Raw genomic sequence first — 55155 nt, 5'->3', positions numbered from 1 at the left:
TGCAAACAGGGGTGCGTGGAAGCGTGCCCCGCCTGCACACGTGTGCATGCGTGCATGCAAACAGGGGTGCGTGCAGGCGTGCCCCGCCTGCACACGTGTGCACGCGTGCATGCAAACAGGGGCGCGTGGAAGCGTGCCCCGCCTGCACACATGTGCACGCGTGCATGCAAACAGGGGCGCGTGCAGGCGTGCCCCGCCTGCATACGTGTGCATGTGTGCATGCAAACCGGGGCGCGTGGAAGCGTGCCCCGCCTGCACACGTGTGCATGCGTGCATGCAAACAGGCGCGTGGAAGCGTGCCCCGCCTGCACACGTGTGCATGCGTGCATGCAAACAGGGGTGCATGGAAGCGTGCCCCGCCTGCACACGTGTGCATGCGTGCATGCAAACCGGGGCGCATGGAACCGTGCCCCGCCTGCATACGTGTGCATGCATGCATGCAAACTGGGGTGCGTGGAAGCGTGCCCCGCCTGCACACGTGTGCACGCGTGCATGCAAACCGGGGCGCTTGCAGGCGTGCCCTGCCTGCACACATGTGCACGCGTGCATGCAAACAGGGGCGCGTGGAAGCGTGCCCCGCCTGCACACGTGTGCATGCGTGCATGCAAACAGGCGCGTGGAAGCGTGCCCCGCCTGCACACGTGTGCATGCGTGCATGCAAACCGGGGCGCGTGGAAGCGTGCCCCGCCTGCACACGTGTGCATGCGTGCATGCAAACAGGGGCGCGTGGAAGCGTGCCCCGCCTGCACACGTGTGCATGCGTGCATGCAAACAGGGGAGCGTGCAGGCGTGCCCTGCCTGCATACGTGTGCATGCGTGCATGCAAACCGGGGCGCTTGCAGGCGTGCCCCGCCTGCACACGTGTGCATGTGTGCATGCAAACCAGGGTGCGTGGAAGCGTGCCCCGCCTGCACACGTGTGCATGCGTGCATGCAAACAGGGGCGCGTGGAAGCGTGCCCCGCCTGCACACATGTGCATGCGTGCACACGTGTGCACAAGTGCAAACGAGCATAGAAATATGTATGCATGTGCCCCCACACTCCTGTGCACACGTGTACACGTATGTGTGCAAAAATACAAATGAGCGTGCAAATGCATGTGCATGCACGTGTGCCTCCCACATTCATGTGCATGTGTGCACACGTGTGCACAAGTGCAAACGAGCATAGAAATATGTATGCATGTGCCCCACACTCCTGTGCATGCGTGTGCACACGTGTACACGTATGTGTGCAAAAATACAAATGAGCGTGCAAATGCGTGTGCATGCATGTGTGCCTCCCACATTCATGTGCACGTGTGTGCATGTGTGCAGAAGTGCCAATGAGCGTGCAAATGTGTTTGCATGCACATGTGCCTCACATTCATGTGCATATGTGTGCATGCGTGCACAACTAGAAAGAAACATGTAAATGCATGTGCATGCACGTGTGTTGCCCACATTCATGTGCATATGTGTGCACGCATGCAGAAGTGCCAATGAGCGTGCAAATGTGTGTGCATGCACGTGTGCCTCCCACATTCCTGTGCACGTGTGTGCATGCGTGCAGAAGTGCAAATGAGCGTGCAAATGTGTGTGCATGCACGTGTACCTCCCACGTTCATGCGCATGTGTGTGCAGAAGTGCAGAAGTGCAAATGAGCGTGCAAATGCATGTGTACCTCCCACATTCATGTGCATGTGTGTGCACGCGTGTGCATGCATGCAGAAGTGCAAACGAGCATGCAAATGCCTGTGCATGCACGTGTGTCTCCCACATTCGTGTGCATGTGTGCAGAAGTGCAAATGAGCGTGCAAACGCGTGTGCATGGAAGTGTGCCTCCCACATTCATGTGCATACGTGTGCATGCGTGTGCATGCATGCAGAAGTGCAAATGAGCGTGCAAACGCGTGTGCATGCACATGTACCTCCCACATTCATGTGCATACGTGTGCATGCGTGTGCATGCATGCAGAAGTGCCAATGAGCGTGCAAACGCGTGTGCATGCACATGTACCTCCCACATTCATGTGCATACGTGTGCATGCGTGTGCATGCATGCAGAAGTGCCAATGAGCGTGCAAATGCGTGTGCATGCATGTGTTCCTCCCACATTCATGTGCATACGTGTGCATGCGTGTGCATGCATGCAGAAGTGCCAATGAGCGTGCAAATGCGTGTGCATGCACGTGTGCCTCCCACATTCATGTGCATGTGTGTGCAGAAGTGCAGAAGTGCAAATGAGCGTGCAAATGCGTGTGTATGCACGTGTGCCTCCCACATTCATGTGCATACATGTGCACGCGTGTGCATGCACGCAGAAGTGCAAACGAGCGTGCAAATGCCTGTGCATGCACGTGTGTCTCCCACATTCATGTGCATGTGTGCAGAAGTGCAAATGAGCGTGCAAATGCGTGCATACGTGTGCCTCCCACATTCATGTGCATACGTGTGCATGCGTGTGCATGCATGCAGAAGTGCCAATGAGCGTGCAAATGCGTGTGCACGCACGCGTGCCCCCCCCACGACCGTGCACACGCGTGTGCACCTCCTCACACGCTCCAGCCCCCCCCCCGGTGCATCCTGCCCCCCCCGCGCCATCAGAACCGCCCTGCCCCCCCCCCCAAAGCCCCCGTGGTCGCTCCCAGCTCCCCCCATTCATCAGCAGATGGTATCGCCCGCTCCCCCCCCCGGGGCCGCGCGCAAACAGGCCCCGCCCCTTCCGGGACGCGCCGCCCGCCCGCGCCGCCCGCCCAGGTACCGCCCCGATATGGGCCCCCCCTCCCCCCCCCCGGTACCACCGAGTTTCGTCCGTTGCCCCGGGATGGTCCCGTTCGCCCCCCCCACCTTGAATGGTTCCGTCCAACCGCCATTTCCGCTCGCCCCGGTGCCCCCCCCCCGCCCCGAAATGGTCTCGCTCCTCCCGGTGCCCCCCCGCCCTCCCGAATGGTCTCGTCCTTGACCGTTGTTCCCCCCCCCTCCGCCCCAGAATGGCCCCGCCCGGTCCGGTCCGGTCCGGTCCCCCCCCCCCGTCCTCGATGGTGCCGCCCGGCCCCCCCCGCCCCGTTTCCGATGGTCGCGTCCTGTCCCCTCTCCCGCCCCGTCCGATGGTTCCGCCCGGTCCCGTCTCCCCCCGTTCATGATGGTGCCGCCCGGTCCCCGCCCCGTCCCCGATGGTGCCGCCCGGCCCGTTGCTCCCCCGGTTCCCAATGGTGCCGCCGGGTCCGGTCCCCCCCGACCCGTCCCCGATGGTGCCGCCCTGTCCGGTTCCTCCCCCCCCGCCGTCCCCGCTGGTGCCGCCCGGTCCCCCCCGTCCCCGATGGTCGCGCCCGGTCCGGTCCCCCCCCCTGTCTCCAATGGTGCCGCCCGGTCCGTTGCTCCCCCTCCGTCCCCGATGGTTCCGCCCGATCCGTTGCTCCCCCCCCCACAATTCCCGTCCCCGATGGTGCCGCCCGATCCCCCCCCGTTCCCGATGGTCGCGCCCGGCCCGTTGCTCCCCCCCGTTCCCGATGGTGCCGCCCGATCCCCCCGTCCCCGCTGGTGCCGCCCGGTCCGGTCCCCCCCCCCCGTCTCCAATGGTGCCGCCCGGTCCGTTGCTCCCCCCCGTTCCCGTTCCCGATGGTGCCGCCCGATCCCCCCGTTCCCGATGGTGCCGCCCGCTCCCCCCCATTCCCGATGGTTCCGCCCGCCCCGTTGCTCCCCCCCGTCCCCGATGGTCGCGCCCGGCCCGTTGCTCCCCCCCATTCCCGTCCCCGATGGTGCCGCCCTGTCCGGTTCCTCCCCCCGCCGTCCCCGCTGGTGCCGCCCGGTCCCCCCCGTCCCCGATGGTCGCGCCCGCGGCCGCCCCGCCCCCGCGCTGGTTTCCGCGCGAAATCGCCTCCCGGCGCCGCCGCTCCCGCCGCCGCCGCCGCTCCCCGATGCCGGCCCGGGCCGCCCCGCTGCCGCCCGCGCCGCTGCCCGCCGAGCTGCGCCGACGGTGAGTGCGGAACCGGCACCGGGACCCGGACCGGGGCGGCGGCGCCGGGGCCCGAGCCTTGCACCGGGCCTGTTGGCGTTGCGCGGAGCCCCCGTTGCATTGCACCGGGTCCCGGTTTCGTTGCACGGAGCCTCCGTTGCATTGCACCGGGTTCCGGTTTCGTTGCACGGAGGCCCCCGTTGCATTGCACCGGGTTCCGGTTGCATTGCACCGGGTTCCGGGTGCGGTGCACGGAGCCCCGGGAATTGCACCGGATCCGGGTTTTGTTGCACCGGGTCCCGGTTGCGGTGCACGGAGCCCCCCGTTGCATTGCACCGGGTTCCAGTTTCGTTGCACGGAGCCCCGGGAATTGCACTGGATTCCCATTGCATTGCACGGAGCCCCCCGTTGCATTGCACCGGGGCCCCATTGCATTGCACCGGGTTCCGGTTTCGTTGCACGGAGCCCCGGGAATTGCACTGGATTCCTGTTATGTTGCACGGAGCCCCCCCGTTGCATTGCACCGGGTCCCGGTTTCGTTGCACGGAGCCCCCCGTTGCATTGCACCGGGGCCCCATTGCACTGCACCGGATTCCGGTCGTGTTGCACGGAGCCCCATTGCATTGCACCGGGTCCCGGTTTCGTTGCATGGAGCCCCCCGTTGCATTGCACCAGGGCCCCATTGCACTGCACCGGATTCCGGTCGTGTTGCACGGAGCCCCATTGCATTGCACCGGGCCCTCTTTGCATTGCCCCGGGTCCCGGTTTCATTGCACCGGGTCCTGGTTGCATTGCACGGAGCCCCTCCTTGCACTGCACTGGATTCCAGTTGCATTTGCAGTGACCCCCCCTTGCGCTGCCACCCCCCCGGGTCCCCGAACCGGGCCCTGCAGTGACACCCCCCGCGCCGCGCTGCACCCCCGTGCACTGCACTGCACCCCCTTGCAGCATGCAAGCCCCTCGCGCTGCACCCCTTTGCACGGCACCCCCTTGCACTGCACTGCACTGCACCCCCTCACACTGCACCCCTTTGCACGGCACCCCTTGCACCTCTTTGCACTGCATCCCTTTGCACTGCACCCCTTGTTCTGCACTGCACCCCCTTGCACTGCACCCCTTGCACCCCTTTGCACTGCACCCCTTGCACTGCACCCCTTGCACTGCACCACACTATGTTCCCTGCACTGCACGGCACCCCCTGCACTGCATTCCCTTACACTGCACCCCCTTGCGCTGCACGGCACCCCCTGCGCCCTGTTACACTGCACAGCGCCCCTGCACTGCACCCCCTTGCACTGCACCCCTTGTTCTGCACTGCACCCCCTTGCACTGCACCCCTTGCACTGCACTGCACCCCCTTGCACTGCACCCCTTGTTCTGCACTGCACCCCTTTGCGCTGCACCCCTTGCACCTCTTTGCACTGCATCCCCTTGCACTGCACCCCTTGTTCTGCACTGCACCCCTTTGCACTGCATCCCCTTGCACTGCACCACACTGCATCCCTTTGCACTGCACTGCATCCCCTCCTAGTGTCCCCAGCCTTGACCTGTCACTGACACCCCCCGGTGACACCCCCTGGTGACACCCCCCATGTCCCCCCCCCGGCACCGCGGTGACACCCCCCCGGTGACACCCCCCCGGTGACACCCCCCATGTCCCCCCCCCGGCACCGCGGTGACACCCCCCGCGGTCCCCACGCCGTCCGCAGGCTCCTGTCCCCATCCCCAGCTCCATCCTGCTCCTCATCCCGCTCCCATCCGGCTCCCCATCCCGTTCCCATCCCATTCCTGTCTCACTCCCCATTCTGCTCTCCATCCCATTCTCTTCCCGCTCCCATCCCACTCCCCATCTCAATCTCCATCCCGGTCCCATCCAGCTCCCCATCCCATTCCCATCCCGCTCCCCATCCCACTCGGCTTCCTGCTCCCCATCTCAATTTCCATCCTCATCCCATCCAGCTCCCCGTGCTGCTCCCATCCCTCTTCCCTTCCTGGTCTCCATCCTGGTCCCATCCCACTCTCCATCCCATTTCCTTCCCGCTCCCATCCCGCTCCCCATCTCAATCTCCATCCTGCTCCCATCCAGCTCCCCATCCCATTCCCATCCCGCTTCCATTCCTGGTCTCCATCCCATTCCCATCCCGCTCCCCATCTCAATCTCCATCCTGGTCCCGTCTGTCTCCTCGTCCCATTCCCATCCCGCTCCCCATCCCCGCTCCCCATCCCCACTCCCCATCCCGCTCCCCATCTCAATCTCCATCCTGGTCCCGTCTGTTTCCCCATCCCATTCCCTTCCCGTTCCCTTCTTGCTCCCATCCCGCTCCCCATCCCATTCCCATCCCGCTCCCCATCCCGCTCCCCATCCCGCTCCCCATTCCCGATCCCCATTCCCGCTCCCATTCCCGCTCCCATCCCGCTCCCATTCCCGCTCCCATCCTGCTCCCATCCCGCTCCCCATTCCCGCTCCCATCCCACTCCCATTCCCGCTCCCATTCCCGCTCCCATCCCGGCAGGTGGTGGCCGCTTTCCCGGCTCCCCACGTGGCCCTGTGGACTCCCCATCCCGCCCGGCGCCTTTGTCCGGAGCCGGGATCCGCGCCGGGGGGTGGGGGGGGGTTTCCCGGGATCGCTCCCGTCCTGTCCCGCTCCGGAAGGCGCCCGGAGGGGCCGGCGCTTCCGGAGCCTTTTGTCCCTTCCGCCGCTTCCCGGGCGGCGCCAAAGGGGGGGGCCCCAGGTGCGGCCTCCGGCGACGGCCCCCGCGGCTCTTCCGGTCTCCGGCGCCGCGTTCCCGGGAGCCTCCATGGCCTCCCTCGACCCCAGGTTGGGCGACCGGACGCTCCGCCGGGACGCGCTTCCCGCTTCCGCTCCGGATTCCGCCGCCTCCGGGACGGGAACACCGGGACGGGCTCCGGCCGGAGCGGCCGCGGCGCCTTTGTGCCGACACGTGGCCGTTGGCGCCGGCGTTCCCGCGCGTGCCGGCTCCTCCCGGCCGCGGCGTTCCCGGCCGCGGCTCCCTCCGGAGCCGCCGATCCCGGCTCCGCTCTGACCTCCCCGTCTCTCCCCTCGCAGCCTGCAAGATCTGGAGCGGGATGAGGAGAGCCTGAGCGACAAGGTGGGTGCCACGGAGCCGCGGGCGCTTTTCCCGGCGTTCCCGGGAATCCGGCGGGATCCTCGGAGCCGCCGGGGGGCCCCGGCGCGGGGGCCGCATCCGGAGCGGGATCGGCGCCGCTCTCCGGTGCCGCCGGTTGTCACGGCAACGGAGCGGGGTCGCCGCCTGACGCCGCCTCCTCCGCGTTCCCAGGACTGCGTCCGGGAGAAGCTGAGCCTCATCCATGGATTCCTGCAAGCGGAGGTGCAGGATCAGCTCGTGGATCTGGAGAGCCGGCTCCGGCGCGAGGAGCTCTCGGAGGTGAGAATTCCCGGAATTCCGGCGCTCCCGGCGCTCCCGGTGCTCCCGGCATTCCGGCGCCGTCTCATCCCGATCCGTATCCGGATGCAGGAGAGGTACCTGGCCAAGGTGAAAGCCCTGCTCCGGCGGGAGCTGTCGGCCGAGAACGGAGCCTCCGCGCCGCTGCTCCCGGCTTCCAACGGCTGCTCCAAGAACGGCGCCTACGGGAGCGATGAGGATTCCGAGCGGGCCGGCCCGGATGGGGAGGAGGAGGACGGCGCCGTGGAGATGGAGGAAGCAGCCGCCTCGTCCTCCTCCTCCTCCTCGTCGGCTCCGACGGCGCCGGCGCGCAAGGCCCGGAGGAGCCGCTCCAAGCGGGAGAGCAAAAGTAACGGCGGCTCTTCCCTGCGGATCGGGTGGAATCCGGCGGCTCCCGGGGACGCGGAGGGGCTTCCCGGGAAAAGCCTGGAAGGGTCTCGGGGTTGCGATTCCGGAGGCGCTCACGGCATTCCCTGCTCTGCTCCGCGCAGGGTCTCCCGCCAGCTCCCGGGTGACGCGGAGCTCCGGCCGGCAGCCCTCCATCCTGGCCGTGTTTTCCAAGGGGTGAGTGGAGCGGCCGGGAATGCCGGCCCTCGGGAATGCCGGCCCTCGGGAATGCCGGCCCTCGGCGTGAATCCCGCCCGCTGAATCCCACCCTCTGGAATGGGCAGATCCGCCAAGCGGAAGTCGGACGAGGTGAACAGGGAGGTGAAGCGGGAGAAGAGCCTGGAAAAGGAGGAAGAGGAGCTGGAAGAGGTGCGTGCCGGAGCCGGACACGGATAAACTCCCGGCGCCGTTCCGGAGCTTCCGGAATCCCGGTGCGATTCCGGGCTCCCTTAGCCCGTTTTTCCTTTTTCCTCCTCAAGGAGCAGGATGAGAAAAGGATTAAAATGGAAACCAAAGAAGGGTGAGGAGCGGAGCCGGGCGGATACTTCCGAGGGGCTCCGGGATCCCTTCATCCCTCCTCTCCGGTGTTTTCCCGCTCAGGTCCGAGATAAAAGACGAAATTCCTCAGGTTAAAATGACGCTGCCTGCGAAAGTAAGTGGCTTTTCCAGCTCGAATTGAGTTTTCCCGTTGTGTTGAGCGTCATTCCGGGGTTCGGAGCGCGCGGAATCACGGAATGCGCCCCTTGCAGACCACCCCTCCGAAGTGCATGGACTGCCGGCAGTACCTGGACGACCCCGACCTCAAGTTCTTCCAAGGGGATCCCGACGATGCCGTGAGTGCCGGGCGCGTCCGGCGGGAGCGCGGCGTTCCCGCCGGAGCCGTTCCCGACGCATCCGTGCCGCCCGCGCAGCTGGACGAGCCGGAGATGCTGACGGACGAGCGCTTGTCCCTGTTCGACGCCAACGAGGACGGATTCGAGAGCTACGAGGACCTTCCCCAGCACAAAGTCACCTCTTTCAGGTGGGAATTCCCGCGTCCGGGGGGGGGAAATTATGGGAAACGCCGCGTTTTCCGCTCTTTCCGAGCCACAACCGCGTTCCCAACAGCGTCTACGACAAGCGGGGCCACTTGTGCCCGTTCGACACGGGGCTCATCGAGAGGAACATCGAGTTGTATTTCAGCGGCGCCGTGAAACCCATTTACGACGACAACCCGTGTCTGGACGGTGCGTTGGGAACCGACGATTCCCGGGATGTTCCCTGCCGGGATCCGGCAAGCGGGAAAGCGGGATTCGCGGTCGGAGTGAATCCCGCGTCTTGTCCCGCTCAGGAGGGGTGAGAGCCAAGAAGTTGGGGCCCATAAACGCCTGGTGGATCACGGGATTCGACGGAGGGGAGAAGGCCCTGATCGGCTTCACCACAGGTGGGTGCGCATTCCGGAGGCTCCGAGCGCTCCGGAGGCTCCGGAATGTCCCGCGGAGCTTCCCTTGGGTCTCTCATATCCCGGATTTATTCAGCTCCAGCAGCAGCAACTCGGTTTGTGCTAATGCAACAAACCAAAACAAGGAGAGTCCTGGCTCCGCTCTTGTCTTCCCAAATCCCGCGTGGCTTTTCCTGCTTCCCAGCTCCGTTGGGAGAAGCCCCGGAGCTTTGCGGCGGGTTAAAAGCTCTTCCCATTCCGCAAGGAGCATAACCCTTCCCAAAACCCGTTCCCAAAGACGATAGCGGAGGATTTAACTCCCTGGGCACGTAGAGATGGCAAAGGCTGGAATTCCTTGTTTCCTACCGGATAACGGGAATGCAGCACAATTCCTCGCTCCCTGCTTTGGTGCCCATGGGATTTGGGGCAGGATTTGGGGCACACGGGCAGGATTTGGGGCACACGGGCAGGTTTTGGGGCAGGTTTTGAGGCACACAGGTGGTTTTGGGGCAGGTTTTGGGGCCCACTGACGGTTTTGGGGCAGGTTTTGGGGCACACGGGCAGGATTTGGGACACACGGGCGGTTTTGGGGCAGGTTTTGGGGCACACGGGCGGTTTTGGGGCACACAGGCGGTTTTGGGGCAGGTTTTGGGGCACACGGGCAGGATTTGGGGCACACAGGCGGTTTTGGGGCAGGTTTTGGGGCACACGGGCGGTTTTGGGGCACACAGGCGGTTTTGGGGCAGGTTTTGGGGCACACGGGCGGTTTTGGGGCCCACGGTCAGGATTTGGGGCACACAGGCAGTTTTGGGGTAGGATTTGGGGCACACGGGCGGTTTTGGGGCACACGGGCAGGATTTGGGGCACACAGGCAGTTTTGGGGCAGGTTTTGGGGCCCATGGGCGGTTTCAGGGCAGGATTTGGGGCACACGGGCAGGATTTGGGGCACATGGCTGATTTTGGGGCAGGTTTTGGGGCACACAGGCGGTTTTGGGGCACACAGGTGGTTTTGGGGCAGGTTTTGGGGCACACGGGTGGTTTTGGGGCAGGTTTTGGGGCACACGGGCAGGATTTGGGGCACACGGGCGGTTTTGGGGCAGGTTTTGGGGCCCACGGGTGGTTTCAGGGCAGGATTTGGGGCACACGGGCAGGATTTGGGGCACATGGGTGATTTTGGGACAGGATTTGGGTCACACAGGCGGTTTTGGGGCAGGTTTTGGGGCCCACGGGCAGGATTTGGGGCACACAGGCGGTTTTGGGGCAGGATTTGGGGCACACGGGCAGGATTTGGGGCACATGGGTGATTTTGGGGCAGGATTTGGGTCACACAGGCAGTTTTGGGGCAGGTTTTGGGGCCCACGGGCAGGATTTGGGGCACACAGGCGGTTTTGGGGCAGGTTTTGGGGCACACAGGCGGTTTTGGGGCAGGTTTTGGGGCACACGGGCAGGATTTGGGGCATACGGGCGGTTTTGGGGCAGGTTTTGGGGCACACGAGCAGGATTTGGGGCACACGGGCGGTTTTGGGGCAGCTTTTGGGGCCCGCGGGCAGGTTTTGGGGCACACGGGCAGGATTTGGGGCACACAGGCGGTTTTGGGGCAGGTTTTGGGGCCCACTGACGGTTTTGGGGCAGGTTTTGGGGCACACGAGCAGGATTTGGGGCACACGGGCGGTTTTGGGGCAGCTTTTGGGGCCCGCGGGCAGGTTTTGGGGCACACGAGCAGGATTTGGGTCACACAGGCGGTTTTGGGGCAGGTTTTGAGGCACACAGGTGATTTTGGGGCAGGTTTTGGGGCACACAGGCGGTTTTGGGGCAGGTTTTGGGGCACACGGGCAGGTTTTGGGGCACACGGGCGGTTTTGGGGCAGGTTTTGGGCCACGTTTTGGGCCCCGCGGGCGGTTCCGGCGCGCGCGGGCGGCCTCACGGACCAGCTCCGCGCTCCCGCAGCCTTCGCCGACTACATCCTCATGGATCCCAGCGAGGAATACGCGCCCACCTTCGCGCTCATGCAGGAGAAGATCTACATGAGCAAGATCGTGGTGGAGTTCCTGCAGAACAACCGCGACGTCAGCTACGAGGACCTGCTCAACAAGATCGAGGTGGGTGACAATGACAACGACGTGTGACGAGTTTGCACGGCCTCAGCGCGGTGTAATCGCCCCGGCGCGTCCCCGCAGACCACGGTGCCTCCGGCGGGCCTCGACTTCCACCGCTTCACGGAGGACTCGCTGCTCCGGCACGCGCAGTTCGTGGTGGAGCAGGTGGAGAGCTACGACGAGGCCGGCGACAGCGACGAGCCGCCCGTGCTCATCACCCCCTGCATGCGGGACCTCATCAAGCTGGCCGGCGTCACCTTGGGAAAACGGTGAGTCCCCTTCCAGTTTTCCCACCGGATCGGCCGCATCCGTGCGGAATTTTGCGCGCTCACGGCTCCTTGCTTGCAGGCGAGCGGCGCGGCGCCAGGCCATCCGGCACCCCACCAAAATAGACAAGGACAAGGGCCCCACCAAGGCCACCACCACCAAGCTGGTGTACCTCATCTTCGACACCTTCTTCTCCGAGCAGATCGAGAAGGACGAGAAGGAGGACGACAAGGAGAACGCCACCAAGCGCCGCCGCTGCGGCGTCTGCGAGGTACCGGCGTGCCGAAACGCCGCGCTTTGGCCCCAAAACGATGTCCCCATCCTGCTGAGCCCGTCCTCCCTCCTGCTGCAGGTCTGCCAGCAGCCCGAGTGCGGCAAGTGCAAGGCCTGCCAGAACATGGTGAAATTCGGGGGCAGCGGCCGCAGCAAACAGGCCTGTTTGCAGAGGAGGTACCTTGGGGACGTCCTTTTGGGACAGAGGGGACAGCGGCGGTGGCCCCAGTGCGGTGACGGCCACCGTGTCCACGCAGGTGCCCTAATCTGGCCGTGCGAGAGGCCGATGAGGACGAGGAGGTGGACGACAACATCCCCGAGATGCCCTCGCCCAAGAAGATGCTGCAGGGCAGGAAGAAGAAGCAGAACAAGAGCCGCATCTCCTGGGTCGGGGAGCCCGTCAAGGTGAGCGGGGACAACGCGGGGGTGGCCTCGGGGGTCCCGCGGGGCTCCGTGACCGTCCCCGTGTCCCCGCAGAGCGACGGGAAGAAGGATTATTACCAGAAAGTCTGCATCGACTCGGAGACGCTGGAGGTGGGCGACTGCGTCTCCGTGAGCCCCGACGACCCCACCAAGCCCCTCTACTTAGCCAGGTGGGTGCATTGGGGACCGGGTGGCCCTTGGGGACAAGCGCCACCTCCGCGGTGTCACCCGGCTCCCTTCTTCGGCCAGGGTGACGGCCATGTGGGAGGACAGCAGCGGGCAGATGTTCCACGCGCACTGGTTCTGCCCCGGCACCGACACGGTCCTGGGAGCCACCTCGGACCCCCTGGAGCTCTTCCTGGTGGACGAGTGCGAGGACATGCAGCTCTCCTACATCCACGGCAAGGTCCAAGTCATCTACAAGGCGCCCTCGGAAAACTGGGCCATGGAGGTGGGTGACGGTCCCCGCGGCCACCAACGGTGCCACCGGGCCCTTCCGACGTCCCCATCCCAACAGGGCGGGCTGGACATGGAGATCAAGATGGTGGAGGACGACGGCAGGACCTACTTTTACCAGATGTGGTACGACCAGGAATACGCCCGCTTCGAGTCCCCTCCGAAAACGCAGCCCACCGAGGACAACAAGTACAAGTGAGCGCGGAGGGGAAAAACGGGAAGCGCTTCCCGGTTTCCGCGCGGAGCCGGCGGCGACGTGCGGCGTTCCGCGCAGGTTCTGCATGAGCTGCACGCGCCTGGACGAGGTGAGGCAAAAGGAGATTCCCAAAGTGGCCGAGCCCCTGGAAGAAGGGGACGGGAAGATGTTCTACGCGCTGGCGACCAAGAACGGAGTGCAGTACAGGGTAGGAGACGGCGTCTACCTCCTGCCGGAAGCCTTTTCCTTCAGGTTGGTGCTTGCAGGGGGCTGTAAGCACTTGTAAGGACCCCGTTGCTCCCAGGAGAGGGAGGACGGAGCGGGAATGCCGTTGGCATCCCTCCGGATGAGATGGAACCGCTTTTCTCCCGGGTGGCGCCTTAAATCGCGACGTTTCTCGGCCGCGTTTTGGCCCCTCCGTGTCTTTTCCTTCCTTCCGAAGAGAGATGGAGCGCGACTCCGTTTGGGAAGAGCTGGGATAGAGCGGGCCGGGGGTGACAACCCCCCCGTGTCACCTCCGGGGGTGACAACCCGCACGTGTCACCTCCGCGGGTGGCTTGGGGATGATTCCCCCTGTTTTAGGGGTGATTCCCCCTGTTTTGGGGGTGATTCCCCCTGTTTTGGGGGTGATTCCCCCTTGCATCCAGGCCTTTCCTCCCTATGGGTTGGGATCATTCCCTGCTGCCATCTGGGAATCGTCCCTCCCCTTTTAGGCTCCCCATTCCCCTTCCCTACCCCGTTTTGGGTCCATTCTCCCCCACTTTGGGTCCATTCTCCCCCACTTTGAGTCCATTCTCCCCCATTTTGGGTCCATTCTCCCCCACTTTGGGATCATTCCCCCTCTTTGGGGTCCAGTCTCCCTCCCTTTGGGGCCATTCCCCCCCACCCTCTTCGGGATCATTCCCGCCCACTTTGGGATCATTCCCATCCGTTTTGGGGCCCATTCCCCCCCCCACTTTGGGATCATTCCCCCTTTGGGTCCAATTCCCTGCCCTTTTGGGGCCATTATCCCCTCCTTCGGGCCCATTCCCACCCATTTTGGGCCCATTCCTGCCGATTCCCGCCCATTTTGAGCCCGTTCTCGCCCATTTTGGGTTCATTCCCGCCCATTTTGGGTCCGTTCTCGCCCATTTTGAGCCCGTTCCCGCTCATTTTGAGCCCGTTCTCGCCCATTTTGAGCCCGTTCTCGCCCATTTTGAGCCCATTCCCGCCCATTTTGAGCCCGTTCTCGCCCATTTTGAGCCCATTTCCACACACTTTGAGCCCATTCCCGCCCATTTTGAGCCCGTTCTTGCCCATTTTGAGCCCATTCCTGCCCATTTTGAGCCCATTCCTGCCCATTTTGAGCCCGTTCTCGCCCATTTTGGGTCCATTCTCACCCACTTTGAGCCCATTTCCACACATTTTGAGCTCATTCCCGCCCATTTTAAGCCCATTCCCACCCATTCTTTTGCCCATTCCTGCCCACTTCCAGCCCATTCCCGCCCATTCCACGAGGAATCCTTGCGAAGGGCAGGAGGAAACCTCAGATGCCGCATCCAGCGGGTGGGAAAAGAGCCTCCCAACGCCCTTCCCTCCCGCATTCCCGTTATTCCCAGCATGAAACCCGCCAGCCCGGCCAAGCGCCCCAAGAAGGAGGCGGTGGACGAGGAGCTGCACCCGGAGCACTACCGCAAATACTCGGAATACATCAAGGGCAGCAACCTGGACGCGCCGGACCCGTACCGCGTGGGCCGCGTCAAGGAGATCTTCTGCAACATCCGCAGCAACGGCAAGCCCAACGAGGCCGACATCAAGCTGCGCATCTACAAGTTCTACAGGTGGGAAAGGGGCGCTTCCCGGCTCCTCCTTCCCGGGATTTTCCAGCCCTGGGACACGGGGAGGTCCGTGGGCAGCAGAGCAGCTGGATTTTCCCTTTTTTCCCTTTTTTTTTGCGTTTTTTTTTCCTGAATTTTGCCTTTAAATTCGCTCGCCAATTCAGCACCAAAAAGCTCCTTTAAATTCGCTCACTGATTGAGTGCCAAAAAGCTCCTTTTGGCTTAAAAAAAGCCCTTTTTCCACCACCGCGTGCAGCCAAAAAGCTCCTTTAAATTCGCTCGCCGATTCAGCGCCAAAAAGCTCCTTTTGGCTTAAAAAAAGCCCTTTTTCCACCACCGCGTGCGGCCAAAAAGCTCCTTTAAATTCGCTCGCCGATTCAGCACCAAAAAGCTCCTTTTGGCTTAAAAAAAAGCCCTTTTTCCACCACCGCGTGCGGCCAAAAAGCTCCTTTTGGCTTAAAAAAAGCCCTTTTTCCACCACCGCGTGCAGCCAAAAAGCTCCTTTAAATTCACTCGCCGATTCAACACCAAAAAGCTCCTTTAAATTCGCTCGCCAATTCAGCGCCAAAAAGCTCCTTTTGGCTTAAAAAAAGCCCTTTTTCCACCACCGCGTGCGGCCAAAAAGCTCCTTTAAATTCGCTCGCCGATTCAGCGCCAAAAAGCTCCTTTTGGCTTAAAAAAATCCCTTTTTCCACCACTGCGTGCGGCCAAAAAGCTCCTTTTGGCTTAAAAAAAGCCCTTTTTCCACCACCGCGTGCGGCCAAAAAGCTCCTTTAAATTCGCTCGCCGATTCAGCACCAAAAAGCTCCTTTTGGCTTAAAAAAAGCCCTTTTTCCACCACCGTGTGCAGCCAAAAAGCTCCTTTTGGCTTAAAAAAAGCCCTTTTCCCACCACCGCGTGCGGCCAAAAAGCTCCTTTAAATTCGCTCGCCGATTCAGCGCCAAAAAGCTCCTTTAAATTCGCTCGCCGATTCAGCGCCAAAAAAGCCCTTTTTCCGCCACCGCGTGCGGCCAAAAAGCTCCTTTTGGCTTAAAAAAAGCCCTTTTTCCGCCACCGCGTGCGGCCAAAAAGCTCCTTTTGGCTTAAAAAAAAGCCCTTTTTCCACCACCGCGTGCGGCCAAAAAGATCCTTTAAATTCGCTTGCCAATTCAGCGCCAAAAAGCTCCTTTTGGCTTAAAAAAAGCCCTTTTTCCACCACCGCGTGCGGCCAAAAAGCTCCTTTTGGCTTAAAAAAAGCCCTTTTTCCACCACCGCGTGCGGCCAAAAAGCTCCTTTAAATTCGCTCGCTGATTCAGCACCAAAAAGCTCTTTTTGGCTTAAAAAAAGCCCTTTTTCCGCCACCGCGTGCAGCCAAAAAGCTCCTTTAAATTCACTCGCCGATTCAGCACCAAAAAGCTCCTTTTGGCTTAAAAAAAGCCCTTTTTCCGCCACCGCGTGCGGCCAAAAAGCTCCTTTTGGCTTAAAAAAAGCCCTTTTTCCGCCGCCACACGCGGGCAAACACACAGGAGGAGGGAATAAACACCTCGGGCTGCATCCCGGGCCGGGATTTTTCCCGATCGCTTCCCGATTTCCTTCCCGGCAGGCCGGAGAACACGCACAAGTCCATGAAGGCCAGTTACCACGCGGACATCAACCTGTTGTATTGGAGCGACGAGGAGGCCACGGTGGATTTCCGCGCCGTGCAGGGCCGCTGCACCGTGGTGTACGGCGAGGACCTCACGGAAAGCATCCAGGATTATTCCGCCGGCGGCCTGGACCGCTTCTATTTCCTGGAGGTCAGGGAGCCGCGGCGTTCCCGGCGGCTCCGCGGCGCTCCGGGACGTTCCCGGTGGCCAGCTCGTTGTGTCCCCTCTTTTTCCAGGCTTACAACGCGAAAACCAAGAGTTTCGAGGATCCTCCCAACCACGCGCGGAGCGCTGGGAATAAAGGGAAGGGCAAAGGCAAAGGGAAAGGTAATTCCCTGGGGTAATTCCCAGGCGCTCCCGCGGGATGCAGCTGTATTTCCAAGAGAATTCCCAGTGTGGGGGGTTTTTCCGAAATAAATCCGGCAGGGAATACGGAGGGTCCCCTGTGCTTTGTGCTGCCACCGTCTCCCGCTGCTCCTGGATATCTTGGATATCTTGGAGCCTTTTCCCTGCTCCGTGGCAGGGGCTTCATTCCAGCGCTGCCAATGCAGGGAGCTATCCCGAGTTATGACTGGGTGGGAAGGGATCGTATGGGAAAAGTGAGGAAATTCCCAATGGAAGGGCACATGGAAAGGTGCTTTAAGCCGGTGTTGCGAGGAGGGAAGAGGGATTTGCGGCGCCAAGGGCGCCAATGGGTGGGAATGGACCCAAAATGGGCAGGAACGGGCTTAAAATGGGCGGGAATGAGCTCAAAATGTGTGGAATGCCCCTTGGTGCCATCCCGGGCCCCGTTCGCAGGGAAAGGCAAAGGGAAAGCGTCTCCGAGCTGCGAGCAGAGCGAGCAGGAGCCTCCCGATCCGAAGCTTCCCAAACTGCGGACGCTGGACGTGTTCTCCGGCTGCGGAGGCCTCTCCGAGGGCTTCCACCAGGCAGGTGAGCGGCCGCTCCGGGAACGCCGCCGCCGCATTCCCGCTTTTCCGAGCGCCTTTTCCGCATTCCAGGCGTTTCGGAGACGCTGTGGGCCATCGAGATGTGGGAACCGGCGGCTCAGGCCTTCCGGCTCAACAACCCCGGCAGCACCGTGTTCACCGAGGACTGCAACGTCCTCCTCAAGCTGGTCATGTCCGGCGAGAAGACCAACTCGCTGGGGCAGAAGCTGCCGCAGAAGGGCGACGTGGAGATGCTCTGCGGCGGCCCCCCGTGCCAGGGCTTCAGCGGCATGAACCGCTTCAATTCCCGCACCTATTCCAAGTTCAAGAACTCCCTGGTGGTCTCCTTCCTCAGGTGAGGTCATGGGAATCGTAAAATCATGGAATGCTGTGGGAAGGGATCTCTAGGGATCATCTAGTCCAACCTCCTGCACACGCAGGGTCACCCAGAGCACAGGACTGCATCCAAACGGGTTGAAGATCTCCAGAGAAGGAGACTCCACAACCTCTCTGGGCAGCCTGTTCCAGGGCTCCGGCACCCTCAATGTTAGGAATTTTTCCTTGAGTTCCTGTGGAACTTTTGGTGTTTCCGTTTGTGGCCGTTTCCTCTTGTCCTATCGCTCTCCACCAGTGAAAAGAGGCCGCCCCATCCTCCTCACGGCCTCCCTTGAGGTACCTATAGACACTGCTCAGGTCCCCTCTCAGCCTTCTCTTCTCCAGCTGAACAGGCCCAGCTCCCTCAGCCTCTCCTCATAGGGCAGATGTTCCAGGTCCCTCATCATCCTCGTAGCCCTGCGCTGGCCTCTCTCCAGCAGCTCCACATCCCTCTTGTCCTGGGGAGCCCAGAACTGGACACAGTGCTCCAGATGTGGACACAGTGCTCCAGGTGTGGACACGATGCTCCAGGTGTGGACACAGCACTCCAGATGTGGACAGAATGCTCCAGATGTGGACATGATGCTCCAGAACTGGACACAATGCTCCAGATGTGGACACAATACTCCAGATGTGGACACCGTGCTCCAGAACTGGAGACAATGCTCCAGATGTGGACACACTGCTCCAGATGTGGACACACTGCTCCAGAACTGGACACAATGCTCCAGATGTGGACACACTGCTCCAGATGTGGCCACAATACTCCAGATGTGGACACCGTGCTCCAGATGTGGACACCGTGCTCCAGATCTGGACACAGCGCTCCAGATGTGGCCACACCAGATGTGGACACGGTGCTCCAGATGTGGACACGGTGCTCCAGATCTGGACACAGCGCTCCAGATGTGGCCACACCAGATGTGGACACCGTGCTCCAGATGTGGACACCGTGCTCCAGATCTGGACACAGCGCTCCAGATGTGGCCACACCAGATGTGGACAGGGTGCTCCAGATGTGGACACAATACTCCAGAGGTGGACACCGTGCTCCAGATGTGGACACAGTGCTCCAGATGTAGACATAATACTCCAAAACTGGACACAACGCTCCTAGATGTAGACACAATACTCCAGATGTAGACACAATACTCCAGATGTGGCCTCCCCAGGGCCGAGCAGAGGGTCCCCTCGTGCCGCAGCCGCCCGGATCCCGCACATTCCCAGCTCACGCATCCCTATTTTTTTTTTTTTCCCCACCCCGGCAGCTACTGCGACTACTACCGGCCGCGCTTCTTCCTGCTGGAGAACGTGCGGAATTTCGTGTCCTTCAAGCGCTCCATGGTGCTCAAGCTCACCCTGCGCTGCCTCGTGCGCATGGGCTACCAATGCACCTTCGGGGTGCTGCAGGTAGGGCCGAACCCCCGTCCCATCCCCGCTCCGCCATCCCTGGGGATATTCCGCGTCCTTCCTCGGGATATTCCACGTCCTTCCTCGGGATAATTCCGTGTGTCCCCAAGGCCGGGCAGTACGGCGTGGCGCAGACGCGCCGCCGGGCCATCGTGCTGGCCGCGGCGCCCGGGGAGAAGCTCCCCATGTTCCCGGAGCCGCTGCACGTGTTCGCGCCGCGCGCCTGCCAGCTCAGCGTGGTCGTGGACGACAAGAAATTCGTCAGCAACATCACGCGGTGAGCGCCGCGAGGGCCGCCCGGCCTTCCTCCCCCCGCTCCCACCCTCCTCATCCTCGCCTTCCTTCCCTCCCAGGACGTATTCCGGGCCTTTCCGGACCATCACGGTGCGGGACACCATGTCCGACCTGCCCGAGGTGCGGAACGGGGCGTCCGCCCTGGAGATCTCCTACAACGGGGAGCCGCAGTCGTGGTTCCAGCGGCAGATCCGGGGCTCCCAGTACCAGCCCATCCTCAGGGATCACATCTGCAAGGTGCGGGAAGCGGCGGCGCGGAGCGGGGATCCGTCCCGCACGGAGCGGGGATCCGTCCCACACGGAGCGGGGATCCGTCCCCCGCTTCCCGCGGCCATTCCCACGCAGAGCGGGGATCTGTCCCGCACGGAGCAGGGATCCGTCCCCCGCTTCCCGCGGCCGTTCCCGTGCGGAGCGGGGATCCGTCCCGCACGGAGCAGGGATCCGTCCCGCACGGAGCGGGGATCCGTCCCACACGGAGCAGGGATCTGTCCCCCGCTTCCCACGGACATTCCCGCGTGGAGCGGGGATCCGTCCCGCACGGAGCAGGGATCCGTCCCCCGCTTCCCGCGGCCATTCCCATGCGGAGCGGGGATCCGTCCCGCACGGAGCAGGGATCCGTCCCCCGCTTCCCGCGGCCGTTCCCGTGCGGAGCGGGGATCCGTCCCGCGCGGAGCGGGGATCCGTCCCCCGCTTCCCGCGGTCGTTCCCGCATGGAGCGGGGATCCGTCCCGCACGGAGCAGGGATCCGTCCCTCACGGAGCAGGGATCCGTCCCCCGCTTCCCGCGGCCGTTCCCATGCGGAGCAGGGATCTGTCCCGCACGGAGCAGGGATCCGTCCAGCACGGAGCGGGGATCCATCCCCTGCTTCCCGCGGCCGTTCCCATGCGGAGCAGGGATCTGTCCCGCACGGAGCAGGGATCCGTCCCGCACGGAGCAGGGATCCGTCCCCCGCTTCCCGCGGCCGTTCCCGTGCGGAGCGGGGATCCGTCCCGCACGGAGCAGGGATCCGTCCCCCGCTTCCCGCGGCCGTTCCCGCGCGGAGCGGGGATCCGTCCCGCACGGAGCGGGGATCCGTCCCCCGCTTCCCGCGGCCGTTCCCGTGCGGAGCGGGGATCCGTCCCGCACGGAGCGGGGATCCGTCCCCTGCTTCCCGCAGCCATTCCCACGCGGAGCGGGGATCTGTCCCGCACGGAGCAGGGATCCGTCCCCCGCTTCCCGCAGCCATTCCCACGCGGAGCGGGGATCCGTCCCGCGCGGAGCGGGGATCCGTCCCCCGCTTCCCGCGGCCATTCCCACGCGGAGCGGGGATCTGTCCCGCGCGGAGCAGGGATCCGTCCCCGCTTCCCGGCGCTGACGCCGCGCGCTCCCGCAGGACATGAGCGCCTTGGTGGCGGCGCGGATGCGGCACATCCCGCTGGCTCCCGGCTCCGACTGGCGGGATCTTCCCAACATTGAGGTGCGCCTGTCGGACGGCACCACCACGCGCAAGCTGCGCTACACCCACCACGAGAGGAAGAACGGCCGCAGCAGCTCGGGCGCGCTGCGCGGCGTCTGCTCCTGCGCCGAGGGTACCGCCGCGTCCCCGGGTCCCCTTGTCCCTCCTCGTGTCCCCTCGTCCCTCCTCGTGTCCCCTCGTCCCTCCTCGTGTCCCCTCATCGCTCCTCGTGTCCCCTTGTCCCTCGCCGTGTCCCCAAAACCCCTCGTCACATCCCCAGGGAAGCCCTGTCACCCCAGCGCCCTGCGCGGCGTCTGCTCCTGTGCCGAGGGTACCGCTGCGTCCCCGGGTCCCCTCGTCGCTCCTTGTGTCCCCTCGTCCCTCCTTGTGTCCCCTTGTCCCTCCTCGTGTCCCCTTGTCCCTCGCCGTGTCCCCGAAACCCCTCGCCGCGTCCCCAGAGAGACCCTGTGACCCCAGTGCCCTGCTCCTGCACCGAGGGTACCGCCGCGTCCCCGGGTCCCCTCGTCCCTCCCCGTGTCCCCTTGTCCCTTGTCGTGTCCCCTTGTCCCTCGCCGTGTCCCCGAAACCCCTCGTCACATCCCCAGGGAAGCCCTGTCACCCCGGCGCGCTGCATGGCGTCTGCTCCTGTGCCGAAGGTCCCCGCTGGTCCCTGCCACCTCCTCCTGTCCCCTTGTTCCTCCATGTGTCCCCTCGTCCCTTGCTGTGTCCCCTTGTCCCTCATCACGTCCCCAGGGAAGCCCTGCGACCCCAGCAGCTCCTGCGCTGAAGGTCCCTGCTGCTCCCTTTGGCTTCCATGTGTCCCCTTGTCCCTCCTTGTGTCCCCTTGTCCCTCCCTGTGTCCCCTTGTCCTTCCATGTGTCCCCTCGTCCCTCCGTGTGTCTCCTTGTCCCTCCCCACATCCCCTTGTCCCTCCTCGTGTCCCCTTGTCCCTCCTCCTGTCCCCTTGTCCCTTGCCATGTCCCCTTGTCCCTCCCCGTGTCCCCAGAAGCCCTCGCCGCGTCCCCAGAGAAACCCTGTGACCCCAGTGCCCTGCTCCTGCGCCGAGGGTACCGCTGCCTGCCCGTGTCCCCTCGTCCCTCCCCGTGTCCCCTTGTCCCTCCTGCTGTCCCCTTGTCCCTTGCCATGTCCCCTTGTCCCTCGCCGTGTCCCCAAAACCCCTCGTCACATCCCCAGGGAAGCCCTGTCACCCTGGCGCGCTGCGCGGCGTCTGCTCCTGCGCCGAGGGTACTGCCGCGTCCCCGGGTCCCCTTGTCCCTCCTTGTGTCCCCTCGTCCCTCCTCGTGTCCCCTCGTCCCTCCCCGTGTCCCCTTGTCCCTCTTCATGTCCCCTTGTCCCTCTTCATGTCCCCTCGTCCCTCCCCGTGTCCCCTCGTCCCTCCCCACATCCCGTTGTCCCTCCTCGTGTCCCCAGAGAAGCCCTGTGACCCCAGTGCGCTGCTCCTGCGCCGAAGGTCCCCACCGCTCCCCTCCGCTTCCATGTGTCCCCTTGTCCCTCCCTCCCTGTGTCCCCTTGTCCCTCCCCGTGTCCCCTTGTCCCTCATCACGTCCCCAGGGAAGCCCTGCGACCCCAGCAGCTCCTGCACTGAAGGTCCCCGCCGCTCCCCTCCGCTTCCATGTGTCCCCTTGTCCCTCCTTGTGTCTCCTTGTCCCTCTTCATGTCCCCTCGTCCCTCCCCACATCCCCTTGTCCCTCCTCATGTCCCCAGAGAAGCGCTGTGACCCCAGTGCCCTGCTCCTGCGCTGAAGGTCCCCACCGCTCCCCTCCGCTTCCATGTGTCCCCTTGTCCCTCCTTGTGTCCCCTTGTCCCTCCATGTGTCCCCTTGTCCCTCCATGTGTCCCCTTGGCTTCCATGTGTCCCCTCGTCCCTCCATGTGTCCCCTTGTCCCTCCTTGTGTCCCCTCGTCCCTCCATGTGTCCCCTTGTCCCTCCATGTGTCCCCTTGGCTTCCATGTGTCCCCTCGTCCCTCCATGTGTCCCCTTGTCCCTCCTTGTGTCCCCTCATCCCTCCATGTGTCTCCTTGTCCCTCTTCATGTCCCCTCGTCCCTCTTCATGTCCCCTCGTCCCTTCCCATATCCCGTTGTCCCTCCTCATGTCCCCAGAGAAGCCCTGTGACCCCAGTGCCCTGCTCCTGCGCTGAAGGTCCCCACCGCTCCCCTCCGCTTCCATGTGTCCCCTTGTCCCTCCTCGTGTCCCCTTGTCCCTCCATGTGTCCCCTCGTCCCTCCATGTGTCCCCTCATCCCTCCCCGTGTCCCCTCGTCCCTCCCCGTGTCCCCTCGTCCCTCCATGTGTCCCCTCATCCCTCCATGTGTCCCCTCGTCCCTCCCCGTGTCCCCAGGGAAGCCCTGTGACCCCAGTGCCCTGTTCCTGCGCCGAAGGTCCCTGCTGCTCCCCTCCGCTTCCATGTGTCCCCTTATCCCTCCTTGTGTCCCCTCGTCCCTCCTCGTGTCCCCTCGTCCCTCCATGTGTCCCCTCGTCCCTCCCGGTGTCCCCTCGTCCCTCCATGTGTCCCCGCGTCCCTCCTTGTGTCCCCTCGTCCCTCCATGTGTCTCCTCGTCCCTCCCTGTGTCCCCTTGTCCCTCCCCGTGTCCCCGCGTCCCTCCATGTGTCCCCTCGTCCCTCCCGGTGTCCCCAGGGAAGCCCTGCGACCCCAGCAGCTCCTGCACTGAAGGTCCCCACCGCTCCCCTCCGCTTCCATGTGTCCCCTTGTCCCTCCATGTGTCCCCTCGTCCCTCCCTGTGTCCCCTCGTCCCTCCATGTGTCCCCTCGTCCCTCCCGGTGTCCCCAGGGAAGCCCTGCGACCCCGCGGACCGCCAGTTCAACACGCTCATCCCCTGGTGCCTCCCGCACACCGGCAACCGCCACAACCACTGGGCCGGCCTCTACGGACGCCTGGAATGGGACGGATTCTTCAGCACCACCGTCACCAACCCGGAGCCCATGGGCAAGCAGGTGGGTGGCCCCCCATCCCCATCCCGCCTATCCCGCTTTCCCGGCCGTTCCCGACTCCTCCGTGTCCTTCCCGCAGGGCCGGGTGCTGCACCCGGAGCAGCACCGGGTGGTGAGCGTGCGGGAATGCGCCCGCTCCCAGGGCTTCCCGGACACCTACCGCCTCTTCGGGAATATCCTGGATAAGCACAGACAGGTAGGCGGGAATGCCGGGGCCCCTTCCCGCCGCGCGCGTGCCGCTTCCCGCCTCACATTTCCAATGCCGCAGGTCGGGAACGCCGTGCCCCCCCCCTTAGCCAAAGCCATCGGCATCGAGATCAAGTCGTGCCTGGCGGCCAAGCTCAAGGAAGACGCCGGCGGTAGGTCCGGGAATGGCGGCGCTTCCCAGCCCTGGGAATGGCTGGATCCGGCTGGGGCTATTTCCCTCAATTTGGGGGCGATTCCCCCTGTTTTGGGGGTGATTCCCCCTTGCATCCAGGCCTGTCCTCCCTATGGGTTGGGATCATTCCCTGCTGCCGTCTGGGAATCGTCCCTCCCCTTTTAGGCTCCCCATTCCCCTTCCCTACCCCGTTTTGGGTCCATTCTCCCCCACTTTGGGTCCATTCTCCCCCACTTTGGGTCCATTCCCCCTCTTTGGGATCCAGTCTCCCTCCCTTTGGGGCCATTCCCCCCCACCCTCTTCGGGATCATTCCCGCCCACTTTGGGATCATTCCCATCCGTTTTGGGGCCCATTCCCCCCCCACTTTGGGATCATTCCCCCTTTGGGTCCAATTCCCCGCCCTTTTGGGGCCATTACCCCCTCCTTCGGGCCCATTCCCACCCATTTTGGGCCCATTCCAGCCTATTCCCGCCCATTTTGGGTCCGTTCCCGCCCATTTTGAGCCTATTCCCGCCCATTTTGAGCCCATTCCCGCCCACTTTAGGTCCGTTCCCGCCCACTTTGGGTCCGTTCCCGCCCACTTTGGGTCCATTCCCGCCCACTTTGGGTCCATTCCCGCCCACTTTGGGTCCGTTCTCGCCCATTTTGAGCCCATATCCACACATTTTGAGCTCATTCCCGCCCATTTTGGGTCCATTCCCGCCCATTTTAAGCCCATTCCCGCCCACTTTGGGTCCATTCCCACCCATTTTTTCCCATTCCCACCCATTTTTTTCCCATTCCCGCCCATTCTGTGCCCATTCCCCCTTCTTCCGGGCCCGTCCCCACCATCTCCCTCTTCCTTCCTCTCCCCCTCAGCGCCCGGCAGCCCGGACAAGATGGAGGCCGCGGCCTAGCGCGCCCGCCCGCACCTGCACTGCCGCCGTGGCCCCCCCCAGCCCCCGGGGCTGCGTTTTTACGACGCGTCGTATTGAAAATAATCGGCCGCTTTGTACAAGTGGGAATTCCTTTATGTAGTTTTTATATGTTGTAATATTTCTTCAAATAAATCGCTCCTATAAATTATAACCGCGCTCTCCGCTCCCCCCCCCCCGCGCCGCCTGGTTGCCAGGGCAACCGCTCCCGGCAGCCCCCGCGCCTCGCGGCGCCGCCCCCTTCCCCCGGCGGAAGTGGCGGCGCGTCCTTCCGGTCGGGGAGCGCGTGAGGGCGGCGGGGAGCGCGATGCCGACGGGAGACTACGAGTGAGGGGGGACCGGAACCGGGACCGGAACCGGGACCGGAACCGGGAATGGGGGGGCGGGACTAGAACCGGGAATGGGGGGGGGGGGGGTCGGAACCTGGGGGATTCGGGACCGGGATCGGGACCCGGAATGGGGGGGGGAGAGGCGGGATCTGGGGGAATCGGTACCGGGAATAGGGCGGGAGTCGGGAGCGAGGGAGAACCGGGACCGGGAGGAACCGCGAATGGGGGAGGGGGTGTCGGGAACGGGGGGGAACCGGGAACAGGAGGGAACCGGGAGGGAGAACCGGGAACAGGAGGGAACCGGGAGGGAGAACCGGGAATGGGGGGGAATCGGGAATGGGGGGAGTCGGGAAGGGGGAGGGAAGCGGGGAGCGGTGCGGACCGGAACTGGGGAACCGGGACCGGAAGTGGTCGTGGGGGGGATCGGGACGTGGGGGAACCGGGACCGGAAGTGGAGGGAACCGGGACCGGGAAGGGGGGGGGGGGGGCGGAACCGGGAATGGGGGGGGGCGGAACGGGAATGGGGGGGGGGCGGAACCGGGATGGGGGGAGAAGCGGGAAGGGCCGCGGGGGGTGGGGGGACACCGGGGGGGGGGTGTTACCGGGGGGTGTTACCGGAGAGGGGGGTGTTGCCGGGGGCGGGTCCCGGCTGAGGCCCCGCCCCCCGTCTGAGGCCCCGCCCCCGGCAGCTCCAAGCCCAGCTGGGCCGACCAGGTGGAGGAGGAGGGGGATGACGGTGAGCGGGACCCCCCCCCCGGGGCCGATCCCGGTCCCGGTTCTAATCCCGGTTCTAATCCCCGGTCCGGTCCCGGCTCCGTCCCAATCCCGATCCCAATCTCAGTTCCAATCTCCGTTCCATTCTCAGTCTGATCCTGATCCTCGTCTCAATCTCATTTCCAGTCCTGATTCGAGTTCCAGCCTCATCCTGATCCCAATCCCAGTCCTTAGCGCTGTTTCAATCCCCAATCCAATCCCAGTCCCAATCCCCATCCTGATCCCAATCCCAGTCCCCACCCGGATTCCAATCCCCGGTCCGATCCTGGTCCCAATCCTTATCCCAGTCCTAGTCCTGATCCCAATCCAGTCCGTGTCCCAGTTGCAGTCCCCATCCCGATCCCAATCCCAGTCCCAATCCCAGTTCCGATCCCAATCCCAGTTCCGATCCCAATCCCAGTCCTGATCCCAATCCCAGTCCGTGTCCTGGTTGCAGTCTCCATCCCGATCCCAATCCCAGTCCCGATCCCAATCCCAGTCCCGATCCCAATCCCAGTTCCGATCCCAATCCCAGTCCCGATCCCAATTCCAGTTCCGATCCAATCCCAATTCCGATTCCAATCCCAGTCCCGATCCCAGTTCCGATCCCAATCCCAGTCGCAATCCCAGTTCCGATCCCAATGCCAGTCCTGATCGCCGTTCCGATCCCAATCCCAGTCCCGATCCCAGTCCCGATCCCAATCCCAGTCCCGATCCCAATGCCAGTCCCCATCCCGATCTCGATGCCAATTCCAGTCCCGATCCCCGTTCCGATCCCAGTTCCAGTCCCGATCCCAATCCCAGTCCCGATCCCAATCCCAGTCCCAATCCCAATCCAGTCCTGATCCCAATCCCAGTCCGTGTCCCAGTTGCAGTCCCCATCCCGATCCCAATCCCAGTCCTGATCCCAATCCCAGTCGCAATCCCAGTCCCGATCCCAATCCCAGTCCCAATTCCAGTTCCGATCCCAATCCCAGTCCCGATCCCAATCCCAGTCCTGATCCCCGTTCCGATCCCAATCCCAGTCCCGATCCCAATTCCCATTCCGATCCCAATCCCAGCCCTGGCAGCAGGGATTCCCCCCGAGCTCCCCGCTCCTCCCGGCCGCTCCGGGAATCCCCATTCCCAACACTAGGGATCCCGCGTGTCCCAGGCCCCGCACGGGCCCCGATCCCAGCAACATTCCCGGCCCTGAGTCACTCCTGTTCCACCCAGGCCTGGAACGGGCCTGGATCCCCTTTTCCTACGGCCAATCCGGGCAAGATCCCGGCCCAGGACGGGAAGAGCCCCCGCCCCCCAAAACCTCCCAGCCCCTTTTACCCCCGACCCCATTCACCCCCCCCCAGCCCCTTTTACCCCCCCCGGCCCCTTTTACCCCCCCCCCCAGCCCTTTTACCCCCCCCCCAGCCCCTTTTACCCCCTGCAGCCCTTTTTACCCCCCAGCTCCACTCATTCCCCCACCCCTTTTACCCCCCCAGCCCTTTTACTCCCCTGACCCCATTAACTGCCCAGGCTCATTCACCTGCCCCAGCACCTTTTTCCCCCCCCCAGCCCTTTTTACCCCCTTGATCCCATTCACCCCCCCAGCCCCATTCTACCCCCTGGTCCCAATCACCCCCCCCAGCCCCTTTTACCCCCCGACCCCATTCACCCCCCCAGCCCCATTCACCTGCCCCAACCCTTTTTACCCCCCAGCCCCATTCACCTGCCCCAGCCCCTTTTACCCCCCCCCAGCCTTTATATTCCCCTGACCCCATTCACCCCCCCAGCCCTTTTTACCCCCCCAGCTCCATTAACCCCCCCCCCCGGCCCCATTCACCTGCCCAACCACTTTTACCCCCCAGCCCCATTCACCCCCCTGGTCCCATTAACCCCCCCAACCCCTTTTACCCCCTTGACCTCATTCACCCCCCCAGCCCTTTTTACCCCCCCAGCCCCATTCACCCCCCTGGTCCCATTAACCCCTCTAACCCCTTTTACACCCTGATCCCATCACCCCCCCAGCCCTTTTTACCCCGCTAGTCCCATTAACCCCCCCAGCCCCTTTTACCCCCCTGACCCCATTTACCCCCCTGACCCCATTCACCCCCCCAGCCTCTTTTACCCCCCCAGCTCCTTTTGCCCCCTGACCCCATTCACCCCCCCCAGCCCCTTTTACCCCCCCAGCCCCATTTACCCCCCTGGTCCCATTAACCCCCCCAGCCCCATTCACCCCCCCAGCCCCATTCACCCCCCTGACCCCATTCACCCCCCAGCCCCCCAGAGCGCAGCAGCCCCCCCCGTGCAGCTTGCTGTGCTGTGCTGTGTGGGGGGGGTCGCACAGTGTGTGACCCCCCCGTCCCGTCCCCCCCCAGACAAGTGCGTGTCCAGCGAGCTGCTCAAGGACATCCCGCTGGGAGCCGTGCTGGGGGGGGGCCTGAGCGCCGAGGCCGAGCTGCTCAAGGGGGGTAAGAGGGGGGGTACAGGGAGGGGGGGCTGCTCAAGGGGGTGAGTGGGGGTGTAAAGAGGGGGGGTGCATGGAGGGGGGGCTGCTCAAGGAGGGTGAGTGGGGGGGCTAAAGGGGGGGTACAGGGGGGTGAATGGGGAGGGGGGGCTGCTCAAGGGGGGTGAGTGGGGGGGGGCCCTAAAGGGGGGGGGTACAGGGAGGGGGGGCTGCTCAAGGGGGGTGAGCTGGGGGGGGTGAACGGGGGGGTGCATGAGGGGGGCTGCTCAAGGGGGGTGAGTGGGGGGGGTGAACGGGGGGGGTACAGGGAGGGGGGGCTGCTCAAGGGGGGTGAGTGTGGGGGGTAAAGAGGGGGGGGTACAGGGAGGGGGGGCTGCTCAAGGGGGGTGAGTGGGGGGGGTAAAGAGGGGGGGTACAGGGAGGGGGGGCTGCTCAAGGTGGGGGGCTGCTCAAGGGGGGCTCCGGGGGGGGGGGGGACTAAAGAGGGGGGTACAGGGGGGTGCATGGGAGGGGGGGCTGCTCAAGGGGGGTGAGCTGGGGGGGGGGCGGTAAAGAGGGGGGGTACAGGGAGGGGGGGGCTGCTCAAGGGGGGTGAGTGGGGGGGGGGGGCTGCGGGGGGGTCCAGGGAGGGGGGGCTGCTCAAGGGGGGTGAACGGGGGGGGCTGCGGGGGGGGGTACAGGGCGGGGGGAGCTGCCGGGGGGGCTGCTCAAGGGGGGGGGAACGGGGTACAGGGGGGGCTGCTCAAGGGGGCTGAGCTGGGGGGGCTGCGGGGGGGGTACAGGGCAGGGGGGAGCTGCTGGGGGGGCTGCTCAAGGGGGGTGAACGGGGGGGCTGCAGGGGGGGGCTCTGGGGGGGGTGCATGGGGAGGGGCTGCTGCTCAAGGGTGGGGGGGGCTGTGGGGGGGCTGCTCAAGGGGGGTGAGCTAGGGGGGGTTGTGGGGGGGGGTGAACGGGGGAGGTTGCCAGGGGGGTACAGGGCGGGGGGAGCTGCTGGAGGGGCTGCTCAAGGGGGGTGAGCGGGGGGGGCTGTGGGGGGGTACAGGGCAGGGGGGAGCTGCGGGGGGTGCTGCTCAAGGGGGGTGAATGGGGGGGCTGCAGGGGGGGTGCATGGGGAGGGGGGGCTGCTGCTCAAGGAGGGGGCACTTGCTCAAGGGGGAGCTGGGGGGGGCTGCTCAAGGGGGGGTGAGCGGGGGGGCTGTGAGGGGGCTGCTCAAGGGGGGTGCATGGGGGGACATGGGGGGGCCTGCAGGTTGGGGGGGTGCGTTGGGGGGGTTGCATGGGGGGAGGGCTGCACGGGGGGGGCATGAAAGGGGCTGCAGGGTGGGGGGGGGGTGCACGGGGGGGGCTGCAGGGTTTGGGGGGGCTGCTCGGTGTGGGGGGGCTCCCGGGGGGGCTGTGTGGTAGAGGGAGCCCCTCTGATAACCGCCCCCCCCCCCAGGCCCGCTGCCCTCCCCCAAGGAGCTCGTGAGCGGGAACATCAAGACCATCACGGAATACCGGGAGGAGGAGGATGGCCGCAAGGTGAAGGTGAGGAGCCGGGAGCCGCGCCGGGATCCTGCCGCGTCCCGTGTGTCCGAGCCGGGATCCACAGCTCCGAGCCGGGAATCCCTCTGTGTCCCGCGTGCCCGAGCCGGGATCCTGCCGGATCCCATGTGTCCGAGCCGGGATCCACAGCTCCGAGCCGGGAATCCCTCTGTGTCCTGCGTGCCCGAGCCGGGATCCTGCCGCGTCCCGTGTGTCCGAGCCGGGATCCACAGCTCCGAGCCGGGAATCCCTCCGTGTCCCGCGTGCCCGAGCTGGGATCCTGCCCCGTCCCATGTGTCCGAGCCGGGATCCGCAGCCCGAAGTGATCCCGAGCGGGATCCTGCCCCATCCCATGTGTCCGAGCCGGGATCCACGACTCCGAGTTTGGGATCCTGCCCCGTCCCGTGTGTTTGAGCCGGGATCCTTCCCTGTCCCGCGTGCCCAAGCTGGGATCCCACCCCATCCCGCGCACCTGAGCCGGGATCCGAGGCGGGATCCACAGCCCAAAGTGATCCCGAGCCGGGATCCTGCTCCGTCCCGTGTGTCCGAGCCGGGATCCACGACTCCGAGCTGGGATCCTGCCCCGTCCCATGTGCCCAAGGTGGGATCCATGGCTCCGAGCAATCCCGTCCACCTGAGCCGGGATCCGTGACTCCGAGCGATCCCAAGCTGGGATCCTGCCCCATCCTGCGTTCCTGAGTCGGGATCCAGAGCTCCGAGCGATCCCGAGCTGGGATCCGCGGCTCCGAACGATCCCGAGCTGGGATCCGCGGCTCCGAACGATCCCGAGCTGGGATCCACGGCTCCGAACGATCCCGAGTTGGGATCCGCGGCTCCGAACGATCCCGAGCTGGGATCCGCGGCTCCGAACGATCCCGAGCTGGGATCCGCGGCTCCGAACGATCCCGAACTGGGATCCACGGCTCCGAACGATCCCGAGTTGGGATCCGCGGCTCCGAACGATCCCGAGCTGGGATCCGCGGCTCCGAGCGATCCCGAGCTGGGATCCGCGTCTCCGAACGATCCCGAGCTGGGATCCACGGCTCCGAACGATCCCGAGCTGGGATCCGCGGCTCCGAACGATCCCGCCTTGTCCCGCAGATCATCCGCACCTTCCGCATCGAGACCCGCAAGGCGTCCAAGGCCGTGGCCCGCAGGAAGGTGGGTTCCCGGGATATCCCGGTATTCCAGGAAGGCCGAGCGCTTGCCTTGTCCGGCCTCCCTTTCCATGGGAGCATTCCTGGTTTATCCTGGAAGGCCAGGCAGCTGTTTTGTCCAGCCTCCCCTTCCATGTGTGCATTCCCGGTTATCCCGGCATTCCGGGAAGACTGGGGGACACCTTGTCCGGCCTGCCTTCCCGTGTATGCATTCCCGGGTTATCCTGGTGTTCCCGGTCTCCTTCCTTCCTGAGCTGCTTCCGGCCGTTTTCCAGAACTGGAAGAAATTTGGGAACTCGGAGTTCGACGCTCCGGGCCCCAACGTGGCCACCACGACCGTGAGTGACGACGTCTTCATGACCTTCATCACCAGCAAGGAGGTGAGCGGGGGACACGATGGGGACACGATGGGGACACCGAGACGGGGGGGACACCGAGACGGGGGGGACACGATGGGGACACCGAGACAGGGAGGACACGATGGGGACACTGAGATTGGGGGACACAGTGGGGACACTGAGACGAGGGGGACACGATGGGGACACTGAGACGAGGGGACACCGAGACGGGGGGGACACTGAGAAAAGGGGGACACGATGGGGACACCGAGACGGGGGGACACTGAGACGAGGGGAACACAATGGGGACACTGAGACGAGGGGACACTGAGACGAGGGGACACCGAGACGGGGGGACACGATGGGGACACTGAGACAGGGGGGACACCGAGACGGGAGGGACACGATGGGGACACGATGGGGACACCGAGACGGGGGGGACACGATGGGGACACCGAGACGGGGGGGCACTGAGACGGGGGGGACACAATGGGGACACGATGGGGACACCGAGACGGGGGGGCAGTGAGACGGGGGGGACACGATGGGGACACGATGGGGACACCGAGACTGGGGGACACAGTGGGGACACTGAGACGAGGGGAACACAATGGGGACACTGAGATGGAGGAGACACGATGGGGACACCGAGACGGGGGGGGACACAATGGGGACACGACGGGGACACCGAGACGGGGGGGACACGATGGGGACACCGAGACAGGGAGGACACGATGGGGACACAACGGGGACGCCGAGACGGGGGGGACACGATGGGGACACTGATACGAGGGGACACCAAGACGGGGGGGACACGATGGGGACACCGAGACGGGGGGGACACCAAGACGGGGGGGACACCGAGACAGGGGGGACACGATGGGGACACCGAGACGGGGGGGACACTGAGAAAAGGGGGACACGATGGGGACACTGATACGAGGGGACACCAAGACGGGGGGGACACAATGGGGACACCGAGACGGGGGGGACACCAAGACGGGGGGGACACCGAGACAGGGGGGACACGATGGGGACACCGAGACGGGGGGGACACTGAGAAAAGGGGGACACGATGGGGACACTGAGACGGGGGGGACACAGTGGGGACACTGAGACGGAGGGGACACAATGGGGACACTGCGTCAGGGAGGATGGGGACAATGTGATGGGGGTGACGCGATGGGGACAACCTGATGGGTTAACGTGGGGACAGTAGGATGGGGTGACGCGATGGGGACAATGTGATGGGGACAACGTGACGGGTTAACGTGGGGACAGTACGATGGGGTGACACGATGGGGACAATGTGATGGGGGTGACGCAATGGGGACAATGCGATGGGGGCGACGTGATGGGGACAATGTGACGGGTTAACGTGGGGACAGTAGGATGGGGTGACGTGATGGGGACAATGTGATGGGGGTGACGTGATGGGGACAACCTGACAGGTTGACGTGGGGACAGTACGATGGGGTGACATGATGGGGACAATGTGATGGGGGTGGCGCGATGGGGACAATGTGATGGGGGTGACGCGATGGGGACAACGTGATGGGTTAACGTGAGGACAGTATGATGGGGTGACACGATGGGGACAGTATGAAGGGGTGATGTGGTGGGGACAATGTGGGGGTGACGCGATGGGGACAATGTGATGAGGGTGACGCAATGGGGACAATGTGATGGGGACAGCATGGGAGTGACACAGGGACAACGTGACGGGGAGCGGGGACAATACGATGGGAATGACACGATGGGGGAAGGCCACAACAAAGGACCAACACAACGGGGGTGCAACAGCGCGCCGGGGCGCAACACCGCGACAGCGGGGGACACCGTGCCAGGGAGGTGACACCGGGGGGGGCGGGGGGGGCACAGGGTGACGCTGCCACCTCCGCTGTCCCCAGGACCTCAACTGCCAGGAGGAGGAGGACCCCATGAACAAGCTGAAGGGCCAGAAAATCGTGTCCTGCCGCATCTGCAAGGGCGACCACTGGACCACGCGCTGTCCCTACAAGGACACGCTGGGACCGATGCAGAAGGAGCTGGCCGAGCAGCTGGGGCTCTCCACGGGGGAGAAGGAGAAGCTGCCGGGAGGTGGGAGCCCATTCCCGGGATGGGGCGGATTCCCGGGATGGGGCGGATTCCTGGGATGGGGCGGCTGACCGGGATGGGGCGGCTGACCGGGATGGGGCTGCTTCTCTGTGGAGCCGCTTCCCGGGATGGGGCTGCTTCCTTGTGGAGCTGCTTCCCAGGAGCCACTGCCCGGGATGGGGCTGCTTCCCGGGATGGGGCCACTTCCTGGGATGGAGCCGCTTCCCTGTGGAGCTACTTCCCGGAATGGGACCACTTCCCTGTGGAGCTGCTTCCTGGGATGGGGCCACTTCCTGGGATGGAGCCGCTTCCCTGTGGAGCTGCTTCCTGGGAGCCGCTGCCTGGGACGGGGCCGCTTCCCTGCGGAGCTGCTGCCCAGGATGGGGCCGCTTCCCAGGATGGGGCCGCTTCCCAGGATGGGGCCACTTCCCTGTGGAGCTACTTTCTGGGAGCCGCTTCCTGGGATGGGGCCGCTTCCCGGGATGGAGCCACTTCCCTGTGGAGCTACTTCCTGGGAGACGCTGCCTGGGATGGGGCCGCTTCCCGGGATGGGGCCGCTGCCTGGAATGGGGCTGTTGCCCGGGATGGGACCGCTTCCCAGGAAGAGCTTTTCCCTGCAGAGCTGCTTCCCAGGAAGGGCACTTCCCTAGGGATCCACTTCCCAACATGGGCGTTTCCCTGTGGAGCTGCTTCCTGGCGGCTGCTTCCCGGGATGGGCTTTTCCCTGTGGAGCTGCTTCCCAGGAAGGGCTTTTCCCTGTGGAGCCGCTTCCCAGGATGGGTTCTCCCCACAGAGCCGCTTCCCGGGATAGGGTCTTCCCCTAGGGTTCTCCCTGGGAGCCGCTTCCCGGGGATGGGGGGGCTTTTCCCTATGGAGCCGCTTCCTGGGGATGGGAGGAGGGCTCTTCCCTATGGAGCTGCTTCCTGGGAATGGCAGGAGGGCTCTTCCTTATGGAGCCGCTTCCAGGGGATGGGGGGGGCTCTTCCCTATGGAACTGCTTCCCGCAGATGGGGGTGTTCTTCCCTATGGAGCCGCTTCCCGGGGACGGGGGGCTCCTTCCCTTTGGAGCCGCCCCCGTCCCCGTCCCCGACGCGTCCCCGTGTCCCCGCAGAGCCGGAGCCGCTGCCGGCGCCGCAGCTCAAGACCGGGAAGTACGTCCCGCCGAGCCTGCGCGACGGGGCCTGCCGGCGCGGGGAGTCCATGCAGCCCAACCGGCGCGGTGAGCCGGGACACCTGGCACCCCTGGCACCACCTGTCACCCCCCTGTCACCTCCTGGCACCGCCTGTCACCTCTTGTCACCTCCTGTCACTGCCTGTCACCTCCGTGTCACCTCCTTGTCATCTCCTGTCACCTCTCCTGCCACCTCCCCTGCCACCCACCTGGCATCTCCTGTCACCACCTGTCACCTCCGCTGCCACTTCCTGTCACCGCCTGTCACCTCCCCTGCCACCCGCCTGTCACCTCCTGTCACCTCCCCCTGCACCCCACTGCCACCCGCCCCGTCACCCCTCGTCACCCCCCGTCACCTCCTGTCACCTCTCCTGTCACCTCTCCTGTCACCCACCCTGTCACCCACCCTGTCACCCACCCTGTCACCTCCCTGTCACCTCCCCTGTCACCTCCCCTGTCACCTCCCCTGCCACCCGCCCTGTCACCCCCTGCCACCCCATCACCCACTCTGCCACCCGTCACCTCCTGTCACCTCCCCTGTCACCCCCTGTAACCCCCTGCCACCCACCGTCACCCCCTGCCACCCCGTCACCCACCCTGCCACCCACCTGTCACGTCCTGTCACCTCCCGTCACCTCCCCTGTCACCTCCCCTGTCACCTCCTGTCACCTCCCCTGTCACCTCCCCTGTCACCCCCAGCACCTCCTGTCACTTCCCCTGGCCCTTCCCCTGTCACCTCCTGTCACCTCCTGTCACCTCCCCTGGCACTTCCTGTCACCCCCCCAGCGCCCTCTGTCACCTCCCCTGTCACCCCCTCCCCCCCACCGTCACCTCCCCTGGCATCCACCTTGTCAACTCCCCTGTCACCTGGTCCCCCCCCACCACCTCTCCTGTCACTTGGCCTGTCATCCCCCATCATCCCTTGTCACCCTGTCACCCCCCCGGCACCCTGTCACCTCCCCTGTCACCTCCCCTGTTACCCCCCCAGCACCCCCGTCACCTCTCCTGTCACCTCTGCTGTCCTCTCCTGTCACCTCTTGTCACCCCCCATCACCTGCCTTGTCACCCTCTGCCATCCTGTTACCCTGTCACCTCCCCGTCACCTTCTCGTCACCTTTGTCACCCCCTGTCACCTCTCATCTCTTCCTTGTCATCACCCCCATCATCCTCTTGTCACCGCCATTACCCCTGGTCACCCTTTTGTTGTCACCCCCTCGTCACCCCCTTGTCACCCCCCTGCTGTCTCTTGTCACTCCCGTCACTTCCTTGTCATCACCCCATCACCAGTTGTCACCCTGTCACTGTCACCCCCATCATCACCCCCTTGTCACCCTCCCATCACGCCTTGTCACCTCCTTGTCGTCACCCCTTGTCACCCCCTTTGTCATCCTCCTGTCACTATCGCCCCCGTGGTCACCCCGCTGTCACCCTCCCATCGCCCCGTCACCTCCTTGTTGTCACCCTTCGTCATCCCCTTTTTCACCTCCCTTGTCACCCCGCTGTCAGTGTCACCCCCATGGTCACCCCGCTGTCACTTTCCCATCACCCCCTGTCACCTCCTTGTTGTCACCCCTTGTCATCCCCCTCCTGTCAGTGTCACCCCCATGGTCACCCCCCATCACTGTCACCCCCATGGTCACCCCGCTGTCCCCCCGCAGCCGATGACAACGCCACCATCCGCGTCACCAACCTGTCCGAGGACACGCGCGAGACCGACCTGCAGGAGCTTTTCCGCCCCTTCGGCTCCATCTCCCGCATCTACCTGGCCAAGGACAAGACCACGGGACAGTCCAAGGTGACACGGGGGACACGGGGGTGACACGGGGGACACGGGGGGGTCCCGGCTTCGGCCTCACCCCCTCTGCTCCTCTTCCTCGCCAGGGTTTCGCCTTCATCAGCTTCCACCGGCGCGAGGACGCGGCCAGGGCCATCGCCGGCGTCTCCGGCTTCGGCTACGACCACCTCATCCTCAACGTGGAATGGGCCAAGTGAGCGGGAACGGGACGGGAATGGGATGGGAACGGGAACGGGACGGGAACGCGACGGGAACGTGATGGGAATGCGACGGGAACCGGGACGGGAACAGGAACAGGGACGGGAACGGGAGCGGGAACGGGACGGGAACGGGACGGGGATGGGACGGGAATGGGACGGGAATAGGATGGGAACGGGAGCAGGAACGGGACGGGAACGGGACGGGAATGGGAGCGGGAACGGGACGGGAATGGGACGGGAGCGGGACGGGAATGGGACGGGAATGGGATGGGAATGGGACGGGAATAGGATGGGAACGGGAGCGGGAACGGGACGGGAACGCGACGGGAACAGGGACGGGAACAGGAGCGGGAATGGGACGGGAATGGGGAGGGGAACGGGGACGGGAGCGGGAATGGGACGGGAATGGGAGCGGGAATGGGACGGGAACGGGACGGGAATGGGTCCGGGATGGGAACAGAGCGGGAATGGGACGGGAACGGGAGCAGGAATGGGACAGGAGCGGGACGGGAAGGGGATGGGAACAGGAGCGGGAACGGGAGGGGAATGGGACGGGAACGGGTTGGGAATGGGACGGGAACGGGAGGGGAGTGCAAGCGGGGGTGCTCCCATGGGAACAGGATGGGGGGGTTCCCATGGGAACGGGATGGAGGGCTCCTATGGGAATGGGATGGGAATGGGATGTGGGGGGGGGCTCCCACAGGAATGGGACAGGAGCGGGATGTGGGGAGCCTCCCTTGGGAGCAGGTTGGGAGCAGGATTGGGGGGGGGGGGTCTCCCATAGGAACAGGATGGAGGACTCCCATGGGAATGGGATGTGGAGGGGCTCCCATGTGGATGGAATAAGGGGAGACAATGGGGATTCCCAGGGTAGAGACGGGATGGAGACGCCAATGGAATGGGATAGAGGCTCTGACATGGACAGGACAGGGGGGGCTCCGATGGGAGCGGGACAAGCGTTCCCATGGGAACAGTGCAGGCGCTCCGATGGGAACGGGATGGGGGCGCCGATGGATGGGATGGGAGCTCCCATGGGAATGGGATGGGGGCTCTTCATGGCTGCCCCCTTCCCACCGCCCATTCCCCCTTCCCACCGCCCATTCCCTCCTTCTTTCCAGGCCTTCAACCAACTGAAGCGGCGGCTCCGCAGGCTCCGGAGCGGCCGGAGCCCCTCAATAAAGTCACTCCCGTCCGCACCGCGGAGTCGGGAATTCCAAAGCGCCGCCAGTCGCTTTATTTGCCGGGAGCCGCTCGGCTCCGCGCGCGCGGGATGCGGGAAGGGAATGCGTGTTCCGCGAGTTATCCCGGTGTTATCCCAGCCCCCGGAGCCTTGCATTATCCCAGTGCTATCCCGGGCGCTGGAGACATTCCGTCATCCCAGTGCAACTGCCGGAGGTTTTTGTTATCCCGGAGCTGCCCCAGTGACGGGAGCCGCTCGTTATCCCGGTGCTTCTGGAGACTGTTGTTATCCCGGTGCTATCCCAGGCACCGGAGACCTCCGCGATTCCGGAGCCGCTCATTATCCCGGTGCTATCCCAGGCACCGGAGCCCCTCGTTATTCCAGAGCTATTCCAGCCCCAGGAGACGTTGCTCATCCCAGCACTACCCCAGGCACCGGAGATGCTCGTTATCCCGGTGCTATGTCAGGTCGTTATCCCGGTGCTATCCCAGGTCGTTATCCCGGAGCTACGGCCCGGGAAGGGTCAGGACCCGCTCCCAGCGCCTGCCTGGTGCCCCCCAGCCGTGGGGCAGCCCCCCAAGCCGTGGGGCAGCCCCATGGCCACCCCTGGGTGCTCCCTCCTGGATTGGGTGCTGCCCCTTCCTGCTTCCCGCCCACACCGGGATTGCGGGACACTCCGGAATGGCGGGACACTCTGGGAAGCCACATGGAGCTGGATAAGGGGGGAGCAGCGCCGGGGTGGTGGGATCCTCTGGAAGGGCGGGACACTCCGGGAAGCCACGTGGAACCGGGCGGAGTGGGCGGCACCGGGATCGTGGGACACTCCGGAATGGCAGGACCCTCTGGAATGGCGGGATGCTCCGGGAAGCCACGGGGACGCGCTGCGTTGAGGGCGCTCAGCGCTTCCCGCCGCGGCCGCGTGCGGAACGCCGGAACAGCCGCGCGGTCCCGCGCGCTCCGGCCAGGCCGGCCGGCGGGAGCATCCGCCGGGATCCGCGTCCCGGCCGCCCGCGGGGCCGCGAGTCCCTGCGGCCGGAGCCGCTCGTCCCGCTCTTCCCGGGCCGCTCCGGGCGCCGCTTCCGCAGCGGAGCGGATCCCGCGGGGCCCCGTTTCCGCTTGCCGCTCTTCCGCGGGAACAGATCTGGGAAAGAGGGAGAGGCTCAGGGCGCTGCCGGGATAACCGGCGGGATCCGCGGGAGCCGCCGGGAGCCTCAGTGCGTTTACTTTGAACCAAAATCACGGTTTTTCAGGGTTTTTTGGTGTCATCATCGGCTCCCGGATGCGGCCGGTGCCGGCCGCGCGGCGCTCACCCTCGTCCGGCTCCTCTCCCAGCTCCTGCCGGTAGTACTCGGCATCGCTCCCGTCGGATGACGCCGCGTCCGCCGCCGCCTCCGGCTGCTCCGGCGCTCCGGGGTCCTCGGCGTCGCTGTCGCCGTCCCGGCGCATCCCGGCCAGGCTCTTCCTCCTGCGGCGCCGGCCGGGGATTGGGAGGCCACGGATTGGGAGGCCGCAGAGCGGGGTGGGAGGCCACGGATTGGGAGGCCGGGGATTGGGAGGCCATTGATTGGGGAGTCATGGAGTGGGAGGCCGTGGATTGGGAGGCCACGGATCGGGAAGCCACAGATTGGGGAGTCATGGAGTGGGAGGCCATGGATCGGGAGGCCGCAAAGCGGGAGGTTGTGGATTAGGAGGCCACGGAGTGGGAGGCCAAAGCTCAGGAGACCGGCAATTGGGAGGCCACGGATCGGGAAGCCACCGACTGGGGAGTCATGGAGTGGGGAGGCCATGGATCGGGAGGCCGCAAAGTGGGAGGTTGCGGATTAGGAGGCCACGGATTGGAAGGCCAAGGATTAGGTGACCACCAATTGGGAGGCCATGGATGATGAGGCCACGGCGTGGGAGGCTGTGGATTACGAGGCTGCAGAGTAGGAGGCCATGGATTGGGAGACCCCCAATTGGGAGGCCATGGATCAGGCAGCCACTGACTGGGGAGTCATGGAGTGGGAGGCCACGGATCGGGAGGCCGCCAAGTGGGAAGTTGTGGATTACGAGGCCGCAGAGTGGGAGGCCATGGATTAAGAGACCCCCCAATTGGGAGGCCGTGGATCGGGAGGCCCCCGGGTACCTGTGGGCCTCGCGCCGCCTCCGCTTGCGCTCCACGTCCTCCTCCTGCTTCCTGCGCCGCTCCGTGCGGAGCCGCAGCTTCTCCTCCCTCCGCGCCAGCAGCTCCTGCAGCTCCGCTTCCGTCTTGTGCACTGCGGCGGGGAGGCCGCGTTGAGCCCCGCCGCATCCCGGAGCCGCATTCCGAGATCCCGGAGCCGCGTCCCGAGATCCCGGAGCCGCGTTCCGAGATCCCGGAGCCGCGTCCCAAGATCCCGGAGCCGCATCCCGAGATCCCGGAGCCGGATCCCAGCATCTTGGAGCTGCATTCCGAGATCCCGGAGCCGCGTCCCAAGACCCCGAAGCCGCGTCCCGAGATCCCGGAGCCGCATTCCAGCATCCCGGAGCCGCGTCCCGACATCCCAGAGCCGCGTCCCAGCACCCCGGAGCCGCATCCCGCGATCCCGGAGCCGCGTCCCGAGATCCCAGAGCCGCGTCCCGTGATCCCGGAGCCGCATCCGGCGATCCCGGAGCCGCATTCCGAGACCCCGAAGCCGCGTCCCGAGACCCCGAAGCCGCATCCCGCGATCCCGGAGCTGCGTCCCGAGATCCCGGAGCCGGGTCCCAGCACCTTGGAGCCGCATTCCGAGACCCCGAAGCCGCGTCCCGAGACCTCGAAGCCGCGTCCCAGGATCCCGGAGCCGCGTCCCGCAATCCTGGAGCCGCATCCCGAGACCCCGGAGCCGCATCCCGCGATCCCGGAGCCGCATCCCGGCGCTCACCGAAGCGGTGGTAGAGCACGTTGCCCTGCGCCAGGCCCTCCTCCACCTTGACCAGCTGCAGCGTCAGGCGGGGCCCGATCTGTGGGGCAGGAAGGGGGGCGGGCTGAGCCCCACGGGGTCCCCCCGTGTCCCCCCGTGTCCCCCGTGTCCCCGTGTCACCTCGGTGAGGCGCACGGCGCTCTGCTGCGCCCGCATGTTGCCGCGGCCGGCGCAGGCCTGCGGCAGCTCCAGGGTGTTGTGGGTCCCGTCCTGCTCCGCTTCGCTTTCCGAGAGGTTGATGTCCCTGCGGGGACGGGAATATGGGAATGGAGGGGGGCGCGTGGGATGGAGGGGGATACACGGGATGGAGAGGGACACACGGGGATGGAGAGGGACACGTAGGACGGAGAGGGACACACAGGACGGAGAGGGACACACGGGGACGGAGAGGGACACACGGGATGGAGAGGGACACACGGGGATGGAGAGGGACACGTGGGATGGAGAGGGACATGTGGGATGGAGAGGGACACAGGGGGATGGAGAGGGACACAGAAGGATGGAGAGGGACATGCAGGGATGGAGAGGGACACACGGGGATGGAGAGGGACACACGGGGATGGAGAGGGACATGCAGGGACAAAGAGACGGAAAGGGACATGCAGGGATGGAGAGAGATGTGGAGCTGGGTTAGGGGGACAGAGAGGGACACATGGAGCTGGAGAGGGACACAGGGAAAAGCGGGGATGGAGAAGGGCCCTTGGGGATGGTGGGGGACACGTGGGGATGGTGGGGACCCTTGGGGATGGCAGGGGACACTGGAGGATGGAGAGGGACCCTTGGGGACGCAGGGGGACATGCGGGGGACCTGTGGGGATGCAGGGGGACCCTTGGGGACGCAGGGGACCCATGGGGACACAGGGGGACCCGTAGGGGCGCTGGGGACACGTGGGGATGGCAGGGAACACGCAGGGAGGGCAGGGGACCCTTGGGGACGCAGGGGACCCTTGGGGGTGGCAGGGGACCCTTGGGGATGGCAGGGGACCCTTGGGGGTGGCAGGGGACACGTGGGGACAGAGGGGGACATGTGGGGGACCCTTGGGGACATGCGGGGGACCCTTGGGGACATGCGGGGGACACGCGGGGATGGCAGGGAACCCTTGGGGACACTCGGGGACAGCGGCCACCTGACGAGCAGCTCGCTGATGTCCTCCAGGCGGCCCAGGTTGGGGAATTTCTCCTGCAGGAGCTTCCGGAGGCCGCGGCTGACGCCAACGGGAACCACCTTGACGCTGCTGCGGGGCCGGGAATCAGCGGGATGCGGATCCCGGGAAGAGGGGCCACCTCCTGGGAAGAGGGGAGGTGTCCCGGGAAGAGGGGAGGCGTCCTGGGAAGAGGGGAGGTGTCCCGGGAAGAGGGGAGGTGTCCCGGGAAGAGGGGCCGCATCCCGGGAAGAGGGGGGTATTCCAGAAAGAGGGGATGAATCCCAGGAAGAGGGGCCACATCCCGGGAAGAGGGGCCACATCCCGGGAAGAGGGGCTGAATTCTGGAAAAAGGGCCAGATTCTGGGAAGAGGGGCCACATTCCAGGAAAAGGGGCTGCATCCTGGGAAGAGGGGCTACATTCCAAGGGGAAGGGCTGTATCCTGGGAAAAGGGGCCATGTCCCAGGAAGAGGGGCCATGTCCTGGGAAAAGGGGCTGTGTCCCGGGAATAAGGGGCTGTGTCCCAGGAATAAGGGGCCACATCCCAGGAACAGGGGCTGCATCCCGGGAAAAGGGGCCGCATTCTGGGAAGAGGGGCCTCATCCAGGGAAGAGGGGCTGCATCTCGGGAAGAGGGGCTGCATTCCAAGGTGAAGGACTGTGTCCTGGGAATAAGGGGCTGCATCCCGGGATAGGGGCCGCATCCCGGGATAGGGGCCGCATCCCGGGATAGGGGCCTCACTAGTGCCGCAGGTCCAGGAGCTGCGAGTCGGAGTCGTAGCTGACCAGGAGGCAGCGCTTGATGCTGTTGAGGTTGACCTGGGGGCATCAAGGGACATCGTGGGGACACCTCGGAGACATCATGGGGACGGCGTGGGGACATCAGGGGACAGCGCGGGGACACGTGGGGACAGCGTGGGGACACCATGGGAACACTGCGGGGATGGCATGGGGACACCATGGGGACATCGTGGGGACACTGCAGGGACACTGTGGGGCTGTCACGGGGACATGGTGGGGACACCAAGGGGACATCGCAGGGATGCTGTGGGGACACCGTGGGGAAACTGCGGGGACACTGCAGGGACACTATGGGGACATCGCAGGGACACCATGGGGACAATGTGGGGACATCGTGGGGATATCACGGGGACACTGTGAGGACACCATGGGGACGATATGGGGATATCATGGAGACGCCGTGAAGATGCCATGGGGACGTCACAAGGACATCATGGGGACACTATGGGGACAGTGCGGGGACAGCATAGGGACACTGTGAGGACACCATGGGGATATCATGGGGACACCATGGGGACGCTGCAGGGACACCATGGGGACGATGTGGGGATATCATGGGGATGTCGCAAGGACATCACGGGGACACTGTGGGGACAGTGCGGGGACAATGTGGGGACGCCATGGGGATATCATGGGGACACCATGGAGACACCGTGGGGATATCATGGGGACACCGTGGGGACATCACAGGGACGCCACGGGGATACCATGGGGAAACTGCTGCAGAGATGCTATGGGGACGATGTGGGGACGCCATGGGGACAATGTGGGGACGCCATGGGGACAATGTGGGGATATCGTGGGGATGCCATGGGGACACCGTGGGGACATCACAGGGACGCCACGGGGATACCATGGGGAAACTGCTGCAGGGATGCTATGGGGACGATGTGGGGACGCCATGGGGACACCGTGGGGAAACTGCTGCGGGGACACCATGGGGACAATGTGGGGATATCGTGGGGATGCCATGGGGACACCGTGGGGACATCACAGGGACGCCACGGGGATACCATGGGGAAACTGCTGCAGGGATGCTATGGGGACGATGTGGGGACGCCATGGGGACACCGTGGGGAAACTGCTGCGGGGACACCATGGGGACAATGTGGGGATATCGTGGGGATGCCATGGGGACACCGTGGGGACATCACAGGGACGCCACGGGGATACCATGGGGAAACTGCTGCAGGGAAGCTATGGGGACAATGTGGGGACGCCATGGGGACAATGTGGGGACGCCGCGGTCACCTTGTGCACGTTGATGGCCGGGAACATGTTCTGCAGGACGGTGGCCACGAGCCGCACGTGCCGGCCGGGCTCCCCGAAGTTGCTGAGCACGAGCAGCGGCGGCTGCCGGAACTGCTGCTCGTGCATGCGGTGCCGCCGCAGCGCCGCCACCACGTCCCGCACCAGCGCGTACTGCGGGGACGGCGCGCGTGGATGCGTGTCCTCGTCCCCAGCCCGTGGCCCTGTCCCCATTCCCGTGTCCTCATCCCCATTCCCGTGTCCTCATCCCCATCCCGTGTCCTCATCCCCAGCCCGTGTCCTCATCCCTGTCCCGTGTCCCTATCCCCAGCCCCTGTCCCTGTCCCCAGCCCCTGTCCCCATCCCCATCCCGTGTCCTCATCCCTGTCCCATGGCCCCATTCCCAGTCCCGTGTCCCCATTCCCATCCCACAGCCCCATCCCCGTCCTGACCCCATTTTCCCATTCCCATCCCGTGTCCTCATCCCCGTCCCGTGTCCCCATTCCCATCCCGTGTCCTCATCCCTGTCCCATGGCTCCATCCCCGTCCCGGCCCCATGTCCCCATTCCCATCCCGTGTCCCCATTCCCATCCCGTGTCCCCATCCCCGCCCCGTGTCCCCATCCCCGCCCCGTGTCCTCATCCCTGTCCCATGGCTCCATCCCCGTCCCGTGTCCTCATCCCCGTCCTGGCCCCATGTCCCCATTCCCACCCCATGTCCTCATCCCCATCCCATGTCCCCATTCCCATCCCGTGGCCCCATCCCTGTCCCGTGGCCCCATCCCCTTCCCGTGTCCTCATCCCCGTCCCATGTCTTCATCCCCATCCTGGCCCCATGTCCCCATTCCCATCCTTTGTCCCCATTCCCATCCCGTGTCCTCATCCCTGTCCCGTGGCCCCATCCCCATTCTGTGTCCTCTTCCTCATCCTGGCCCCGTGTCCCCATCCCGGCCCTGTGGCCCCATCCCCATCCCGTGTCCCCATTCCCATCCCATGGCCCCATTCCCAGTCCCGTGGCCCCATCCCCGTCCTGGTCCCGTGGCCCTATTCCCATGTCCTCATCCCCATCCCGTGGCCCCATTCCCATCCTTTGTCCCCATTCCCATCCTGTGTCCTCATCCCTGTCCCATGGCCCCATCCCCACCCCGTGGCCCCATCCCCGTCCTGGCCCCATGTCCCCATTCCCATCCCGTGTCCCCATCCCCATCCCGTGGTCCCAACCCTGTCCTGTAGCCCCATCCCCGTTCTGGCCCTGTGTCCCCATTCCCATGCCGTGTCCTCATCCCTGTCCCATGGCCCCGTCCCGCGGCCCCATCCTTGTCCCATGTCCTCATCTCCGTCCCATGTCCCTGTCCCCGTCCTGGCCCCGTGTCCCCATTCCCGTCCCATGTCCCCACGCCAGCCCCGTGTCCCCATCCCCGTCCTGTGGCCCCATTCCCATCCTGGCCCCGTGTCCCCATTCCCATCCCGTGTCCCCATCCCTGTCCTGGCCCTGTGTCCTCATCCCCGTCCCGTGGCCCCATCCCCATCCTGGCCCCGTGTCCCCATTCCCATCCCAGGTCCCCATTCCCATCCCGGGTCCCCATTCCCATCCCGGGTCCTCACCCTCATCCCGTGTCCCCATCCCCATCCCGTGTCCTCATCCCCATCCTGGCCCCGTGTCCCCATTCCCATCCTGTGTCCCCATTCCCATCCCGTGCCCTCATCCCTGTCCCGTGTCCCCATCCCCGTCTCGTGGCCCCATTCCCATCCTGGCCCCGTGGCCCCATCCCCATCCCGTGTCCCCATCCCCATCCCGTGTCCTCATCCTCGGCCCGGCCCCGTGTCCCCATTCCCATCCCATGTCCCTATTCCAATCCCATATCCCCGTTCTTATCCCGTCCTGTGTCCCTATCCCATTCTGCATCCCCGTCCCCTTCTCACGTCCCCATCCCATCCCTTGTCCCTATCCCACGTCCCCATTCCCTTCCTGTGTCCCCATCCCATTCCACGTCCCCATTCCCTTCCCGTGTCCCTTGTCCCCATCCCATTCCGTGTCCCTGCGCACCCACCTGCGTCACCTTGAACGTGAGGGTGGGACCTCCCGGGAGACGGAAGATTTTCTGCAGGAAAAGGAGCCGGTGTCGGATGAAGCGGGATCGGGATGCGGCCCCCCGGGAAGGAGACGGCACCGCCCGCCGATCCCGAAAGGGCCCCGGTGATTCCTAGCGATCCCAAAAGGTCCCGGTGCTTCCCAGGGATCCCCAAAGGGCTCCACCAATTCCCAGAGATCCCAAAAGGGCTCTGGTGCTTCCCAGGGATCCCCAAAGGGCTCCATCAATTCCCAGAGATCCCAAAAGGGCCCCGGTGCTTCCCAGGGATCCCCAAAGGGCTCCATTAATTCCCAGAGATCCCAAAAGGGCCCCGGTGCTTCCCAGGGATCCCCAAAGGGCTCCATCAATTCCAAGAAATCCCAAAAGGGCCCTGGTGCTTCCCAGGGATCCCCAAAGGGCTCCATCAATTCCCGGAGATCCCAAAAGGCCCCGGTGCTTCCCAGGAATCCCCAAAGGGCTCCATCAATTCCCAGAGATCCCAAAAGGGCCCAGGTGCTTCCCAGGGATCCCCAAAGGGCTCCATCAATTCCCAGAGATCCCAAAAGGGCCCCAGTGCTTCCCAGGGATCCCCAAAGGGCTCCAGCAATTCCCAGAGATCCCAAAAGGGCCCCGGTGCTTCCCAGGGATCCCCAAAGGGCTCCAGCAATTCCCAGAGATCCCAAAAGGGCCCCGGTGCTTCCCAGGGATCCCCAAAGGGCTCCATCAATTCCCAGAGATCCCAAAAGGCCCCGGTGCTTCCCAGGGATCCCCAAAGGGCTCTACCAATTCCCAGAGATCCCAAAAGGGCCCTGGTGCTTCCCAGGGATCCCCAAAGGGCTCCATCAATTCCCGGAGATCCCAAAAGGGCCCCAGTGCTTCCCAGGGATCCCCAAAGGGCTCCACCAATTCCCAGAGATCCCAAAAGGGCCCCGGTGCTTCTCAGGGATCCCCAAAGGGCTCCATCAATTCCCAGAGATCCCAAAAGGGCCCTGGTGCTTCCCAGGAATCCCCAAAGGGCTCCACCAATTCCCAGAGATCCCAAAAGGCCCCGGTGCTTCCCAGGGATCCCCAAAGGGCTCCAGCAATTCCCAGAGATCCCAAAAGGGCCCCGGTGCTTCCCAGGGATCCCCAAAGGGCTCCACCAATTCCCAGAGATCCCAAAAGGCCCCGGTGCTTCCCAGGGATCCCCAAAGGGCTCCAGCAATTCCCAGAGATCCCAAAAGGGCCCCGGTGCTTCCCAGGGATCCCCAAAGGGCTCCACCAATTCCCAGAGATCCCAAAAGGCCCCGGTGCTTCCCAGGGATCCCCAAAGGGCTCCATCAATTCCCAGAGATCCCAAAAGGGCCCCGGTGCTTCCCAGGGATCCCCAAAGGGCTCCATCAATTCCAAGAAATCCCAAAAGGGCCCTGGTGCTTCCCAGGGATCCCCAAGGGCTCCAGCAATTCCCAAACATCTCCAAAGGACCCCAGTGATTCCCAGACACCCCACAAGGCTCTGGCACTTCCTGGGGATCCCAAAACGCTCCATCAATTCCCAGGGATTCCAAAGGGCTCTGGTGCTTCCCGGGGACCCCACGAGGGCCCCGCCACCTCCCGGGAATGCCGCCGCTTCCCGGGAATGCCGCCGCTCACCAGGTTGATGCTGCAGAGGGTCTTGGAGAGCACCAGGAAATGCGTCACCCCCAGCGGCCCGGCCACTTCCACGAAATCCCGCAGCGAGTTCCGCTTGCGCACCTGGGGGACACGGCTCCCATGGGAATCCCGGGAATTCCAGAGGGTCCCGCTGGGTCCCGAGGGGTTCCCCGGCACCCTGGGGGGTCCCAGTGGGTTCCTGGGGTTCCCGGGGATTCCCAGCGCATTCCTGGTGTGTTCCCAGTGTGTTCCCAGGGATTCCCAGCTTGTTCCTGGTGGTTCCCAGGGACTCCCAGCGCATTCCCGGTGTGTTCCCAGGGACTCCCAGCTGGTTCCTGGCAGTTCCCAGGGATTCCCAGCTCGTTCCCGGCGGTTCCCAGGGACTCCCAGCGCATTCCCGGTGTGTTCCGAGGGATTCCCAGTGTGTTCCCGGTGCATTCCGGTGTGTTCCCAGTGTGTTCCCAGGGATTCCCAGCTCGTTCCTGGCAGTTCCCAGGGTCTCCCGGCGCATTCCCGGTGTGTTCCCAGGGATTCCCAGCTCGTTCCCGGTGGTTCCCAGGGACTCCCAGCTGGTTCCTGGCGGTTCCCAGGGATTCCCAGCTCGTTCCTGGCAGTTCCCAGGGTCTCCCAGCGCATTCCCGGTGAGTTCCCAGGGACTCCCAGAGCATTCCCGGTGAGTTCCCAGGGACTCCCAGCGCATTCCCGGTGCGTTCCCAGGGACTCCCAGCGCATTCCCGGTGTGTTCCCAGGGTCTCCCAGCGCATTCCCGGCGCATTCCGGCGCATTCCGGGCGCATTCCCGGCGCTCACCCGCAGCGCCCGCGCCGTGTAGGGCTCCATGAGGCGCCGCAGGTCCCGCTCCAGCTGCCGGACGCAGCGGCCCGGCCGGCCCCGGTGCAGGACCAGCGAGTGCGGGACGCGCGCGAAGGCGCCCTGCGCCCGCGCATGCGCCGCGGCCCGGAGCCGCCGCTGCTGCCGGCTCTGGGGGGGAAACAGGGCCAAGGTGAGACACCCCGAAACAGCCCAGAGCACCCCAAAACAGCAGAGAGATCCCTGAAACAGCCCAGAGCCCCCCAAAACAAAATAGAGTCCCAAAAACCAGCACAGGGCCCCCCGAACTGCAGCCGCCGCTGCTGCCGGCTCTGGGGGGGACGGAAACGGGGTGAGACACCCCGAAATAGCACAGAGCACCCCAAAACAGCAGAGAGCACCCCAGAACAGCAGAGAGATCCCTGAAACAGCCCAGAGCCCCCCGGAACAGCAGAGAGACCCCTGAACTGGCACAGAGCCCCCCGAACCGCAGCTGCCGCTGCTGCCGGCTCTGGGGGGAACAGGGGGGCAGGTGAGACACCCCAAAACAACCCAGAGCACCCCAAAACAGCAGAGAGCACCCCAGAACAGCATAGAGCACCCCCAAAGAGCAGAGAGACCCCTGAACCGGCACAGAGCCCCCCAAACCGCAGCCGCCGCTGCTGCCGGCTCTGGGGGGACGGAAACGGGGTGAGACACCCCGAAACAGCCCAGAGCACCCCAAAACAGCATAGAGCACCCCCAAAGAGCCCAGAGCCCCCCAAACCGCAGCCGCCGCTGCTGCCGGCTCTGGGAGGGAATGAGGGGGGTGAGACACCCCGAAACAGCACAGAGCACCCCAAAACAGCACAGAGCACCCCCAAAGAGCAGAGAGACCCCTGAACTGGCACAGAGCCCCCCAAACCGCAGCCGCTGCTGCTGCCGGCTCTGGGCGGAACAGGGGGGCAGGTGAGACACCCCAAAACAACCCAGAGCACCCCAAAACAGCAGAGAGCACCCCAGAACAGCATAGAGACCCTCAAAACAGCAGAGAGACCCTCAAAACAGCAGAGAGATCCCCAAAACAGCAGAGAGACCCCTGAACCGGCACAGAGCCCCCCCCAACAGCCCACCCCCCCCCCCCAAACAGCCCAGAGCCCCCCCCAAACACCCCCGACCCCCCAAACCGGCACAGACCCCCCCCCGATAGCACAGAGCCCCCCAAAGAGCAGAGACCCCCACAAACCAGCACAGAGCCCCCCGAACCGGCACAGAGTCCCCCAAACACCCCAGCCCCCCCCCCACCCTCCCCCCTCCCCCCCATCCTCCTCCTCCCCCCCAACCTCCACCTGCCCCTGGGGGGGCCCAGACCCCCCCCCACCCCCCTCCCGGTACCCCCCCCTCCTCCCGGTCCCCCCCGGTGCCCCCCTCATTCCTGCCCCCCCTCGTTCCCCCCTCCTCCCGGTGCCCCCCTCGTTCCTGGCCCCCCCCCCCAGGTTCCCCCCTCCTCCCGGTCCCCCCCGGTGCCCCCCTCGTTCCTGCCCCCCTCCTCGTTCCCCCCCTCCTCCCGGTCCCCCCCCCCGGTGCCCCCTCGTTCCCCCCTCCTCCCGGTCCCCCCCTCGTTGCTGTCCGTCCCCCCCCCCCCCCCCGCTCGTTCCCCCCCTCCTCCCGGTGCCCCCCTCGTTCCTGCCCCCCCCTTCCCCCCTCCTCCCGGTGCCCCCCTCGTTCCTGCCCCCCTCCTCGTGCCCCCCTCCTCCCGGTCCCCCCCGGTGCCCCCCTCGTTCCTGCCCCCCCCCCTTGTCGTTCCCCCCTCCTCCCGGTGCCCCCCCCGTTCCTGCCCCCCCCCCCCGTTCCCCCCTCCTCTCGGTCTCCCCCGGTGCCCTCCTCGTTCCTGCCCCCCTCCTTGTCGTTCCCCCCCTCCTCCCGGTCCCCCCCCCCCCGGTGCCCGCTCGTTCCCCCCTCCTCCCGGTGCACCCCCCGCCCCCCGTTCCCCCCTCCTCCCGGTTCCCCCCTCCCCGCCCGAACCTTCTTCGCCCGCCCCATGGCCGCGCCGCCACGCGGGGCCGCGGCACTTCCGGCGGCGCCACCGCCCGCGCGCTCCGGGCACTTCCGCCCCGTGCCCTTCCCGCCTCTCCGGCGCGGCGCTCCCGAACGTTCCGTCCCCCCCGCACCCCGCGCCCGGCCGCTCGCGTTCCGCCCCGCGGCGCGGTCACGCGTGTCCCCCCATGATCCAATGTCCCCCCCCCGATCCAATGTCACCCCCCCCGGTCCAATGTCACCCCCCCCGGTCCCGTGTCCCCTCCCGGCACAGGCGACGCCGCAGAGCGGTGGCCAAGCGCATTTTATTGCAGCGATGGCACCAGGAGCCTCCCACGAGACCCGCCCCGTGTCCCCAAAGCCCCCCAGTTTCCCAAATCCCCTCCGAATCTCCCCAAATCTCCAGGTTTTCCAGGGCTCCTCTGGTTCCATAAAGTCCCCCCTGCTGTTCCCCAAAGCCCCTCCTGGTTCCCCAGAGCCCCCCAAATTCCCCAAAGCCCCCGAGATCCAAAGCCCCCGAGATCCCAAAGCCCCCCCGAGGTCCTGCTCCATCCCTAGAAGATTCCTCAAAATTCCCCCGGAAGCCCCTCAGGACACCCCCAGACATCCCCAAATCCCCCAAACTCCTCCCAAAATGGGGAGCCCAGACCCATGGTCCCCCCAATTCCCCCACAGGCAAAATCAGTGTCATGGTGGTGGCCCTGGTCATTGGACTTGGGTTGGCCCTGGTGGTGGCCCTGGTCGTTGGGCTGGGGTTGGCCCTGGTCATTGGACTGGGCTTGGCCCTGGTGGTGGCCCTGGTCGTTGGGCTGGGGTTGGCCCTGGTCATTGGACTGGGCTTGGCCCTGATGGTGGCCCTGGTTGTTGGGCTGGGGTTGGCCCTGGTCATTGGACTGGGCTTGGCCCTGGTGGTGGCCCTGGTCGTTGGGCTGGGGTTGGCCCTGGTCATTGGACTGGGCTTGGCCCTGATGGTGGCCCTGGTCGTTTGTCTGGATTTGGCCATGGTCATTGGACTGGGCTTGGCCCTGGTGGTGGCCCTGGTCGTTGGGCTGGGGTTGGCCCTGGTCATTGGACTGGGCTTGGCCCTGGTGGTGGCCCTGGTCGTTGGGCCGGGGTTGGCCCTGATGGTGGCCCTGGTCGTTTGTCTGGATTTGGCCATGGTCATTGGACTGGGCTTGGCCCTGGTGGTGGCCCTGGTCGTTGGACTGGGCTTGGCCATGGTGGTGGCCCTGGTCGTTGGGCCGGGGTTGGCCATGGTGCTGCTGTTGGCCGTGGGATAGCCATGACGTTGGCAGTGGCCATGACATTGGCCATGCCCTTCAGGTGGCCACGGGGAAGGGGAGGGTGGCCATCATGGCTATGATGAGGCATTGGCCATGGTGTTGACCACGGCCTTGGCCATGGTCATGGGGCTGGTGTTGGTCATGGTAATAGGGGTAGTCATGGTGGTGGCCATGATATTGGGGATGGTGATTATAGTGTTGGCCATGGCATTGATGTTGGCCATGGCACTGGTGTTGGCCATGGTGATGGCCATGGTGTTGGCCATGGTGTTGGCCATGGCATTGATGTTGGCCATGATGTTGACCATGGTCCTGGTGTTGGCCATGGCGTTGACCTTGGTGTTGGCCATAGCATTGGGGTTGGCCACGGCATTGGCCATGGCGTTCGCCATGGCATTGGTGTTGGCCATGGCATTGGTGTTGGCCATGGTGTTGGTGTTGGTATTGGCCATGGTGTTGACGTTGGCCATGATGTTGACCACGGCCTTGGTGTTGGCCATGGCATTGGTGTTGGCCATGGTGTTGGTGCTGACCATGGCGTTGATGTTGGCCATGGTGTTGGCCTTGGTGTTGGCTATGGCATTGATGTTGGCCATAGTGTTGATGTTGACCATGGCATTGGCCTTGGTGTTGGCCACGGCATTGGTGTTGGCCAACACCAAGGCATTGATGTTGGCCATGGCGTTGATGTTGACCGTGGCATTGATGTTGGCCATGGCATTGACATTGGCCATAGCGTTGATGTTGGCCATGGCATTGATGTTGACCATGGTGTTGATGTTGACCATGGCGTTGATGTTGACCATGGCATTGACGTTGGCCATGGCATTGACGTTGGCCATGGCATTGACATTGGCCATGGCGTTGATGTTGACCATGGCATTGACGTTGGCCATGGCATCGACATTGGTCATGGCGTTGGTCAACACCAAGGCATTGCTGTTGGCCATAGCATTGACGTTGGCCATGGCATTGACATTGGCCATGGCGCTGACCATGGCGCCGGTGCTGGCCGTGGCCCCGGCGCTGCCGACGCTCACGCCGGGCCCACGGCGCGGGGCCGGCAGCAGGCGCACGTGATGCAGCGCAGGGCGGCCATGCAGAAGCGCAGCAGGGCGCCGTGCCGGAAGAGCATCCGGTGGAGGCTCCGCACCGACAGCTCTCCACTGGGATCGGCGTACTTGAGCGCCACGAGCGGCGTGTAGAGCGCGTTGGTCTGCGTGCGCAGCGCCGGCCGCGGCGACGCCACCACGCGCGCCACCACCTGGGGACGCCGCGGAGGTCGGCGACGTCCCCATCGCGTCCCCCCATGTCCCCAACGTTCCCCACCTCGGCCACCTCCTCGGGGCTCTGCCCCAGCGTGGCGAAGATGTCCCGCGCGGCCGGCACGTAGACCTCGCGGAAGTAGCGCACGGTGTCGGCGTCGGCGCCCGCCAAGTCGTCGCGCGCGATGTCCTCCATGAGCTTCAGCTCGAAGTCGGTCTTCACGGGGCCCGGCTCCACCATGGAGACGCTACGGGGCAGGGATCGGGATGGGGATCGGGATCAGGATCGGGATGGGGATCGGGATGGGGATGGGGATGGGGATGGGGATCGGGATTGGGATGGGGATGGGGACGCGTCGCGCGGCCGCCCCACGCGCCCGCCGGCCCCGGCGCTCACTGGACGTTGAACTGCAGCAGCTGCACGGCCAGGCTCTCGCAGAGCCCCTCCACGGCGAACTTGGACGCGGCGTAGACGTCGTTGAAGACGATTCCTGCCACCGCAACGATCCTGAGCGCGCCGCGCCGGGGACAACCCGCGCGCGCCGCGTCCCGCCGCCGCCGTCCTCACCCTGCAGCCCCATGACGCTGCTGATGACCACGATGTGGCCGCGGCGGCGGCGCTTCATGCCGGGCAGCACGGCCTGGATGACGCGCGCGGCGCCGAAGACGTTGGTGTCGAAGAGGCGCTGCATGTCCTGCACCGGGACGCTCTCCAGCGGCCCCACGCGCCCCACGCCGGCGTTGCTCACTGCGGCGCGGCACGCCGATGCCACCGGCGCCTCCCGCCGCCGCCCGCCCCCTCGGTGTCCCCGGTGCTCACCCAACACGTCCACGTGTCCCCCGGGGATGGTGGCCACGCACTCGGCCACCGAGCCGGCGCTGCAGACGTCGAGGCGCTCGATGCGCAGCGTGCGGCCCAGCGCCGGCCCCGCCGCCGCCTCCAGCGCGTCGCGTTTGCGCAGGTCGCGCATGGTGGCCACGACTGCGGGGAGCGGGCACGGAGCCGCTTAATCCTCTTGGATAACGCGGCCGCTAATCCCCGCGCCGGGCTAATCCCGGGACACGGGGCGGCCTCCGCGTGCCGCGGGCGCCCGTGCATGGAGCAGCGTGGGGAGGGCACTCGTGTGCATGCTTGCAGCGCGCTTGCATGCTGCCAGTGCACCACGGTTGCATGCATGGCATTGCAGGGTGCATTTGTGTGCACCCCGCAGCGCGATTGCGTGCTCCCGGTGCATTGCTGTCCCATGCATGGCGCTGCAGGGTGCATGCTTGCAGCATGCTTGCATGCTGCCAGTGCATCGTGGTTGCATGCATGGCACTGCGGGGTGCAGAGTGCACGCTTGCAGCGTGCTTGCACGCTCTGGTGCATCACGGTTGCATGCATGGCACTGCAGGGTGCACTCGTGTGCATGCTTGCAGCGTGCTTGCACGCTCCTGGTGCATTGTGGTCCCATGCATGGCGCTGCAGGGTGCAGTCTGTGCATGCTTGCAGCGCACTTGCATGGTCCCGGTGCAGCGCGGTCACACACACGACACTGCAGGGTGCGGGTGTGCACACTTGCATGCTCCTGCTGCAGTGCGGTCGCATGCACCGCACTGCGGGGTGCACTCGTGTGCATGCTTGCAGCGCGCTTGCATGCTGCCGGTGCGCGGTGGTCCCATGCATGGCACTGCAGGGTGCAGTCTGTGCATGCTTGCGGAGTGCTTGCATGCTCCTGATGCATTGCAGTCCCATGCACAGCACTGCAGGGTGCACATTTGCAGCACATTTGTGCCCCCTATGCATTGCATGCCCATGTACACATATGCACACTTGCAGCACATTTGTGCCCCCCATGCCCTGTACTCGCATGTACCACACTGCAGGGTGCACACTTGTAGCATATTTGTGCCCCCCATGCATTGCACTCCCATGCACACTTGCAGCACATTTGTGCCACCCATGCACCGCACC

The 55155-nt window shown here is 65.1% G+C and overlaps 4 protein-coding genes and 1 non-coding gene across 5 annotated transcripts; 2 read left to right on the top strand and 3 right to left on the bottom strand.

Moving 5' to 3' along the window:
* Positions 1 to 3895: 3895 nt before the first annotated feature.
* On the top strand, positions 3896 to 25038 carry DNMT1 (DNA methyltransferase 1). The gene is made up of 34 exons (XM_088528163.1): positions 3896 to 3957; positions 7005 to 7047; positions 7237 to 7344; positions 7435 to 7711; positions 7854 to 7926; positions 8034 to 8118; positions 8229 to 8269; positions 8350 to 8401; positions 8499 to 8582; positions 8661 to 8770; positions 8857 to 8975; positions 9080 to 9172; positions 11117 to 11268; positions 11347 to 11534; positions 11614 to 11803; positions 11885 to 11982; positions 12063 to 12210; positions 12283 to 12398; positions 12478 to 12679; positions 12746 to 12879; positions 12959 to 13132; positions 14479 to 14700; positions 16280 to 16472; positions 16559 to 16649; positions 17121 to 17255; positions 17324 to 17606; positions 18895 to 19036; positions 19147 to 19313; positions 19390 to 19567; positions 20703 to 20898; positions 23573 to 23736; positions 23813 to 23929; positions 24002 to 24092; positions 24972 to 25038. The coding sequence occupies exons 1-34, from the start codon at positions 3899 to 3901 to the stop codon at positions 25007 to 25009; spliced, it is 4563 nt and encodes a 1520-aa protein (XP_088384289.1). The 5' UTR covers positions 3896 to 3898; the 3' UTR covers positions 25010 to 25038.
* A 257-nt stretch (positions 25039 to 25295) lies between these two features.
* Positions 25296 to 36831, top strand: EIF3G (eukaryotic translation initiation factor 3 subunit G). Its single transcript, XM_088528162.1, has 10 exons — positions 25296 to 25354; positions 26046 to 26092; positions 28464 to 28556; positions 29991 to 30079; positions 31178 to 31237; positions 31509 to 31613; positions 33482 to 33671; positions 34780 to 34887; positions 36498 to 36634; positions 36721 to 36831. The coding sequence occupies exons 1-10, from the start codon at positions 25335 to 25337 to the stop codon at positions 36829 to 36831; spliced, it is 960 nt and encodes a 319-aa protein (XP_088384288.1). The 5' UTR covers positions 25296 to 25334.
* Positions 36832 to 38910: 2079 nt separating this feature from the next.
* LOC148594052 (suppressor of SWI4 1 homolog) lies at positions 38911 to 50659 on the bottom strand. The gene is made up of 12 exons (XM_088528165.1): positions 50642 to 50659; positions 48638 to 48808; positions 47829 to 47930; positions 46177 to 46227; positions 44130 to 44300; positions 42820 to 42896; positions 42063 to 42170; positions 41056 to 41179; positions 40897 to 40975; positions 40140 to 40269; positions 39325 to 39479; positions 38911 to 39155 (listed from the first exon to the last, which is right to left on the bottom strand). Exons 1-12 carry the CDS (start codon positions 50657 to 50659, stop codon positions 38911 to 38913), a joined length of 1431 nt encoding a protein of 476 aa, XP_088384291.1.
* Positions 39216 to 39295, bottom strand: LOC148594053 (small nucleolar RNA SNORD105). The gene has a single exon (XR_015913577.1). It is a non-coding gene; the product is annotated as a small nucleolar RNA SNORD105 (small nucleolar RNA).
* A 2313-nt stretch (positions 50660 to 52972) lies between the features above and the next one.
* On the bottom strand, positions 52973 to 54183 carry LOC148594051 (retinol dehydrogenase 8-like; the record flags this gene model as incomplete). The annotated part of the gene is made up of 5 exons (XM_088528164.1): positions 52973 to 53200; positions 53266 to 53449; positions 53599 to 53692; positions 53770 to 53949; positions 54022 to 54183. Coding segments are annotated over 5 exons (848 nt in total), but the record flags the coding sequence as incomplete, so codon positions are not given.
* Positions 54184 to 55155: the final 972 nt, after the last annotated feature.

Source organism: Tinamus guttatus, unplaced genomic scaffold, assembly GCF_059628265.1.
Source record: "Tinamus guttatus ecotype Peru unplaced genomic scaffold, ASM5962826v1 Tinamus_guttatus_pri_ptg000305l, whole genome shotgun sequence".
NCBI lineage: Eukaryota > Metazoa > Chordata > Aves > Tinamiformes > Tinamidae > Tinamus > Tinamus guttatus.
This window is presented reverse-complemented; position numbering and strand designations above follow the sequence as displayed.

Bases quoted from the DNA above. Each gene is read 5' to 3' on its own strand.
- DNMT1 (XM_088528163.1), top strand. From the start codon at position 3,899: ATGCCGGCCCGGGCCGCCCCGCTGCCGCCCGCGCCGCTGCCCGCCGAG. The intron at 7,712-7,853 runs GTAACGGCGGCT...TGCTCCGCGCAG, and splicing joins CTCCAAGCGGGAGAGCAAAA to GGTCTCCCGCCAGCTCCCGG. The intron at 11,269-11,346 runs GTGGGTGACAAT...GCGTCCCCGCAG, and splicing joins ACCTGCTCAACAAGATCGAG to ACCACGGTGCCTCCGGCGGG.
- EIF3G (XM_088528162.1), top strand. From the start codon at position 25,335: ATGCCGACGGGAGACTACGA. The intron at 30,080-31,177 runs GTGAGGAGCCGG...CTTGTCCCGCAG, and splicing joins AGGATGGCCGCAAGGTGAAG to ATCATCCGCACCTTCCGCAT. The intron at 33,672-34,779 runs GTGGGAGCCCAT...GTGTCCCCGCAG, and splicing joins GAAGGAGAAGCTGCCGGGAG to AGCCGGAGCCGCTGCCGGCG.
- LOC148594052 (XM_088528165.1), bottom strand. The intron at 44,301-46,176 runs GTGGGTGCGCAG...CCGTCCCCGCAG, and splicing joins TCACGTTCAAGGTGACGCAG to TACGCGCTGGTGCGGGACGT. The intron at 41,180-42,062 runs GTGGCCGCTGTC...CCGTCCCCGCAG, and splicing joins ATCAGCGAGCTGCTCGTCAG to GGACATCAACCTCTCGGAAA.